Source organism: Kogia breviceps, chromosome X (assembly GCF_026419965.1).
Source record: "Kogia breviceps isolate mKogBre1 chromosome X, mKogBre1 haplotype 1, whole genome shotgun sequence".
Classification (NCBI taxonomy): Eukaryota; Metazoa; Chordata; class Mammalia; order Artiodactyla; family Physeteridae; genus Kogia; species Kogia breviceps.
The window spans coordinates 38,498,072-38,570,160 of record NC_081330.1 but is presented as its reverse complement, the minus strand read 5'-3'; the positions used below and the strand labels follow the sequence as shown (position 1 = coordinate 38,570,160).

The 72,089-nt window shown below is 41.0% G+C and overlaps 2 protein-coding genes across 3 annotated transcripts in view; one reads left to right on the top strand and one right to left on the bottom strand.

Annotated features, from left to right (window-relative positions):
* CLDN2 (claudin 2) overlaps positions 1-3 on the top strand; it is a 693-nt gene extending 690 nt beyond the window's left edge. Inside the window, exon 1 of the mRNA XM_059051367.2 lies at positions 1-3. This exon is cut by the window's left edge and continues 690 nt beyond it. Within this exon, the coding sequence (XP_058907350.1) occupies positions 1-3 (3 nt within the window).
* A 12,740-nt stretch (positions 4-12,743) lies between these two features.
* On the bottom strand, positions 12,744-64,345 carry MORC4 (MORC family CW-type zinc finger 4). Of its 2 annotated transcripts, none has more exons than XM_059051373.2 (17): positions 63,954-64,345; positions 63,764-63,836; positions 57,553-57,685; positions 51,765-51,982; positions 50,865-51,012; positions 48,267-48,399; positions 47,804-47,932; positions 44,499-44,618; positions 42,971-43,071; positions 34,257-34,355; positions 30,142-30,270; positions 28,373-28,441; positions 27,924-27,975; positions 26,365-26,540; positions 14,585-15,278; positions 13,998-14,281; positions 12,744-13,673 (listed from the first exon to the last, which is right to left on the bottom strand). In XM_059051373.2, exons 1-17 carry the CDS (start codon positions 64,053-64,055, stop codon positions 13,520-13,522), a joined length of 2,814 nt encoding a protein of 937 aa, XP_058907356.1. In that variant the 5' UTR covers positions 64,056-64,345; the 3' UTR covers positions 12,744-13,519. The 2 variants fall into 2 exon arrangements, with proteins under 2 accessions (XP_058907356.1, XP_058907357.1); XM_059051374.2 differs by having other exon boundaries at positions 14,036-14,281; positions 63,954-64,162.
* Positions 64,346-72,089: the final 7,744 nt, after the last annotated feature.

Below are 72,089 nucleotides of genomic sequence, written 5' to 3'. Positions count from 1 at the left end.
TGAAGGACCAGGGGCCAAAGATCGGGGGTGGCTGGGTCTGTGAAAAACAGTAGACAGCCTCCCCCAGGGCCACAGGTGAGGGACGTTGCCACTGGATCATGTCAGAAGGCGCTGCTGAGGATAGACTGACTTTGGCCACTGGATCGAGCAAAGGCAGGAATGGGAGCTGGTGTGACAGCGTGCAGGCTGAACTGTCAAGATGCTTGTCAAGCCAGACTTTCTGTTTCCTTCATCCTGGCTCCCCATCTCCCACCCTGAGTCCCCAACCCTCAACTCTACTCCCCTTCCCCCGAGGCCAGGCCCCAGAGCCTCCCCTTTACCTTCTGCTTTACCTGGTAATCCATCCCCAAACCCACTAATCACATGCCACTGACTGACCCTGTCTGTGATCAAAGACCCTTCCTCTTGCTGAGGTTGGCTCTTAGCTCATTGCTGGGGTATGGGGGTGGGTGGGAAGAAGTGGCGGCTTCCGTGGGCATGGCACTAACCTCCTTCTCAAGCATCCCTGCAAAGAAACTGATTGGCCAGTAATGGGCCCTGGAGCCCATCCACCCCACTCTTGCTATGACTCCACAGTGTCTAGACTGGTTTGTGTATGAACTGAAATAAAGCCATCCCACAGTACGGAGGGAACAGAGAGCAGCTGGGTGTAGAATGAGAGGGGGAGGGTGTAGCAACTGGATGTAGGATGAGAGGGAGAGGACAGCCTCGGAGAAGAAACCGAGGACCAAAAAAAAAAAAAAAAATAGAGCAGAATCATGGCCCAGGGCTCTAGCCCCCGGCTAGAGGAAAACACAAGGAAAGAAACTGTGGTGGAACGCTCAAGGTGGCAGCAGACTCTGACTCTACTGAGAAACTCCCTCAGAAGCTCCAGCTCCAACGTTCACTGAAGCCCCTGCCTCCCTTTGACCTGGCTAACAGCGAGGCTAAAGGGCCTACACAATGGTTTCTTTAGGAACAGGAAACTGGTTTTTGTAGAGATTGCCCTTGGCTGGGGCATGACAGCATGGGAACAGCTGGGGACTCAGGAAGGCACCACTCCTTGATGCTGCCCAAGAGAGAATAAGAACTTGGGTATCTAAGAAGCTGGGTGGACATGTGTGGGAACCTCAGTGGGTATTTCTATTGGGTCAGAGAGGCAGCCCCCAGAGAGTCTTCAGGCCTAACGGAGAATCAGCCCAAAGGCTGAGATCAGGCCCCCAGGGTCTGCCCACAGAGCACTGCAGAGCCTCTGAAAGACCACAGCCCCAGATGGGCCCCCTGTCAGCCACCTTCACATCCTCTCCACCATCCTTTACCAGATATGGTAGAGCTGCTAGAAGGCATCCAAGGGCTCCAGCATGGGATAATCACACCCAAGGTGCCGTGGCCCTCATCTGAGTGATAGCTGAGCTGCTGCCTGGGATTTCAGTTGAGATGGAAGAGTCGAGAATGATTCCCAAGCAGCCGGTTCCAGCTCCAAGGTCTAAAAATGCCCCATTTCCCCTGGGGGGCGGGTCGGGGTGGGAGTCACGAACAAACCGAAAGCTTGAGCATGACCAGCTTCTGACAAACTCCAGTACACCTCCTCAAACCTCAGTGCCAGCAGGAGGGGCCCAGTGACTGTCTGTGCCATGCCTTTCACAGTTCTACCTTCTTGCCTGTATTTAAGCTCCTACCCTAAGCGGGAAGGCCCTCTCCCCTTAGCTAAGTCTTCCTCATGTTGGAGAAGTTGCTTGGCACCCCCTCCTTCACTGAGCCTCCACTGACCACTCCGTCCCTATCCTACCCCTCTGTCCTCCAACCCTCAGTGTAAAACTCACTCTTTGATGCTTATCATTCACAATTTTTGATGGATACTTATCTTTCCATGTGCATGTAACTGATTTCACAAGTACATTGTAAACTCTTGGAGGGTAGGGGTCATATCTTAGACTTGTCTATATTTCCCAGACTATCTGTAAGAGTGCTGGGTACACAGTAAGCGATCAATAAACACTTGTTGATTGAGTAACTGTTTTATTAATACAAATTAATTCAGACAGGCCAGGTGTGACTGAGGGAATTGAGCAAAGGGGAGGGTAGAATGGAAATTGGCCTTTCTCCCCACTGGGTGGATAGAAAATTCTAGACTTTACTGGAGACGTTAAGAAAGCAGGACACGGGGCTTCCCAGGTGGCGCAGTGGATAGGAATCCGCCTGCCAACACAGGGGACACGGGTTCGATCCCTGGTCCGGGAAGATCCCTCATGCTGTGGAGCAACTAAGCCCGTGTGCCACAACTACTGAGCCTGAGCTCTAGAGCCCGCGAACCACAATTACTGAAGCCCATGCACCTAGAGCCCACGCTCCACAACAAGAGAAGCCACCTCAATGAGAAGCCTGCTCACCGCAACGAAGAGTAGCCCCTGCTCGCCACAACTAGAGAAAGCCCATGCGCAGCAACAAAGACCCAGTGTAGCCCCAAATAAGTAAATTTAAAAATTTAAATTTAAATTTAAAAAAAAATAAAAAGAAAGAAAACAGGACACCCTCACTCTCCCCAGGGAAACATTAACCTTTTCATAATGTCCAGGGATCCTCCCGTCTCAAAACAGTTGTTTTCATTTATTTGTTAAACCGCTATGTGTTTATTCCGTTCACCTCTGAGCCACCATTATGAGGAAGGTGAAATAGATCAGAGAATCTCCATTTGGCGGATGGGGAAACTAAGGCCCACATCAGTAAAGAGATTTTCCCAGGGCCACACCGCTGGTGTTAGTGCCCCAGTCTCCTGACTCCCAAAACAGGACATTGCCGATCCAACAATATTCACAGCCAAAACGAAGAGTCGGCCAGAGGTCCCAAGGTGTCTGAGGAAAACAACGTGTGTGGCCAGCAAGGTAACATCGGGGACACATATGCTCTCCGGGTCTCCCATGAGGGGAATCTGGGAGAGCAGGCCCAATTCAGCGAGTGAACCACTTGGAACTGTCCCTCCTGCTCTGCTGGCCACTGGGCAAGCCTGGACTCAGCTAGCTGTCCCATCCCAGGGATGCCAGGCTTACATTTGAATAAGACATGACACCTTAGCTCCAATTCCTCTACCTCTGGAGGTGTAGGAGTTTGGGAGGCCAGTGATTTGGCCCTGTTCCAACCTCACTGGGAATTAACCAAGCTTGATTCTTAAACATTTTAACTGTGGCTACACTGACAAGATTGGAGCCCTACAAGTCTCAGCTTCCCCAGTCCCCAGACCTAGCGGGCCTCAATGCACAGGAGACTGTTACAAGAGGCACTATGCTTGCATTCTTGAGGTGGGCCTTTTTTGTTGCAGACACTGGGACCGCAGCATCCAAGCCCACCCATTTAGAGGGAATAGTGGCAGGTAGGAGTGAGGGCGGAGAGAAAGGGCTCTTTGGAAAGAAGTTTAATAAGAGGTCAATGCTCTGGTACCAGGAAACCTGGAGTCCTTGACTGGGGGCCGCGGAGGCTGGAAAATTGTTTTGCCTTCCTGACTCTGCTGTGCTGAGTGGGCAGCAGTCTGATATGGGCTCTGATGACCCACCACCTGGCAGCCAAAGCACATTCAGATCCACGATTTCACTGCATCCTCCAAATACCCCCAGTGAAGCAGGTCTTTTACAGGAGACAAAACAGAGGCCCGGAGAAGTGAGTAAATTCCCTGAAGCCACAGAGTGTCAGAGTCTGAACATAAGCTTGGAAACTGCACAGCAACACGGGTCTGGGATTTTGTCTCAGAAGGTGTAAGAGGACACGTTGCTCTTCAGATTCCTGCTGTTCACCTGCCCCTGTCTGTTACCGCAGTGTAGGGGCTTTTGAGGAAAATAGGGCACAGATCTTCCCTTCCTCTTAGGTTGAGACTGGCTGAGAGGTCCTCCTTCCTTTTAATCTGGGAGGATTCTAGGGAAGGAGTTAGAAGTTCATCCTCAACTAGAAAATCTAAGGCAGACCTGATAAAGATCAACTGTTATCTTTGGCTGGTTGAGCAAGAAAAGCCTTGCTCTAGACAGTTTCCCAGATTCTGGGTCCAAGTTGAACAGCTTTCAGCTCACCCCATTGCCTTCCATCATAAAGTAATTTAGATTAGCCATGGACCCAGGAGATAGTGAAGGCCATTGTGTTTATTCCCTGGCCTCATGGTTCTGAACCTTGCACAAGGAGAGATGTTTCTGCCCTCTCTCATTCCTCTGATAATGGCGTGACTCATAATTTCTCCCCCCGAGGGCCCTAGTGACCCACTGCTATGTGATCATTAATAGGGGAGGAGGAGGCCGAAACTGGCTTCTTGGTAGAAAGACAAACTCCAGCTTTCTGAGAGACTTTCATTCAGCCAGTCAAACAGCCATTCAGCCAACTTTCTAGCTGGTGAGCTACCAGCCGGCCCACAATAACTGTGCTCTCACCTGGTGGCAGGCAATGTGCTGAAGGCTTTGAGGGTGACAAGGGTGAACAAGGTAAAATCTGTGCCTCGCAGGAGGTGGCAGCTGATCTAAGGGAGACATAAGACATGCACACCTACCTGTGGTACCAGGTGCGATATGGTCTGTCCTGTGACAGATAAGGAAAAAGTGCCATAAGATGGGGTGCATCAGGGGTTAGTTAAAAACGATTTGTGAATCCCCTCAAATCCCAGCCCATAGGAAATGAGGGTCTGGCACTACTTGAGCTTCTCGGGGAAGGATGGTCAAAAGAAACTGCTTCCTCCAGCTGAAGGACCATGGGAAATAGAGAAATAGGGGAGAGGGCAGTGCTAAGGAGGAAGCAGGGCTACTCTGCACAGTGAACCTAGGAGCTCCTTGAGTTTTCCCTCATGGGACACCCTAAGTGGCTCTAACGGCAAGAGTGACACTGGGGCTCAGCACCTCCCCCCTCCCCTCCTTCTCCTGGGCAGGGCTCCCGGAAACTGCTGGGGGCAGCAAAGGCAGTGCCCATCCAGGTAACCTGAGGCCTTTTGGCTCTGGAACAGAGGACAAACACAGACGTGGGAGAAGGGAGAGAGGAGAGAGGAGGGGCCCAGGGCTAAAGGAAGCCAAATGAGGCCTCGCAGGGTCAACTGTTCTCTCCCACTCAGCCCTAGGCTCATGGACGGGGTATTCTTTCGTGCATGCAGCTGCCCACTCCCGGACATGGAGGCCCCGGGCTGGGAAGCCCATGGGCTCCTCCTCCTCCAGGCGAAGCCTGGCCTTCGCCTAGCCTGGTCTCGCTGCCCGGGTGAGCGGCTCCCAGCTTTGATGAGAAGTTCTGTTATCTCAACAGGAACGAGTGTGGGAGACCTCAAACAGGAAGTCCAGCAGGTTATCTCTCTCTTTGGCCCTAAGTGGTGGCTCCCCACAGGCTGTGATGTGATCACTGATAAAATATTAACAGGCTGTTATCAGGCACAGCAATAAAGAAGCTGTCATCTGACTACCCCTCCACCTCACACAACCTACCACCTTCCTGAGAATTGCGGCTCAGGGTTTCCTAGTTAAAACTTGCCTCCAGTTTCCTGCTCTAGGCCTCACTTCTCCACAAGACAAGCAGGAGTTTCTTAGGGTTTGACGAAGCAGGAAGTCACCATACAAGAGCAAATCATCAGGTGCTGCTTTTCTGTCATCCTGGAAGTCCCATTCCTCCAGAACAGCACCCTCTCACCGCTTCACAAGTCATTTCCCAGGAGGGCTTTGAAGAAGTTTCTCTTTGCAGACATGGCCTTGTGGAGAAAACACTGAGAAAACTCATGTGCTTTCAAACAGATATTAGGGAGTGTAACGGGATGTGAAACTAGATGCCAATTGAGTGTGAGTAGTGTGGCAGGCAATCCAGCGTTTCAGTGGTTAATTCCTTTTCTCCAATAGCACTTTCAGAGTTTGTGATATTTGACAACGTTCTGTTTGCGTTGCTCAGGAGAAAGGCCAATCACACCAAAAGTACAAAGAGAAGATGCTCTTGACTTGAATTTGTTTCTGGAATTACCCAACTGGATGCAAGAAGACGGATCAGCAGCCCCACAAAGGATATCTGATGACATTGTGAAGACCCTGCTCCCTTGGTTTTAAAGGCACTGAACGCCCTGATTTAAAAGCAAGTATATTTTCTGGGAAGAAACATACATTCAGCCACAGATTGACCATTAACGCCAGAATTTGCACTAGTTTCTCAGTTTAGCCCTTGAAGGAGCCAGAATGAGAAGATGAGTCTAATGAGTTAAAAAAAATAGAACACTAATTCAGAGACTACGGACACTGGAATTTGGGGGACCAGGGGACTTCTCTGAGTAACACACACACCCTTCAACTAAATGGTTCAACAGCTTTAAGAATGGAGATGAGGTAGGACTCAAGAGAAAGGCAGACAAGATGAGAAAGGTGGTGCCATCTTGCCCTTGGCAATTCCAGAGGCACCTCGTGCGGTTAATTTTACTCTTCCATGTGTAATAATAAACCAATATGTTCTCAAGTGTCACTTTCTCACTCCCAAAGAGATTTGCTCAACTCAGCACTGTCTGGAGGGGGTGGTGCAAAGGAGCCAGTGAGAACACTTAAAGGCAGGGGCCAACAAGTCCAAGACCTCCTGGAGTGTAAGAATAGGATCGCAGTGTCTGTTCTGATATCAGGAAAGCTGCCAAGTGACAGCCCTGAGTGAAAAACCCAGTCAAGAGGAAATGAATTTCCACGTTGTTTAGAGGGATATTCGTTACCGAGTGAACGATTTCCTGATCATGAGGGCAGTTAAACATTGTGTGGGATTGTGGAACTTTCTTCCTTGGAAATTCCTATTTTTGTGGGCTGGCTGTAGCATTTTTTAATCAAGAGGTAGAAGACGAGACTGATTGTTTTCAAGATAGTATGGTATAGTGGGAAAAGAGCCTGGAGGCTCGTTAGCCACACTCTCTAGCTGTGTAGTCTTCAGAGAGTCACTTCAATTTTTTACGCTTTAGTTTCCTCATCTGTAAAATGTGGATTATACCTGCCTCTCAGTGTGGTCACAGCATATAGTAGGTCCTCAACAAATGGTTGACTGTATTCTAAGCATAGGTGACCTAAAAAGCCGTGCCAAAGTCACACTAAAATGTGTGTGTCTTTGGGGAAAGGAGGCAGACAAAGTATATTTTCTACCACAGATCAGAATCTGCATTAGCAAGGGGATATTCCTCCCCAGGACAAAACTTCTTAAGATTCTTCCCCAAAGTCTGAATGAATACCTTGAAGATTTTGAATAGGCTGCTACTCATCAGATTCCATTAACAGAAGCCAGGGGCAAAAGAGACTTGAGAAGTTGGAGAGGAAAGAGGTGGTGATGGCTCTTTGACCTTCATCCAGAGTTGTAAAAATCTGAGGTGGAACAGAATCATAACCCATCACGTCCCACTGCTAAAGAAAAGCTTAGTCCAGGGGAACTGCAAACAGATTTAGAGCAGTCCCACTCTTGCGGGCATTCCAAGCCCTTGGTCCATTCTGTTCCTTATGTTCCAAATGGAATAATTCACTATTCCTCAAACCTTCTTGGGCGTTCCCTTATTCACCCCACACACAGTCTTGTGACTTTGCTTATACTATTCCCTTCACCTGGAAAACCCTCCCCCCACACCTCCACCTTTCCAATCCTTACAGGTTTCCATAGCCCCTCTGGAAGATCAGGCCTTTGTGAACACTTTCCTGAGCCTCTGCCTAAAGTCATCTTGCCTGTCCCTGAGGACTCAACGGGCAAATGTATGGAATGTGGCACCCAAACATTTGAACTACTATCTAAAAGTGGGTTGGGGATTTCTGGAGATTCACATCAAAACTTTGGGTTTAGGTATAGAGGCAAGTAACAAAACACATTTCTCTTGCAGATTTTATTTTCCATTAGAAAATGAATGCTCTTTATGTCTCACTTAATGATTAAAGCTTTAATATACCCAAGAGTATCTAAGTCAATTCTTTCCAGTTGTGTAGTTTATTATCCAACCATGTGCCCTGACTTTGGAATCAGAAAGTATGGTTCCGGAATTTCCTCTCTGCCTAAGATAATTTGTGAGTTAGGGATGTCCTTGTCACCAAGCACAAGTTATTCTTTTGGGGAAATTACACTTGACTTAGCTTGAGCTCACCCCTAGCTTTCCTGAGCATACCCCAGTGCTTTACTCCTAACACAGCACTACAGAAAGAGGTTTTAATGCATAGTACAGAACTCTGAAACATGTTCTATCTGGAGATTGCTCTTGGGAACTGAGAGCCTGCCAGTTAAGCCCCTCTCTCTAAATTGTTACCCCAGATTATTTGCAGTCACTGGACTTGGGCAAGCAAATCTTCCTGTCCCCTGGGGCCTCAAAGTCTCTGACCTAGTCCTCTGGTAGGTGCCCATGTGTTTACCCAGCAAGCATGTACATACAGTTGTCCCTTTGTATCTGTGCTGGATGGGTTTCAGGATCCCCATCGGACACCAAAATCCAAGGATGCTCACAAGTCCCTTAGATAAAATGGTGTTCAATTTGCATAAAATCTACACACATCCTCTCGTATACTTTAAATCATCTCCAGTTTATAATACCTAATTCAATGTAAATGCTATGTAAATAGTTGTAAATACAATGTAAATGCTATGTAAACAGTTGCCTGAATGAGGCAAATTGAAGTTTTGCTTGTTGGAAATTTCTGGATTTAAAAAAAAAATCTATTTTTAATTTATGGTTGGTTGAATTCGTGGATGCAGAACTCACAGATTTGGTGGGTTGACTGTACTTGTACTGATTTGCTAACTTGTGCGGGGAACTTACAGGTATACCTCATAGATATTTCAGGTTCAATTCCAGATCACCGCAATAAAGTAAATATCTCAATAAAGAGAGTCACAGGAAGTTTTTGGTTTCCCAGGGCATATAAACTTATGTTTCCACTATACTGTAGTCTATTAAGTGTGCAATAGCATTATGTCTAACAAAACAATGTACATACCTTAATTAAAAATACTTAATTAAAATACTTTATTGATAAGAAATGCTAACCATCATCTTAGCCTTCAGTGAGGAACAGCAAAGATTGTTGATCACAGATCACCGTAACGAATACAATAATAGTGAAAAAGTTTGAAATGTCATGAGAACTACCAAAATGTGACACAGAGACATGATGTGAGCAAATGCTGTTGGAAAAATGACACTGATAGACTTGCTCCACACAGGGTTGCCACAAACCTTCAATTTGTAAGAAAAAAAAAAATCGCAACATCTGCAAAGCGCAATAAAACGAGGTAACGAGGTATGACTGTATTTCCTTGAGGTGTGTTCTGTCTGTCCTTTGAAAGAGGATAGCTCTTCTTTCTTCCCTTGAAATAAACTATCACTGCTCTTGGGAAAATGAGCAGAAGATTCCTCAGAATTTTTTTCCCTTTGAGTTCTTGTTCTCAAGATGTGGTGTCTATAAACTTCTTCTGATTACATTCTGTAATTTTCAGTATTTCAAAATTGAAATCTAGGGAGCCTCCTTGCGATAATTTTCAAATATTTGTCACCCATATTCCCTTTCTCCTTGACAGCCTTTCTAATTATCCAAATCAGAGATCAGTTAAAGAGAAACATTAGGCCTCCCATAACCTGTAGCACTTATTGTCTCAGGCTTTCATTTTCAGAATTTAATGGCCAAGATTGTTATCTACCTCACTCATACTGTATTTACCCAACCCCTTCTAAAAACGAGGCACTGTTTCAGGCTCTTGAGGGAGACGCAGATATGAACAAAACACAGTTTCCATAATTAACCTGTTCAGTAACAACCATTGATCATCAACTATATACCAGGTACCATGATAAGCTCTGGGGTGCAGTGACTGGAAAAAACAGGCATGGCCCTTCCCCTCATGAAAGTGAGGGAAGACAAAAACTGCGTGTTGTGTTCTCCACTGTATATCACACAGCACACAGTAGGTACCCAATAAATATCTGTTGAATACGTGAAATTAAACGGCCAAATATGTGACTGCAAATTGTGAGAAGTGCTATGGATTCAACAAAACAGGAAAAAGCGATAGAATTGGGTAGATAGAGAAAAATGGCTGCTGGGGAAGGCCTGTCTGAGAAAGTTGACATGCTAAGGCCTGAAGGATGAGGACAAGTCCACCATGCCAAGACTGGAGACACAGCATTCCAAGAGAGGAAACAGTATGGGGAAAGGCTCTATTTAAGTAACAGCCCGAACTATTTCTGTGGGAAAAGCACAGTGAGCAAGGGGAAAAGTGAGGTATGAAGAAGAGCTGCAGGAGACTAAGTAGAAGAAGCAGGCAGGGCTCTTGTAGGACATAGTAAGGAGTGTGGATTTTATTCTAAGTGCAATGAGATGTAATGGAAGGGCGTTAAGCAGGGAGTCACATGCTCTCATTTGTACTTCTTAAAAAAATCACTCTGGCTGTAGTGATAAGACAATCGTGGGAACAAGAGTGGAAGCAAGGAACCAGTTAGGAGTTGCAATTATCTATGGGAGATGATGTAGTTTGGACTAAGGTAGATGTGGTAAAAATGAGTGGAGTCAAGATACACTTTGAAGACAGAATTGACTGACTTTCTGACAGACTGGATGTGTGGGACTAGAGGAGGAAAATTAAGGATGACTTCCAGGTTTCTAGCTTAAGCAACTGGGTGCGTGGAGGTGCCATTTTCTAAAATGAGTAAAATTGGGGGAAAGAAGTTCCAGGGTGTGTATGTCACTATTTTTAACATGTTTTATTTGAAATGTCTGTGAGACAGAAGTGTAAATGTCAAGTATGCAGTTAAATTTATTTGAACGTGGAGCTTTCTAATGGGGAACACAGGATAAGGACACTTGTGATAAGAGCCTAAGTGACACAAAAAATTGCATGTTCAAAGAAAATGTCATACCTGGTTAGGTTAATCGGAGGAATTTTCAGGAAAAACGGTGATTTTAGAGCCAAAGGAAGGATAATGAAGGAAAATATTCCAGGCAAAGGGGATGGAACACAGCAAAGATGGAAAAGGAGAAAATCTCAAGGCAGGTTCAGAAACTGAAAACTAGTTCAGTTCGGATGGAACATAGTTCACATTTGGAATGTTGGAAGAGTCTAGAGAGCAGGGTTGAAGCCAGATGGGAATTCGTACTGCACTCGGCGGGCAACTGAAAGCGCTCACAAGTCGTTGAGCAGAGGCCTAACTTGATGAGGTCACTAAAAGCAATTTAGTGACAGCAAGTAGACTGAATGAACCAGAATTGGAGACAAGGGAGACCAGCTAAGAATCTTTCAATTAGGAAGGCATGAGGTAGTAAGGACCTAAATGTTGACTGTGGAAATGAAAAACTGAAGGAGAATTATGATTATGTTAACCTAATAGGATAGCCAGGATGAGGTCCCACTTTTTCTTTTGCCTCCACGCTATGTCATAACCTCTGCTAAGGCTGGGTGACACTTTTCAATCGCTCCATTGCTGCATTTAACTTTGCTTAAAGGGACCTCACGCTGGTAAGGTTTCATTGTAAACAGGTAACAGAGAGGTAGCTCTGGTACTGCAGGGAATGAACTCACACAGCTAACTCTCGCTGGAAGAAGCACTTTGGGGTTGAGGCCACAGACTAGGAAATGGGCTGGGAGTAAGCACAAGTAGAGTTGAGTTAAACTGTTTCCCCTTTGTTCATTCTAAAGCCCAACTGCCTGACCTCCTTCCTACTCTGCTCCACCGCTGACCCAGCACCCGCTCTGGCCACATCATCTCTCTCAGGCTGAATCTCCAGTGCTCTGAATTTGCCCCTGTACCACCCTTCCCTCCACATTGTCCCTATCTGTGCAAAGTCCCACCGTTTCATAGCCCTCATCTGGAGAACAAGTATCCCAGAGAGAAGGGCTGAATGTGCTACCTGCCTTCTCTCAGTAAACTTATATTTAGACAACCAGGGCCTTCCATATCATGGTCTGTCTGACATGAGAGTTCATCACATGGCAGGCAAGAGCCAGCAGAGAGGTGAGGGAAGGGGGCGGGACTATCTCTCAGCACTCATTCTACTGGTGAAGCGTGGCTCTAGCCTCCCCCTACTCCCTTGCAGTCCCACTGGAATATCTATGATGGGCCTCCTTTTTAAAAAGTTCAAGTAAGTTTGGGAGAGTCTTCTGAAGTAACTCTGCAGAGGAGAAATAAAACGACCACCCAAAACATCCCTCCAGACTAGCTAATCCTTTTGCGACTGCTTGATCCTACCTCCTCCCTTTTCTCCATGACTTCCTATTTTTCACTGCTGGTATATTTTTATGTGTTTATTGGTCAAAGTCTTTTGAAGAGTACCTTGAACTCTACGGAGAGTATGCACTATATAAATACAATAAAGAAATGAATAAATAAAATATCTACTTTTAAAAGAGTGTACGTTTTACTACTTCTGATAATCTGGGATCTACCCCTCATCAGCACTAGCCTGAAGAGTAGGTAGGAGGTGTATTCTGAGGGATATCAAATAGATCTCGCTGCTCTAAAATACCTCCCCCCCCACTACCTTAAATCCCACAGTTGTGCTGATACACATTTTAAAAATTTGAGCCTTGAAGATTTCTTTTTCAAGAATTCCTTATTAAAATGCAAATGCCACAGAGGGGGTGGGTAGGTGGGGTCATGATTTAACCTTAGTTCCCTTTACATTAACCCATCACTCCTACCAGACACATTTTTTACATTCCAGCTTTTTCCATGCTTGCTTTCATGTTATTCTTCCAGAGGTAATGCTAAATACAACATAAATTATAAATATAAAAATTACCTTATATTTTCACACAGTCTTTCATTTGATATCTAAATCCAAGCCTACTCATTTTTTAAAAAAACGATTTATTTTTCCAATGTAAGAAGAATAACAGGTTTATTATAGAAAATTTGGAAAGGCAGGAAGATAGAAGAAGAAAAAAATATCAACCATAGTCCTACCATGTAAAGAACAACCGTTGTTAACCGTGTTGTTATGCCCATTCTTTAAACAAACCTTAGTTTAGCTCCCATTTCTGATGTGACGCCTTCCTTGACCTTCCTCCCCCAGAACTTCTCTATCATGTTTGTAACACTCACTGTACAAGTCAGTTAACTTGGTGTGTGTCTTGTGTTTCCAGCTAGATTGTTAGATCCTTGAAGGCTGAAACCATGAGTTATACTTCTTCACTTATCCCCAAACACCTGGTACATTGGACCCAATATCTGCTGACTGATTTAACCTAAATGAATACAAATCATTTCAGAAAGGATATGAAATAGGCCAGGTATCTGAGTCACGAAAGTTAAAGCTTTCCAGTCACCTGGTTTGGTGACTACTGCTTTTCCATTCCTGGAACTCTTGAAAGCCTATTTAACTAGCCTCTTTCTCCACACCAAGACTGAATAAGAAGCAGACTGATTAAGAGCCAGGATTTACTCAAAGATTCTCCACGTAAGGCATAAGGGTGAGAAGAGAGTGAGAGTGAGAAAGAGAGAGAGAGAGAGAGAGAGAGAGAGAGAGAGAGAGAGAGAGAGAGAGAGAGAGAGAGAGAGAGAGGTGTTGAGAGGGAGCGAGGAGGAAAGAAGAGGGTAGAGAAGGGGGTATAGAGTATCTGGTGCTCAATCCAGTATGTGATTTGCCTCCAGCACCGTATACAGGATCCCATCCACTTGTTCTGAGTCAAACCCGATCTCACGAAGCTCCAAGTGAGGGAGGACAGAGGTAAGGAGATAGCTGACGTGGATACGCAGCCGCGTAAGCTTTGCCAAAGCCCTGTATGATGGAGTGAGGGACAGGAGAAGAGATGACATGAAGTCGTTAGCCAACAGAACAAAATGAAGCTCCTTCAAAACGGGGCTACATTTCTCAACAATTACGTTTCCATTAGCTAGAAAGAAAGAAGAAAGCACAATGCCACCAAGCACCGGGAGGTTGGCTGCAGCTCTCTAAGAAGCGATTGCTCAATCCTTGGTGGCCTAGGAATTAATTAAGGCTTCTTCCCTTATCTATGACCAGTAATGGGGGCGGGGGGGAGGGGTCCTAAGGGAGGCTTCCCATTAGCACTCACAAGCTGATTACTAAACCCTAGTAATTAACCTTTCTAGGTCATCTCCCTCTGGGGTCCGGTAGGAGACCTGAGCCTTCTGCAGCACTTCCAGGTGTGTCTCTGTCTCCTTCAGTTTCTCTTTTAGTTCCTGCTTTTCCTCTTTGGTTCTTTCCAGCTCAGCTTTCAGAATCTGGAACTCAGCTTGGCGATAGCCCATGTGTTTCTTGCTCCAGTACAAGCCTTCAGTCTCCTGGGTACTATAGGTCACCAATTCATGTTGGACTTTCTTGAATTCAGAATGCCAGTGATTCCTCTCCTGTTCCAGCTCCTCCACCTGCAGTCCAAGAAACAGAAATTCAATGACCCCACATACTAGTGAAAGCTAAAGAGAGTGCCCCAAATTTTCCTGAATATATTCACCCTGTGATTTCTCTAAACATTCTATTTATGGACCTTTTCAAACCCCAAATATAGGAGGGAAGCCCATTAGGGTTCACTCAATCTGAGATATACTACAGGATCATTCAATGGCTTATTCTGTTTAAAGGCCACAGAACATGAGATCATTGGAGTTCCATCTATCTGGTTCCTTGGTTACAATGGCCTCTCATTCCTAGTGGTAAGGTGTTACTCTAACCTTTTGCTGGAACATATTCCTTTCTGCCAAAACACGTTCCAACTTTTCCGTGGTTCTCTTCAGTTCTTCTAGCTCTCTTTGGTTCTTCATCTTTGGTGTATGACGACCTCCGCTCTCCTCAGAGCCTCTTCCTTTCTCCACAACAGCTGCAGCAGGAGTTGCAGCAGAGGCCACAGAAGAGTAAGGCACCGGGTTCCAGGATTCAACTGCTTTCCTCCTCTCAGCAAGCTCCTCTCTGTTAAAAGGGATCAGCTGAATGGGAGCTCCTGAATCTCTAACACCTTTTGCAACACCGACAACAGCTACAAAAGGTCCCTTGCTTACTTCCTCCTTGTTTAGGTGTGTGCTGCCTCTGTTAGATTCTTCTGCCACCAATCTTGGCATCTGATCTTCTAATTCTTCAGGGAGCAGGGAGCCCTGGTGTTGGTCTTGGGCCCCTGCATACAGAACTGAGACCTCCCTACTCTGACTGGTATTCTTGATTGCTTCTGGGTATTCTGGGGAAAGGTATGGTGGTGTGCTTCTCTCAGAACTCGATTTATCATGGCTGTTCTCCCCTTCTGGGTAGGCAACTGCTGCCTCTACCCTCCTGTAAGGGCCAGGCATGGAATAATCTAGAGGAGGTGTTGTCATCTCATTCTGGAGCCTTCTTCGTTTCTCCACAGGTTCCTCACCTAGGATCCATTTGTACTTACTGCAAGAAGAGGAAATTAAATTTTAAGCTGTCACAATACAAGCTAAGTATATTCTTATCCTATGGAGCCCCTCTTCAAATTTCCCATATTAAAACTGACTCTAGCTGTTATTCACAGATCATTTCAGATTAGGAATACATCTTTACCCCCAAACCCCAAACCCTTCACTTATGCAATTTGCTGAGACAGCAATGTGTCTTAAGAGAGAGAGTAAATTGAAAGGTACGAAGAGTCAGCATCTGGATATAACAGGACCAGGCTGACTTTGGTAAGATTTCTGAAAATAGGATTGAAGCTAGCCTGACTTAGAAGCTTCCAAAAGGCAAGTAAAGGAAGAAAAGCTTAAAAATACACATTCAAAATCCCCTAACACGAGAATGGAAAAAAAGGTCATAAAAAACCTAGTGGAGTAGGCAGAGGACACCGAGCCAGCTTGTTAAAGTGTCACAAAAACCTTCCAGTATCAATGACTTATGCACATTTTTTATACTGCTATGGAACAACACACAATGCCTTTGCCAGCCAACTGGATTGTGGCTATTGCCCATTATCCACTTGTAAAAGTTAATTAAAACACAGGGCCCTAGTCAGAAACAAAGAAGCTGAATAGGCCAATTCAAGTCATTCCCCACTTAGGGCAAAAGAGTTCCCCTTTGTCAGGGCAAACAGGCACTCCCTCAGTTCTTCAGGAAAAGCCTAGGACAGTCACCTCAAATCACCTTCCATTTGTGGCTGCTATATTATACTAACGGCTGAAGGAACTAACAAGAAAACTGATGCCAACGAAATCCATATGCAAGTTTATATCAAGCAGCACCATGGGACCCCAATTTTTATCCTTATAACTCTTGTGCTCTCTCTCCAGAAAACCAAGACATTTCGAGGTGAAAATTAACTTTCAAAATTCTCAGTGAGAGGGCTTCCCAGGTGGCGCAGTGGTTGAGAATCTGTCTGCCAATGCAGGGGACATGGGTTCCAGCCCTGGTCCAGGAAGATCCCACGTGCTGCGGAGCTACTAAGCCCATGCACCACAACTACTGAGCCTGTGCTCTAGAGCCTGCGAGCCACAACTACTGAGCCCACGCGCCTAGAGCCCGTGCTCCGCAACAAGAGAAGCCACCACGGTGAGAAGCCCGTGCATCACAATGAAGAGTAGCCCCCGCTCGCCACAACTAGAGAAAGCCCGTGCACAGCAACAAAGACCCAACACAGCCAAAATTAAATAAATAAATAAATAAAACAATTTTTTTTCCAATGAGAAAGAGCCAGACACTTTACTGGCCACCATATCTCAAGGCTGCTTGTATTTCTCTGCAATTTCTGAGAACATCTGTTAAGACATCTCAAACCTTAGCTTCTCAGAATGCCCTGAATGTTCTTCAAAACTAGTGTTCAGGGCTTCCCTGGTGGCGCAGTGGTTGAGAGTCCGCCTGCCGATGCAGGGGACATGGGTTCGTGCCCTGGTCCGGGAAGATCCCACATGCCATGGAGTGGCTGGGCCCGTGAGCCATGGCCGCTGAGCCTGTGCGTCCGGAGCCTGTGCTCCGCAACGGGAGAGGCCACAACAGTGAGAGGCCCGCGTACCACAAAAAAACCAAAAACACAAAAAAATAAACTAGTGTTCACCCAGAAATAAAACTGGTCTGTCATCTTAATAGATCTTGTCGTGTTGGCCTTAGGGGGAAAGCAAAAGGACTTAGGGGCTATGTAAGAACGAATGTATCCATCTTTAAACATGCGTAGGGCCACTCTAGGCGGTCCATTTAGCGGTGGTAATGAGGATGATAGTAAAACAAGCAGTTTGCAGGTATAACGGAAGGGAACATGATACTAGATAGCAACAACAAAGTTTTATGAAAGGCAATTAAAGTCAAATTATCTGCCTTCTCTTCATTTTCCCACCTCTAAGGATCCTGTCTTTAATTATCCTCTCTTCTCTCCCTGCATTTCTTTTCTTTTTATTTATTTAATTATTTAACTATTTAATTATTTAGTCATTCAGTCATTTGGCTGTGCCGGGTCTTTGTTGCGGCATGCAAATTCTTAGTTGTGGCATGCATGTGGGATCTAGTTCCCTGACCAGGGATCGAACCCAGGCCCCCTGCATTGGGAGCGTGGAGTCTTAACCACTGGACCACCAGGGAAGTCCCCCTACATTTCTTTTCTTTGGTAATCTCATACAATCTTTTGGCTCTAACTTCTGGAAGATATCTTCCAAGTCATTTTCCCAGCCTTGATCTCCAGAACTGAATTTCAAACTGCCTGTTACACATTTCTTTCTGGAGGTCTCACTGGTATCTCACTCAGTATGTATGAAAGTGACCTTTCACCTTCACCTTCAAGCCTGCTCCCTCTCCCACGTTTCCTATTTGTGTTATGACACCACCAAACTCTCAGTAATTTTATACAGTTCTACCACTATCAATACCCAAGTTCAAGTTCTCATTACCTCTCTTGGACTCTTGCAATGGCCTCCTCCAATCTCCCCTTGTCACACTTCCAGATCACCCACTGCCAAGTTAATCTTCCTAAGGCATTGCTCTGATTATGTCACCTCCCTATTTGCAATCTTTAGTTATTGTTCCCCACAACATAAAAGCTCAGATGTCTTAGCTTGGTATTCAAGCTTTTCCCTTCCAAAACACAGGAACCATTTACTGAGTACTTACTCTGTGCCAGACAGCTCTTAATGTGTATGGTCTCACCCAATTCTGCCAATAACCCTGAGGGAGGAGGTATTTTTATCTTCATTGTAAAAAGAGGATGCTCAGGCCTAGAGAGATTAAATAACTTTCCGAAGGTCATGTAGCTAGTGAGTGGCAGAACTGGGATATAATTTGGCCCTAGCTTTATTTCTCACTACTTCCCTTTAAAGATACCAGCCAAACAGAATGCCCCACAAATTCTCAGGCTGCTTCTTTTGATTGGAATACAGTTCTCCTCCTCAACACTGCAGGTCTTAAGTCCAGTTCAAATGCCACTTTTGAATTCCTGTAGCACTTTAGCACTCTCTCTATAATATAAATTACTTTCTACTGTGTGTGTGTGTGTGTGTGTGTGTGTGTGTGTGTGTGTATTGCAGGTTTCCCACTAAAGTATAAACTCCTTAACAGAAGGTAGTTTAACTAACTTGCTACATGAAGATGAGGGAACAAAATTTTGCAAATAAGAGGCAATCAAAAAAGGAACTATTATGTTAATGAGAGACAATGAGTGGATTTTACTTACTGGTTCTGTAAATACTCCTGGTTCTTCCCTCTAGGAATCAAATCTTACTCCAGACCTGTATTCACTGATTCAGTAGAGATTAATTTAGGGTTTACATAGCAGGAATTGTTTTCCAACTACATAGTTTCTTCTCAATTTCTTTTTTCTTTCAGTCATATTCCTCCATTGGCTGTCTGCAGAGAAGTCAGCTGATATTTTGATAGGGATTGCTTGCATTGAGTACTCAATTTGGGGAGTACTGCCATCTTAACAACATTAAATCTGCTGATACACAAACATGAAATGTCTTTCCATTTGTTTAGGTCTTCTTTAATCTCATTTAACAATATTTTGTAGTTTTCAGAATACAAGTCTAGCTTTAATTTCTGTTAAATTTGTTCCCAAAGATTCTGTTTTTGAACCTACTATAAATAGAATTATTTTATTAATTGTTTTAATTTTTGTTGTTCCTTTCAAAGAGCCAACTTTTGGTTTCACTGATTTTCCCTATTGTTTTTCTATTCTCTATTTCATTTCCATTCTGATCTTTATTTCCTTCTTTCTCCTTGATTTGGGTTTAGCTTGCTCTCATTTTTATAGTTTCTTAAGGCGGGAAGTTTGTTACCAATTTGAGATATTTCTTCAATTTTAATATAAGCATTTACAAATATAATTTTCCCTCTGAATATCTCATTAGCTTCAATCCATAATTCTTTGTATATTTTATTTTCATTTTCATCTTAAGATATTTTCTAATTTCCCTTGTGACTTCTTTTACTCATTTGTTATTTTGGAGTGTTATTTAATTTCTACATATTTGTGAATTTCCCAAATTTCCTTCCATTGTTGATTTCTAATTTAATTCCACTGTGGTTGGAGAACTTCCTTTGTATGATGTCAATCCTTTTAAATTTGTTGAGGCTTGTTTTATGGTCTAACATATGGTCTATCCTGGAGAATATTCCATACGCACTTGAGAAGAATATGTATTATGCTGTTTGAGGGTGAAGTGTTCTGCACATATCTGTCAGGCCCAGTTGGTTTATAGCATTCTTCAACTGTTTTACTTCCTTGTTGATCTTCTACCCATTATTGAAAGTGAGATATATATTTTTTACATCTTTATTGGAGTATAATTGCTTTACAGTGGTGTGTTAGTTTCTGCTGTATGACAAAGTGAATCAGTTATGCATATATATATATATATATATATATATATATATATATATATATCCCCATATCTCCTCCCTCTTGCATCTCCCTCCCACCCTTCCTATCCTACCCCTCTAAGGTGGTCACAAAGCACCAAGTTGATCTCCCTACACTACGTGGCTGCTTCCCACTAGCTATCTATTTTACATTTGGTAGTGTATATATGTCAATGCTACTCTCACTTCGTCCCAGCTTCCCCTTCCCCTTTCCCCGTGTCCTCAAGTCCATTCTCTACATCTGCATCTTTATTCCTGTCCTACCCCTCAGTTCATCAGAACCTTTTTTTTTTTAGATTCCATACATATATGTTAGCATATGGTATTTGTTTTTCTCTTTCTGACTTACTTCACTCTGTATAACAGACTCTAGGTCCATCCACCTCACTACAAATAGCTCAATTTCATTTATTTTAAGGCTGAGTAATATTCCATTGTATATATGTGCCACATCTTCTTTATCCATTCATCTGTCGATGGACACTTAGGTTGCTTCCATGTCCTGGCTACTGTAAATAGTGCTGCAATGAACATTGTGGTACATGTCTCTTTTTGAATTATGGTGAAAGTGGGATATTAAAGTTTCCAACTATTATTGTTCAATTATCTGTTTCTCCCTTCAATTCTGTCTGCTTTTGCTTCATGCATTTTGGGGGTTCTGTTGTTAGGTCCATATATGGGTATAATTGTTATATCTTCTTAATGGACTTTATCAATATGACATGTCCCTCTTTATATCTAGTAACATTTTCTGTTTAAAGGCTATCATTCTTTCTGATATTAGTATAGCCACTCTAGCTCTCTTATGGTTGCTGTTTATATGGTACGTCTTTTTTCATCTTTTTATTTTCAACCTATTTGTATCTCTGACTATAAAGTGTATAGATATTAAATTTGTGTATGTTAAAAAATCCAATTGGATAATCTCCATCTTTTGATTGGATTGTTTAATCTGGTCACATTTAATGTTATTACTGTTATGTCAGAATTGACGTCCACTATTTAGCTTTCTGTTTTCTGTATGTGTCATGCGTTCTTTGTTTCTTTCTTCCTCTACTTTTCCTCTTTTCATGTTATGTTGATATTCTCTACTTTAACATTTACAAATCTAACAATACATTACTACAATTATTACTTTATGTACTGTTATGCCTTTTGAGGAAGCTAAGAGAAGAAAGTGGAGCAAGGACATATTTATAATATTTATAGAGTTTGTTAAATCCACCTTCTTTTTCCATTTTTAATTTTCTTCACTTCTTACTGTGGATCTGAGTTACCATCTGGTGTTATTTCCTTACTCTAATACAGCTTTGCTCCCACCCACTTCTTTTATGCTGTTATCGGCAAATATTTTACATCTATAGACAATCCTAACAATAAAATTATATTCATATATAAAATTATATACAAATATATACACATTGTTTACGCAATTATTCTTTAAGTCAGTTAAGAATAGAAAGAGGAAGAAATATGCTACTGTATTGTCTTTTATAATTAATTACAGTTACCACTGCCAGTACTCTGTTTTTTCATGCAAATTTGAATTACTATTTGGCGTCACTTGCTTTCAAGGTGAAGAACTCTTTTTAGTATTTCTTGTATACAGCTTTGCTAGAAACACATTCCATCAGCTTTTGTTTACATAAGAATGTACTTATTTCACCTTCATTTTCTAAAAATAGTTTTACTGGATTTATGATTCCTGGTTAAAAGTCTTTCTTTAAGTACGATGAATATGTCATCCCACTGCCTCCTGGTTTCCATTGTTTCTGATGAGAAGCCAGATGTTAAGCTTACTGGGGTTCTCTTTTACATGATGAATATTTTTCTCTTCCTGCTTTCAAGATATTCTCCTTGCCTTTGGCTTTCAATATTTTCACTGCATAGCTGTAAATCTCTTTGCATTTATCCTATTTTGAGTTACTTGAGCTTCTTGGATGTGTAAATTAATGTTTTTCATCAAATTTGGAAAGTTTTCAGCCATTATTTCTTTGAATATTTTTATACCTCTTTTCCTCCTTCTCCTCTTCTTCTTGTACTCCTAATTTGCATATGTTGGTGCACTTAATGGTGTCCTACATTTTTCTGAGACTCTTTTCATTTTTCTTCATTCTTTTTTCTCTCTATTCTTCAGACAGCATAATCTATAATTGTTGTATCTTCAAGTTTGCCGATTCTCCTGCCAACCCTAATGTGCTGCTGAGTCCCTTTAGTGAAATGTTCACATTAGTTATTGCACATTTCACCTCAAGAATTTCCATTTGGTTCTTTCAAAAAATAAATTCTGTCCCTTTGTTAATATTCTGCACTTGATGAAACATGGTCTCCTTTAGTTCTCTGAACATATTTATAATGGCTGCTTTGAAGTCTTTGTTTGTTAAATCCAACATCTGGGTCTCTTTAGGAGCAGTTTCTATTACCTGCTCTCCCCCTACCCCTATGTACAGGTCACACTTTCCTGTTTCTTTGCATGTCTCATCATTTTTTGCTGACAATTGATATTTTAGATAATAACAGTATAGCAACTCCCATTTCCCTGAGTGGTTGTTGCCATTGTTTACTGGGTTGTTTTTTCAGTGACTTGGCTGAAGTGACTCTATGAAATTTGTTTCCCCTGTAGTATGCTGAGTATTCTGCTCAGATTTATTCTTGATTTTTATCTTTTACCTGGCAATCTAGGAGTTACCCTGAGTCAGCATAGGCCAAAGGTTATAATTAAGCCGTCTTAGCCAGTTAGATTTTTACCCTTTACCACTGGATATATGTGTGGCTTGGAGGCTGCTATCACAGTTCAAGGAATTCATGTTTCTACCCCACATTCAGCCAGGTAGTAGTAGCTTGGATTTTCCCTCTCCAATCACCTCTAACTCCTGGGTCAGAGTAGCTTACTATTCATCCAGTGGTTGATTAGAGGTTGTGCTTAAGTCCCTAGTACCAGTGAGGCTCCTGCTCTCTGTTGTTTGATCTGTGTGAGGCTTGGGGATTGCATTCAAGTCCACCTTGTGTCCTGAATGAGTGCGGTCTTGTGCTTTTGCACAGCCTTCCTAACCACCAGGGTTGACTATGATCCCAGGAGTGCTCTTCTTGGCTATCTTTTTGCTTGGTTCTCTCTGTTACCAAACTTATGATTATGCAGCCATTTTGCTTGTTGTAACTTGCATCAAGGAGCTATGAGTGCCCTCTTAATTGTTCGCCACTAAGATTTCCATTGTTTGTGACAATGCCCTTAGGAGTGGAATCTTCATGATCTGTTCCACACAAAGCCAGTTCTCCCTAAGCCACTGTGCCACTTTGCAAGAGCCGATGGCAGGGACAGTGAGTGGTCCACTCTCTAAGAGGGAAACCTTTTCTTTACAAATGGGTGCTGGGATGGTTTATGGCTTGCTCCTTCTGGCATGAACCTCTGCCCTATAAGTAAGCTAGGGCTGGAGCAATAGGAGTCCAGGATTGTCAGCATGCTGTCCCTAGGTGAGTGCTTCCACCCTTTGAGTGGGGGCTGGGTGGGAGAAGAGAGACCCAGTCCTCTTGATTCTGCTTGGAATAGAGCTCCCGCAAGACAGACCTGGGGGATATGAGAAATGTCAGAGGTCTAACCTCCCAGGTGAAACCATAGCTCTAGACTAGGAGCTAGGAAGAGAGGGAGCCCCCAACTTCTTGACCACACCTACCTGGACTGGAGCTTCTTGAGTAGTTACATAGCTTGGAGGGGGATGAGAGCAGGCAAATGCCAAAGACTCTTGCTGTTCTTTCTGAGATTTAATAGATTTTCTTGAATGAATGTTTCTGTACTTGCTGTATGTCCCTAGGACAATTTCTAGGAACTAGGAATGATTGTTTTGTTTTGTTTAGTAATTTTTCCAGTTACATGGGTAATTGTTGGTGAAAGAGTTCATCACACTACTCACTTTGCCATTCTGGAAGCCTTTCTCTAAGATCATATTTTAAAATGTTAATACTGGCTCTTGAATCAATCTTATTCGTTTGCAAAATTGTTTTTCTATTTCTACCTCATGTTTGTTGTTTCAAATATTCCTTTAACTATATTAGAATGTCTTCCTCCTCTCCTTCCACCATTACAATGTAATTTGGATTTTTTGGGGTTATCCTTTTAAAACATGAAATAATTAGCCTTTGACATATAGCTTACTCAAAGGTTCTCTAAATATCTAAATAAATTACAGCCACTAATTCTCACCTTTGTCTGTATGCTTATGGCTACTTTGGACCTTAGTTTATACCACTCATATGAAACCTAGCATGTACCAGGGATGCTTACATACGTAACTCTGAGTACCATAAGCTCCTTCATCTTTGATTCCATCACTGCCTTAGAACACTGCTTTCACATAGTAAGCACTCAAATGTATGCAGAATGAATGAACAGAAAGGGGACTATTTCCTTTAACAGATATAAGCTGTCTTCCCCTCAAAGGTTATGCTTGCTTACATACTAAACTTACTCTTTATTGCAGGTCTTCCCCTCCCCTTGCTAGATTCGTGAGACTCACAGATCTGTTTCCAATGACACCTCTGGAACACCTTCTAGGTCTTATAACCTACTCCACTAGAAATTTTTAAAACACGCTTGGATAGTGTAGGCTTTATTTTATCTAGAGTTAAAGAGCTGTACTACATGACCCAAGGACCCTTATCAGCTTCAGGTTTTGATAACAAAGGAGACTTTTGCAACTCTTGACTAAACTTATTATTCCCTTAACATGGTTTTAACAGAAAACCTTGTACATTTTATTAAACTCTTGGGCACCTTAATTTTCCTCGATAAAATTTGAATCCCCCTATATGTGTAGCTGGAAATGACATATCATTTACTGACCTTACATAAAACATATGACATTAGCAGCATCGATTATCACATATCTCTTGAAAGAACACTATTCTCGAATTAAAATTACATGTAAATAGTCAAAGTACTTTGCCTGTCCTCCAGAGCCAAAACCCAACTCTGGATACAGCAGTTCTATAAAGACTCATATAGAAATCCTAATTAAGACTGATGAAGTATGCCACCCAATGGATGTACTGCCATACTGCACTCATAAAATACACACATACATAGGTTAGCATTTGTTACCTCCTCCAGGTTACTAAAATTCACTAGACGGTACCAAAAGAAACACTGAAGAGAAAGGAAAAGTGGTCACAGCAGGGAAAGGACAGCCTTCAAGAGCAATGACACCCTGATACTCCAGTGGCAATTCTGATACATCACCATCTAAAGGAGATCGATGTAGAGCGGTAACAATATGCTTTGAAAAAACACAGCACTTTACTGTATACCCCTCCCAACCCAAAAGGGGAGTTGGAAAGCTGTGGATGGAAACATTAGAATTAGACTCAAATCCCTGAGACCGACTAGGCTATATTTCTTACTCCCTTGCTGCATAGTTCTATCTCAGAAATAGCTCCTTCAATATGACTCGATTCAACCATTAGTTACTGAGTACCTACTCTCTTCCAAGGCATTATTCTTGATGCTTTCATACAGATTCTCACTTAATTCCTTTACAGTTCTACTAGTTTTTCTCCTAACAGTTTACTTCTTCTTGAGACTTTTTGTTCATGCTCGGGGTGACATGGGGTTCCTTCAGTATCTACAGAGCTTAATTGTGGAAGAATCACTGAAGAGGGGACTTGCACACATAAAGAGATGTTTGTCTAGGTAAGAAGCTGAAAAGACCCACCTAAGAAGCAAGAAAGAAGGAAAGGAATCAGTAACATTGGCAGGGGCGGGGGCAGGAATCATTTTTACCCTATTATATATTCCACTGCTTTTTTTCTACAGTATGTTAGGAAAATATCCAAACTGAAAAGGGTTAATGAAAACTTCACAACCTACTATTTAACAGTCATATTATTGAGGACTATAGAAGTTTCTACTGTTAGAGAACAACTCTGTACCTTCCCTATGGCTTGGCCCTGCCCGAAGTGAGAAGCACAGTGGCGAGGAGAAAGCAAGTCATAAATAGCAGTCCTGAGTTCCAGTCTCATGGCAGCAAAGAGGCAGTCATACCTTTTAGTGCTTCAAATATTCCTGATGTTTAAGAAAATTTCTGTTGTAAAGACTAACAAAATAATATTGATAAGGTGCTAGAAGATGAACAAGTAAATCCCAAGACTAAACTTATACTAAAAATTTACCCTAGGAAACAATGAACTAGAAGGCTTACCTAATGGCACAAACTTCTAATACTTATTTTTATATGTGGCCAACATGCGCTAGGCCTACGGGGCTGCACAGGATTTCAATATTCCTAAACTTAAGGAAAGAAACAAGGCTTATCTATGTAATGTTACCTTACATTTGTATAGTACATTACGCTTTTCAAAGAGTTTTCATGTCCATTATTTCACTTACACAATTCCCAACATAATGTGAATACATAATCCATAAAAGAGCATTTGTCAGATGATGATCACCTCAAAAAAGTAAAAAAAAAGATTGACAGACTTGACATGACAGTTATAATGCTGAGAAATGGGGGATACATGCAACATACAATTCTATCAACCCCAAATGGTGTTTCTCCTTCTGAATTCCACGCCAGGCCTTAGGAAAAACATAAACATTATAACCATACCAATTTATTTTACAGGAAAACAAACCCTGAGGCTTATTACTGAAGAGAGTCTATGTTTTTTTACCCACCTGGAAAACTGAAAAACACTGGAATCCAGAGGCTTAAGTTGAAGAGAAGGTGTTCTGCTTTCTTCTCCAACAGATGAAAGCCGGCTAGGGCTATCAATTCCCTCATATTCAATCGTCTTATTATTCAAGTCATCCATATCTTGAATAGAAGGGATCTTGAGTGGATTAGGGAATACCTAGCAAAGAAAGAAATAACTCATAAAAAATCCCAATTTCAAACTAAATACCAAAGGATGAGTCAATCCTTCTGATGCTAGGAAAGAACACTTGGCCAAATAAAAACGAACTGTTTCCTACACAAAACAAACAGCGCACAGTAATGTACACTAGAACACTGACCCCAGGCACGTTCAGTTATAACCTTATCAACTGGACACCAACAGACCTCCCCAACTCACTTATTGGCTCCTAGAGTCATCCCACCCGCAACACAAACCCAGGCCCCCTATTCACTGTCTAATTCTCTCCTGTGACCCAGTTTAAGGCTGGGTTTTCACTCCTCTGAGCTCTGTGATGAGGGAAGGGATGGAGGGAATAAGCACTGCAGCAAGGGTCTGTGCTGGTCTTGGAGAAATGCATGCGAGAGACTAATATATATTCGTATTGCACACACACAGAGACATGCATCTGGGATCTTGTGGGAGAGCCAGCTTATGAAGATAGTATGAATGATGAAGGTGAAGGAGTATAAAGGGGAGGTAAACTGAATGAGGACAGGGCGGTCCCAGGAAATCTCCCAATCTCTAGATCAGACTATTAAGCCAAGACATGAGGGTATGCAACCTGTTTATTAATACACCTGGGTCTTGGTAGGATATCAGAGGAAGAATTAGTATTTAATTGCCTCTATCCTCACCAGTCTGACCTACCCTGACTGAGTGGGTGGAAGGTGAATCTAACATGCTACTAGCAGATATCTCTGGGAAAGAGGGTCAAGAGGAAAATCATGCAGAAAGGCAAGGTTGGGTGGGGAAGATATATGGGTGCTATGGTGGCTGTCAGGAAAGGAGTGTCCCTGAAAGGACGGCCAACCTTATTGCACCCTTCAGCGTCCGGAGCTGGGCAACCATGTCCGAGAGACAGTGCTCCTGAAAATTCAAAACAGCAGAGTCTTTATAAAGCCAGCCAGCCTGAAAGCAGGGATGGGGAGGGGCACAAAGAACCACCCCTTCTTCCTAAGAGGAAGGAGAAAGGAATCACCCCTGAATCCTGGAAGAAAGGAGACTGAGGAAAACCAGACACTCAACAGGAGCAGCCTGTATGAAGATGGAACATAACCCTGAATATTCTGTGACACCGAATGTGACATTCACACTGTCCAGAATCAGTACTGAATCCAAATCTGGGCAATAAATGATTTGGCTTTTCTATTTTTGGTGATCTGAACATCAGTAACAGCAGATCAAAGCAAAATCAAAAGATCCAGTGAAAAAAAAGACCACCAGAACAACTGGTTTGTTATTTCTAGGCAGCTTTCAAGAGTGCTGCTTACTTCAACCTATGTCCTCTGTTGGGGAAAATTTTGTGTAAGAAAAGCAAGAGGGTGGACTGTCTCTCACCTGGTGGCTCTCACTTTCCACTGGTACCTTCTTCTTCTCAACAGTTTGATCTCTAGGAGAAGATAAAAGGGATATTTAGTTCACTCATGAAATTTCTCAGTCTGAAATGGATTACCAATTATAGGCTTAGGTTATAATGTTCCTTCTAAACTAGAAATAGTGTGAGCCTTGTTGAGTAACTAAGTGTTCCTTCCTGAACTCTGCTACTGAAGAGAGATTTCAAATGCCTTGTCAAAAGGTGGGGGGGAAGATGGAGAGAGGTTAAAGTCAATCACTAGTTGAGACTTTCAGGAGATGATTAGAAAGAATAAAGAACTGGAAGACCAGAGAGGTGAATAGGGAAATCATTAAAAAAAAATAATCTCTCTTCTCAAAATTCCCCTGTCCTATTAGGAAGGGTCAGGCTCCTCTACTGTATGATATAGAGCACCACCTCGGGTATACTCAACTGTTTCTTAGCTTTGCTCAAGTACAGGTCTTCATCAATGAGTTCTTGTTCCTCTGGAACAGAGCACCTCCTGCAGTACAGAGAAGAAATCATCTTTCAGAAACAAAATGTGCCCTTCACGGTTACCCTTTACTTTCCTCACGACTATGACAAGGCAGGTTAACCACCCTCTAGCATTACAGAGTTCAGATTCCACCCACATTACAAAACCTGTGTGCAGGATAACATGTAGTAATTCTCTTTTCAAGGCATATCATATCATTATTTTTGGTGTATATATCACCATTCTCCCAAGACACTCAAAGTACTAAAGCATAATCTCTAGTTTTACACAGTGAAGTTCAAGCACAAGAGAGACTTGCTTGAGGTTCCATACAAAGAGAATATTGCTGAGACTAGAACCGAGGTCTTTTGCCTCATGTGCTACGAAAGTAATTCCCAAAGTGCCGTCTGGAAGCAGGAGCATCCCTAGACTATGTGATGATGCCTGAAGAGGAAAATCAGAGGCTATGATAGAGAGCAGCAAGAAGAGACTAGGAGCTGACATTGTAAAAGGAACAGAACAGAGACTAGTAAAGAGGAGAAAAAGAGAATTCTATAAATGAAAAGACTAGATGTAAACCACGAGGAAGAGAATTTTAGGAGTAAAAGCTGAAAGGAGTACTAGAAAATGTATTCAGTGGACAAACGCAATCCTAGAAATAAACAAAAATTAATAATTATTGGAAACCCTATGTTTATACCCATTTTATTAGGGCACAGAGTGTCCTGGAAGGCTATGTCTCCTGGACTAAGTATAGACTGATAGCATATACAGGATTCAAAAATGAGACTTCTAAGCACTCAGTCCTACATTTTAATCACACAACCCCCTAAGAGATACTTAGGCACATCTGGAGGCTACGGGGAAATGCTTGCTCATTACAGACCTGGACTTCATTTATTTAATTCCCTCCATTTTAAACATTTTTTTAAAAAAGCATACTCTGGCTTAGTACCTTTTTTCTATCAGCATTTATTCTGCAGAAAAAAGTGAAGAAAGTCACAGCTGAATTGAAGCAAACTGAGTTAATATTATCAACCTATGTGACTAAGTCATATAAAAAATATTTGTTAAATTGAAATGAATACCCGTGGATATGACAGACACTATCTAGATGTTAGCTGCTTCAAGAAACACATGGTATATTAGAAAGACAAACATGTAAACAACCTGCACTGAATGTACAATAGGTACTACAACCGATGCAAGTATAGGAAGCACATGAAGAACACTGTCAACTCAACCTGAAATGTAAATCCCTTGTTCTCAAATAATTTATAATCTCTTGAAGAGCCCAAGTATATATATATGAAAAAATTCAAACAGTACGTGAACAAATGTGAAGAATTAAATACCACAGGAAGCCAGAGTAAAATAACTGTAAACTACTGTCAACTGGAGAAGTATCACACAAAATACTTAAGCTTACCAGACGGATGTGATTTAGATATAGGCAGATGGAATACAGAAGTCACTGTAAGCAAGTGGAATGACAGTATCAAGTCATGGAGATGGGAATACGTATGGCATGTGTGGGGAAGAGTGAAGCCACAGGCCTGCTAAAGCAGAAGGTTTGTGTTAAGATACAATGAATAGGTAGAGTGGGCCCAGTTAGCATAGGGGCTTGAATGCCAGGGTGAAGAGTGTGGACTTGAGATGAAAAGTGTTTTAGGATACAGAGACAAATCAGGAGTTCTCTCTGACATAAGGCTGAGTCTTAACCTTACCTGTACTTTGGATGGGAATTATAGTAACAAAACCATCTTGCAGGTAATGTAGATGGATCAACCTTGCCAGGAAGCTTCCTCCATTTAAGACACTCATCACACTGTACCCATGTCTGGTCAGGAATCTTCCTGAATGAAGGAAAACAGAAGTATGACTGTGTATATCCTAGCTCTGTACTCTGTCTTACATTAGAAAGGCATACCCTAAAAGTGAAAGAGCATGATTTTATATATGAAATGTGTTAGAAATGTTATCGTCCAGGTGTCTAAAATGTATATATCTTAAACTTCACAGATAAAATAATGATAGGACTAGACCAGATGTGGATATGAAAAATAGTAGCAAGTTTTAACATGGTGAGCTACCATATTACAGAGGTCAATAGTACTTACCTTGGAATCTTACCCTTAAGCAAACAAAAGGATAACTTTAAAATATGTTAATCAGCAAAAAGTTTTATATATATTACAATATTACTAAAAAATAAGACCGATAGAATCATTTTATTTGCTTCTATCCAATCCCGTGATAGATTTGAAATGCATTTGTGAGAGTCATTGAAGCACCGTCATTAAAATGACTCCCCCATTTCCCTGCAGGCTCCCTAGTCCTCCCTTTTTTTTTCCTTTCAAGAAGACTTTGTTCATACTTAAATCAAAATCAGTATTAGGTTGATATTCCCAAAGTTAACCTTAAAAAGTAATATAAATTTGATTAAATTTCATAACTAGAAATGGTGGCTCCAGTTCAACAACTGGGTTAAGTTATGAAGAGAAAATTCTTCCAGAGTTCCACTCTTAAAACACATGCCCATTCCCATCTCCTCTAGGAAGTGTAACCGAGTCACCTAAACCTTAGAGTAAATTTGTTTCTCTGTAAGAGGAGATGATGATTATATAATAGAAGTAGTCAGCATCTAATATGTAAAAGGCAGACCAGAGTGGGAAGGGGGAAGGCTGGACAAAAGACAGCAAGAGGGTAGAGGGGCACCTAGGGCCAATTTGCAAAACATGTAATTTAGACTAAAAGATTTTGCATATGTTACATTTACACTGCTCTTATACTAGACATTTCAATAGAGTGGTATGATTCTTTTATGTCTTGGTTCAATTTTTTTTTTTTTTTTTTTTGTGGTACGTGGGCCTCTCACCGCTGTGGCCTCTCCCATTGTGGAGCATAGAATATGGATGCGCAGGCCCAGCAGCCATGGCTCACAGGCCCAGCTGCTCTGCGGCATGTGGGATCTTCCTGCACCGGGGCACGAACCCATGTCCCCTGCATTGGCAGACAGACTCCCAACCACTGCGCCACCAGGGAAGCTCTTTCTTATCTTTTTAAATGGTGCTTTTTTTTCTAGTTATAAAAGCAATATAAGCTCATATAGAAAATACAGAAAGATATAAAAAAAAGAAGTAAAAGGTGCCCATAAGTCTACCACTCAAATACAATGCCCTCTTCTTGTTCAAAACTCTGTTTTAACAAAGAGAATTCATACACATTCTTGGATATATAGCTTCCTATCTCCTAGCTACAGGCTGCTCCAGCCTTGCAACCTCTAAACTCTAAGCTCAGGCCTGACCTCTGGTGTCTAAATATTTCTGTACAGTCACTGTTTTATTTAGAGCCAGAGAAAAGAGTTTCAGCCGTAGTGGAAGGGCAGAGGAAAGGTCATATTAGCTTTGGTTTTACATGCACACACAGAGAAGAGCCTCATGCAGAAGCGTGCCAATATTACTCTCTTGGGGACAAGCATTAGAGACGGTAACTCCCTGCCTCAGGTTACATGCAGACCATGGTAGATCCTCCCATCCAGGCAGATAGGAGAGACTTTTAGCTTGTGCTTGCAATAAATAGGTAGTTGAAGGGGCTATGCCATATTCTCATTGCATCCTTCCAGAAGAGTGTCATGGTTGAGAACCTAGGTTTGGGGGCCTGACTGCCTATATATGAACATAAGTGGATCTACCACTTTCTACTTATCCAATCTTGAACAAGTTACTTAAGCTCTCAGTGTATCAGTGCCTACATTTGTAAAGAAGTAATAATATCATCTGTCTATCTCATAGGGTTGTTGTGATGATTAAATAATACATGTAAAGAACATCAGACCAGTGTCCGGCATGTAAGTACTCAATAGATAATCATCATTCTGCCTCCAGAAAAGGTTGTATAACATACATAAACACACTCCAGCAATATATGAACATCTGTTTCATTGCATTAATCACTGCTTATTTAAAAGGCATATCTACAATGGAATATTACTCAGCCATAAAAAGAAATGAAACTGAGTTATTTGTAATGAGGTGGATAGACCTGGAGTCTGTCATACAGAGTGAAGTAAGTCAGAAGGAGAAAAACAAATACCGTATGCTAACACATATATATGGAATCTAAGAAAAAAATGTCATGAAGAGATTAGTGGTAGGACTGGAATAAAACACAGACCTACTAGAGCATGGACTTGAGGATATGGGGAGGGGGAAGGGTAAGCTGTGACGATGTGAGAGAGTGGCAGGGACATATACACACTACCAAAAGTAAATTAGATAGCTAGTGGGAAGCTGCCGTATAGCACAGGGAATTCACCTCTGTGCTTTGTGACCACCTAGAGGGGTGGGATAGGGAGGGTGACACAAGAGGGAAGAGATATGGGAACATATGTATATGTATAACTGATTCACTTTGTTGTAAAGGAGAAACTAACACACGATTGTAAAACAGTTATACTCAAATAAAGATGTTTAAAAAAAATAAAAGATAAAAGGCAAAAAAAGGTATCTCAATTTGCATTTCTTTGAAAACCATGGATGTTGGACAGGAGTAGAGATCTTTAGAATAAGATATAGTGATATTCATACAGCAATCATGTTGCATTTAAAACAAAATTTTATATCAAACATTTGTCTGATGATTTCCATTTTTTAGAAAACATGGGTGCCTACCCCAAAATGAACCTCTAATCTTTGTCTTGATGGTATAATTGACTGTATACATGTTGTTACACATCCTATCCTCTATATTATGCTCCTTTCCTGGCCTACTAAGGCATTTCATCCTGATCCACCATTCTGTGTGTAATTTCCCATCTTAGATTCAGTAAATTCTACATTTTTTTTCTGACATGCTGGGTTCTCTACTTCTAGTCTCAAATTTCTTGGTACAGTTCCAACAATGTTTGCTAGTAATAAAGAGAAGAGAAATTGGCTAATATTTCTGAATGCCTAAATGCCTAAATGCCAGGTACTGTGCAAAAAAGGTTATGTCATCTAACTTAATATACTCAGAGAGGTGAAGTTACTTACTTAACCTAAGCTCAACCATCTGTTTAGAAGCAGATCTAATAGACTTGTGGTTGCCAAGCGGGAGTGGGGTAAGGGAGGGAAAGAATGGGAGTTTGGGATTACCGGAGGCAAACTACTATATATAGGATGGATAAACAACAAGGTCCTACTGTATAGCACAGGGAACTATATTCAATGTCTTGTGACAAACTGTAATGGAAAAGAATATGAAAAAGAATATACATATGTATAACTCAGTCACTTTGCTGTATAGAAGAGATTAACACAACATTTTAAATCAACTATACTTCAATAAAATATAAAAACAAACAAAGACTAATAGACATTTATCCATGATTTAATTTCATGATTTTTGCCTAATTATTTGAAAGTAGAGAATACACTAGTGATTTATTTAGGGTTTTAAGTAATATTCATAATTTTTATAGAACTTATGACCTGAAAGCAATTGTAATACATTAGATATTATATTGATACAATAAAAGTTTCAAGTTGTTTATTAAAAAAAAAGGAAGGAGATCTAGATTTTCAACCCAGGAGTGGCTGATTTAAATGGTCATCATCTTCTACTATATCATGTTGCCTGCATGATAAACTGACAGTACTAAACTCTTCATATTTATGATCCAAATCACAGAAGTGTCAAACCAGAATGAAGAGGTCTAGAGAATGATGAAATTAGTACCTGTGATTTCCTATTTTTAGTTAATTAAACTTCCTTATGTGAAAAGCACCATCTTATCCCATTCCTTCCATTTGCTCCATAGACATTACCCCTAATACTTTTATATTCTAAATTTACTACTCACGGTATTGGCCTGACTATGGCTGAGGTCTCAAAATTCTCTTGGGAGGTCTTTTCCTTCCAATAAGCATTGAGCTTCTGGGCAAGGGCATTTATTGTCAACCTGAAAGAAAAAGAAAAAAAATGTCAATGTTGAGAATTTGTTGAATAATTTTTCAATCTTTAAGATGCTCCCATTTAACAGAAACCAGCAATTTAGAATATTCAGCATAGATCTGAACATCTACAGTTTCAGAAACTAGGATGGGAATGTACTGCCTTTGTAAATTACATGTCAAAATGACAAAGTCAGTTGAAAAGGTAAGATGGTCACAAGTCCTAAAAAGTACTTGTGTTCTCCAAATTTTAGAATCATGGCGAGCGGAGCTGACATTAGAGACAATGATAGAAGACTAAATTGCAGATAAGTTGTTGGGGAGTTATTCAATTGTCAGATGACTACAGGTAAACAATTGAGGACCAAGTTGAAAGGCAGAGGATCAAATACTGCACCCTATCTATTACAAATCAAACACTAACTTAAAAATGTCTATATAGTTCTTCTTTATCTAAATACTGATCACAGCAGTTATAGCAACAACAGGCAACAAAGTCTCCTTCAACCTTCTACTATATAGCTGTTAGTGGAGGCTATGCCCCAATTATGGCTCTTGCCCTTTCTCCTTTATCTCTCTTCCCAAATGAACAACAGCAGACCCAGGGTTAAACAATATAATGTATAGAAAACCTGAATTTTACTTTTAAAAACTGCCAATTTCTAGTGACTAATTCCTATTTAATTCTACAACCCAGGATTACAACTTAATGTAGAGCTGTACACACCTGAAACACTACAAATTTAGTTTTTAGATCTCTTGACTCCCCGGATAATTCCCCAAAGGCTTAAGGGGGAATTCTCTCCTTAAGAGGAATTCTTCCTTAACTCCACCTTACTCATATTAGATTCTGACTACACAGAGAAGATTAAATCATATATGAGTTCCCCTATAAACTCTTATTCCCCTCCAACCTACCAATGCTTCTACCTTTATGTTTATATCTTTCCCTAAAGTCACAGATGAAGAACTGTTTCTTGTTTTCTCTTAAAATTTTACTTTAAATCTACTTTTTGGGCTTCCCCGGTGGCGCAGCAGTTGAGAGTCCGCCTGCCGATGCAGGGGACGCGGGTTCGTGCCCCAGTCCGGGAAGATTCCACGTGCCGCGGAGCGGCTGGGCCCGTGAGCCATGGCCGCTGAGCCTGCGCGTCCGGAGCCTGTGCTCCGCAACGGGAGAGGCCACAGCAGTGAGAGGCCCGCGTACCGCGAAAAAAAAAAAAAAAAAAAGTAAATAAATCTACTTTTTAAAGAGGATTACATGGGATTCTGGAAAGGTGGTGGAGAAGGAAGCACCAGGAATCTGCCTTCCCATCTAGACAACAATCACACTGGCAGAATCTGTCTAATGTAACTATTTGGAACTCTGGAGTCTACTGAAGACTTGTAATTTCCAGGGGAATGCTTGGATGATAGATTGGCAAATTTCAGCTCTTAGCTACCCATCTCCTACCCCAGCCCTGTGACAGGTAGCTGTGTACACATTTCAAGACCAGTTTGCAGGAGCCAGGGTAGGCAAAAAAGACCTTGTCCTCCAAATATTGGGGATCTGTGCTCTGATCTCTGTTTGCTGCTCCTGATCACAGGATAATGTAATCCCATGGTAACCACAAGGGAAATAGATATAAAATACACACAAAAGGAAATGAGAAGAATTTAAATGTTTCACTACAAAAAAATCAGCTAAACATAAAAGAAGATATTAATACAGGAAATGAAGGACAAAATATCTATAAGACATATAGAAAACTAATAGCAAAATGACAGTAGTCCTTTCTTATCAGTAATTGCTTTAAATGTAAATGGATTAAACTCTCCAATCAAAAGACACAGAGAGATGGGTAAAATAAAAATATGACCTAAATATATGCTGTCTGCAGGAGACTAACTTTAGATACAAAGACACAAATAGGGTGAAAGTGAAAGGATGGAAAAGGATATTTCATGTAAATAGTAACTAAAAGAGAGCAAGGGTAGCTATACAAATATCAGACAAAATAGACTATAAATCACAAGAGCTAAGATGGTGAAGGATCCAAGTGTTCACTGATAAATGAATGGATAAGCAAACTGTAGTATATACATACAATAGAATATTATTCAGCCTTTAAAAAGGAAGGATATTTTGACATATGTACATCATAGATGAAACTTGAGGACATAACATTAAGTGAAATAAGCCAGTCACAAAAAGACAAACACTGTATAATTTCACTTATATGAAGTACTTAGAGTAGTCAAATTCATAGAGACAGAAAGTAGAATGGTGGTTGCCACGGGCTAGGAGGAGGTGGGAATGAGGAGTTATTGTTTAATAGGTATAGAATTTCAGTTTTGTTAGATGAAAAGAGTTCTGGAGTTGGATGGTGGTGATGGTTGCATAACAATATGAATGTACTTAATAGCACTGAACTGTACATTTAAAAATGGTTAAGATGGTAAATTTTATGTTATGTGTATTTTACCACACACAAAAAATTGAAAAATAAAGGAAGCAGATTATGTGGTTACTAGGGGTTGGAGAGGAGGGGAAATGGAGAGTGACTTCTAATGGACAAGGTGTTTCTTTTTGAGGTGAATAAAATGTTTTGGAATTAGATAGTGGTGATGATTGTACAACTTTGTGAATATACTAAAATCACTAAAGTATACATTTTTAAATGGTGACATTTATGGCATGTGAATTATATCTCAATTTAAAAAATAAAAATAAACCTCTGTTCTCATGTACTCGGGCAAAAAAATATTGAGGTGAAATTTACATAGAGTAAAATTTATCTTTTTAACATGTAGTTCTATCGGTTTTAACAAATGCATACAGTCATGTAACCACCCCCTCAATCAAGACACTGTTCTTCTGTATTTTGAAACCCCATTCCTTCTTGCAAAAACCTGGCTTGACTCCACTGTTCCAGTAAACTCTTTCCTTTTACTTCCCCAATCCTGGTATGTGGTCTATACCCACTATCTCCTCTTCATTCTCCTGTCTTAATCCCGTACAATCTAGTTTCTGCCATTGCCACTACACAAAACTGTTCCTTTCCCCAACCTCATTATTCTATCAATGATCCTGTCAATATGCCAGTCTACTAAATTTGAGGCTTTGAAGTGATCTTTGATTCTTTCCTCTCCTTTATTTCCCTTATCCCATTATTAATTTATCACCAAATTTTCTGATCTTTTTTTCAGTATCTGTCACATACTTCCTTTCTCACAGCTACTCTTATTTCACACCTTCACCCCAAACCTAGATTACTCAAATAGCATATAATCCTTCTTTCAATCTATCCTGCAGCCTGTTTCCAGATTTATCAACTGATATAATTCATATAGAGCACTTTATAAGCCATAAAGCAGTATATAAGTTTAATGTACTATATTCTTAAGATAGAATTGTTTCAAGTCACCCCTCTACTCAAGAATACACAACAAATTCTCATTGCCTAAAGCATCAACTACTCTATCCAATGTCCCTCTAAGACAGAAGTTCTTAAACTATCTCGGTTCATGGTACCTTTACTGTCCCAAGTTTTTCATGGCACCCTTAGGTCTAAAGAAATATGTACTAGTTCCAATTACTATTAAATGGTTATGTCCAAACAACTTAATAAGTATTTATGTACTAAAATTTAGTGTCCATTTGAAAAAATATATGTATATATTTTAAAAATATTTCTGTTTCAATCTTAAATAGCCACAATTACTTATAATGGAATGAGTATGCCTGTTTGGGTATTGTACAACTACTCAAACCTTGGAGTCAAACTGGACACAATTTCCCTCATTTCTTATTTAACATTGAATTTTGGTATTACTTGCTTTTTATCACAGCAATCACAAAAAAACCCAGATTCACAAAGATATGATATAATCAAGAGGAATGTAAACATTTTTGTACCTGAAAGTGGGGTGCTACCATAACAAATACCTAAAAATGTGGAAGTGGCTTTAGAATTGGACAGTGGGCAGAGGGTGGAAGAATTGGAGGAGCATTACAGAAATTGCCTGGATTGCCTTGAATAGACTGTTAGTACAAATATGGATGTTAAACACCCCACTGGTGAGGGCTCAGAAGGGCAGAGCATGGTCGAGAAAACACAAATTTCCTCAGAGTATATCTAAATCATTGTGAACAGACTGTTAGTAGAATTATGGATGTCAAAATTGTTGCTGGTGAAGGCTCAGAAGGAAATGAGGAACATGTTATTGGAAAACTTGAGGGAAGGTGATCCCCGTTACATACTGGCAGAAAGCTTAGCAGAATTGTGTCCCACAGTTATGTGGAAAGCAGAACTTGTAAATGATAAAATTGGACATTTAGCTGAGGAGACTTCCAAGCAGGCTGTTGAAAGTGTGGCCTGGTGGCTGCTTGCTGCTTATATAAAATGTGAGAGGAAAGAAATAAATTGAGGGAAGAACTGCTGAACAAAAAGGAACCAGGACTTAACGATTTTGGAAATTCTCAGTTTATCCAGACTGCAAAAGATGCTAAAATTTAGAAAGATGCTCTATAGAAAAAGCCAAGGCAGTGGCTGGACAACCTTTTGCTAATATCTCAGGAAGATCAAAAGGTTGAAGTATTCAGTCACACAAAAAGCTCTCTGAAAAGATTAAACACATGAATCAGATCTCCACCACCATCTCAGTAGAAGCCAAGAATAGAAATAGGATTATCTAGGAAAGACCTGTCAAGAGTCTCTTGTCTGATGGAGTGAATATCCATGATATATATTTGAGACCCACAAGGTTCTTGAGAATGGTATACAAGGACAAAACTGCTAGATTGGACTGAAAGGGACAGAGAGAGTATAAATGCAAGAAGGCAGTTAGAACCCTAAAACTCTAGAGTTAAGAAATAGGCTGATGAAACTACTCAGCTACAAATACATGCTACCCTTCAAGAAAAAGGAAAAATGAGTCTGTGGGTGGGGCCATGAGGACAGAACAGAGCCTTAAATCCAGAGGGTGGAGCTGAAAGCCCCAGAAGAGTATTCCCAGGCCTTGAAATTTAATGGAGTTAGCTTGGAAATTGCTTGGAATCTGTGATTCCTTTTTCCTTCATTTTTCTCCCTGTTTGAACTGGAACATCTATAACTGGTATCCTATGCCTGTCCCACCATTATATTTTGGGAGTAAATACAAAAAAAAGACACTCATCTGCAGATGGAGAGGAATTTTACCCCAAGATGCATCAGACTCAGAGTATCATCCATACCTGATTTAGATGAGGAGATTTGGGAATTTTGAGCTGATGACATTAAGAGTTTAGACTGAGCTGCTGTAAGAGTTGAGACTTTTAGGGATGTTGGGATGGGGTAAATGTATTTTGCATGTGTGATGTAAGTGGATCTTAAGGGGCCAGAGGGCAGACTGTAGTAGCAGAACAATGGTCCTCCAAAGATGTCTATGTCCTAATCCCTGAAACCTGTGAATATATTAGATTACATGTCAAGGGGGAAATCAGGTTGCAGATGGAATTAAGGTTACTCATCAGCTGACCTTAAGATAGGAAGAATACCTTGAATTACCAACATAATCATTAAGGGTCCTTAAAAGTGGAAGAGCAAGGCAGAAGAGTCAGAATCAGAGGAGAGTGATGACAGAAGCAAAGTCATCAGAGTGTTATGATGTGATGACCCAACCCACCACTGATGGCTTTGAATATGGATGGAGGATGAGGGCCATGGGCCAAGGAACACTGGCAGCCTCTAAAAGTTGGAAAAGCCAAGGAAACGGATTCTCCCTTAGAGCCTCCAGAAATAAATACAGCCTTGCCAGCACCTTGATATTAGCCCAGTGAGACCTATGATGGACTTCTAACCTACAGAACTCTAAGACAATATACTAGTGTTGTCTTAAGGCACTAAGTTTGTGGTAATTTGTTACGACAGCAACAGAAAACAATTTCTATTGCTTATAGGCAAGAGTCAATATCACTGTATTCCCCTCGAAAATTTTAAACATCCTGTGGCTCCTCTGTGAGTTCATTATGTGCACCTTGGCACACCGTTTGGGAACTGTGGCTCCAGGACAGGGGTCAGCAAACTACAACCTACAGTGGGGCAAATCCGGGCCACTGCCTGTTTTTGTAAACAAAATTGTATTGGACACAGATACCGTTCACTCCTTTACTTATTGTATACGGCTGCTTTCCTACTACAGCAGAATTGAGTAGTAGTGACAGAGACCATCCGGCCCACAAAGCTTAAAATATTTATTCCTGCCCTTTCACAGAAAAATTTGCCAACCCCTGCCCTAGGACAGGGCCATACTCTATCCATCTGGCTTCACTCCCCTTCACTCTACTTACATCCCCTTATCCCCACTCCCCATATTCTTCCCACTCTGAGTTGCTGTTACTTAGCTCACGCTATAATTCCATCCTGGAATTCCCTTCCCTCCCTTTTCTAAACCTGTATCCTTTAGGCAAATCTTAAGTCATACCTTCTACCTAAAACCTTCCCTATCTGTTCTATCAGGGAATGTTTCCTATACCATACCACTTAGTTTTGATTGATCAAACAGCAAGTTTATTGCTCTCTAAACTGTTTCGTGTCTGTGACAATCCGTCATTACAATTACACTGTGAGCTCCTCAAAGACAGCAACCATGTCTCGAATTTCTCTGGAAAACTCCACAAAGTGTAGCCACTGTGCCATGTACCAGTGAGGTGTTCACTTAGTATGCGTTGACTGCATTTCTTTAGCTGAAATTCACTCTAAAAATGTTATAAGTTCGAGCCCTGATTAGTTGTAGCTAAAGTCTGATATCTACAACTATTAAAAGTGATATTACAAATGATTTATTTGTAGACATTCCGGCAGTATGATGGCTGGTATCTCTTATCGCGGTTTTGAAATGTATAATAAATACTCTTAGGATGAGTTTGTGATAGCAGACAACCTTCTCAAATCGCCCTCTCAAATTCCCTTATATTTTATTTTATTTTATTTTTTTAACTAAAGACTTTTTTCATTTAACATAAAATAAATTGAGTAAAAAGGGAAATGATGCCAGAATTGGGATGAGTTATGCAAATTTATTACCCTCAGAAGACTCTGTATGCAGGATAGTATACTAGTTTTCTGTTTTTAATAAAATGTGTAGCAGATATTAAGCTACTTAAGCCAGAAGTCCCATATGTTTAGCTGAATAAACCTCCTCTCTGTGACGGCTTAAGAGGATGTTACATAATTTTTAATATCTAACATTTGGATTTCACAAATCTTAACTATTTGGTTAAACACCAGAAGTTCTCTATTCCTTTCACTCAATAGAAATAGAATGACTTGCCTCTGAGACTTTCGTCATACTGATGTCATTTCTAAACTTTCACTCTTGTGAGTCAAGTCCTAGTCAAAGATATCCATTATGTGCCAGACTCATATTTAAAAGACCATTTTACTTCATCTAAGGGCAGGTAGTTATTATAATCACTGAGTGGCCCGAGTGACCAAGAACCAATTACCTTGAAATTAATCTGGAGTTGTCATCCAAATAGTTCTCTGTCAAATACTAAACCTAAAATTCTTATGGTTTCATATAAATTAAGGTACAACATTTAACTAATTTTATTACAGTTTTGGACACAAAACAAGAGAGATTTGGGGAAGTACTTTTCCCCCACTCTAAGAAAAGATTTGCCACTGAGATTTCTAGAAAAATGACACCAAATGTCCTCATGCCTTCTTTCTCCATCCTCCCAGAACACCCTTTGCCCTTTCAAATACTTCCCTGTGCTTAGAATGTCCTCCCCCTCTTCATCCACCTAGCAAACTCCAATTTTTTCTTGAAGTTTAAGCTCAAACATATTCTGCTCTATAAATTCCTTTAGGCATATTTAAAGCTTCTTCCCATTTGGAATACATCCCCCATTAAAGCAATTATTCTATAGGTATTTAAGTTTCTTATTTACATATATCTCATCCCATTTGTTCATAGGCATCAAGGATTCTTAACTTTCATTCTTATGTCCCTAATACCTGGCACATAGGAGATATCTCACAATACTTGATGAAAGAAGGAATGTATGATCCATCCCTCCCCACAAGTTTTAAAACAAACTATTATATCCTGGCTTTAACAACTCCATTCTTTGCCTCCTAAAAATATCCTTGCTGGTTCAGCCTCAATGTCAAGTTCCTTTCTGATTCTTTATTGGTCTTACCTATTAAATCTAGATGCTTCCGCAAAAACACACAATTTTCCTGCTGCTCCAATACTTTCCTCTCAATCTGTTCACTGGCTTCAAGGAAATCTTTTGGAACAAACTTCAAACTGCAGCTTTCCCCACAACATATTCAATAACTTCAGATCCACTCATCTCTTTTCATTAAGATCAATTCCAAGGCTCTTTGTTTCACCAAAGTATTTTACTAAATAACCCTTATGCTCTTTCCCTAATTTTTAAAGTTAAGGTTTATTTCAGTTGGGCTCCATATATCATATATCAGTAAGCTTTTAATTTAAAAATAAAATCATTTTATCTCTAATCTTGGAAAATAGATTTGAAAGGATTCTCAATTAACTTATCTGGCTAGTTTTTAGAGATGATTTTAGAGGTTTCAGAGAATAGAATCATATCTGAACAAACCATCAGAAACACCTCAGGTTGGGAGTGACTCACCGGTACTCCTTGGTGTACTCAAAGTCTTGTTTGTTGTAGGCAGGTTTTAAGAAATTGCACTCAATGACTCCAATTACTCCCACACCTTCTCCATGAGTTGGCTTACAAGAAAAATATTAATTTCAACACTTACATTACTGTTGACTGCCTGGAGGCACTTCCTTTTGATTCTAAACAATAATAGAAAGGTTACATAACGTTCACGGGCAAGGAGAGGCCAGTAATATCTAGAGAAACACTGAGAATGTACTCCAATAGACTGCAAGTATTACAATGAACTGGAACCTCTGGCAAATTACAGGGCAGAGATTTTCAAACTGTGATCCATAGATTTCCTAGGATTTTCCAGGGATTAATAGCCTTCTCTACTTCACCCACACTACCTCCACTTCCATCTGTTTTATATTACGGGACTGCCAGAAGATTTCACTTGAACAAAGAATGACAATGCTAAAAAAAATCAAGGTTATATACTTCTGTTCTAGGGAACTAAAACCAAACTCCATCTGAAAAAAATTTAAGGATGCTATATAAATCACACTCCATTAAAATAAACCATTTTTATATATGTATGCCACCAAACAACTGCTAAAGAGAGTCAGACTTGCAGTATTATTAATTACAAGTTGATACAAGAGATTTTTGGATTTAAAATCATTTTTGCATACTTTAATGGAAGAAACTGAGTCAGAGTATAATTAAACTGGCAAACAAACAAGCTGTATAAAGATGATATAACAATGAAAAGCAAAATAGGCTGAAAACTAGCTCTCCTGGGTCATATGTAACTTTGTCCTACTGTGTAATATAAAGTAGTTTATCATTCTTTGTGCTTTAGCAATCTTATCTGTAAAATAGGAATGAATGGGATACTTGTGGATATTACTACGTTAAGTTGTCATCAAAATTTTAAGATGATGGTAATATTTGTATAGTTCAGTTATAGAACTGAACAGTTATAGTTATTATACTTTTGCACAATTTTCCCATTTAAATCTCTCAACCCTGCAAATTGTAAGGTAGGCAGAGCAAGTAAAATTACTATCGTTGTTTCCATTTTACAGGTAAGGAAATTGAGCCTCAGAGAAATTAAACAATGTAGCCAAGATTACATGGCTTTTAGGTGGAAAAGTCAGGCCTCAAATCCTGGTCATAAACCACTGCATTTTATACATCTTCCACGATGCCTTACTGTCTCCCCAAGAAAATGGAAAGAGCTACCTCAAACATTAATAAACTTACACGCATGGCAGATTTGCTGGTGCTCTAAATTCTACCTCTTATTAACAGCTACCTAGAAAATGAATTCAGTAAAACTCCTGGGTTGATTGACATCTATGAAGAATGAGAAGTAGAAAGAGCTTTTGAACACAAGACAGCTCACTAGTAACACAGAATTCCAGGATCAGATTTAACAACTGTCTCAAGATGAGTAAAAAGCCATTCATTAGTCTATCCCTTTTGCAAAATTTAAATCCTCTTCCTACTCTTTTCAGCCTTCTATGACAAAGAAGCATTAACTACTCACCTTCACCTGGCATCCCACCTTCTCAAAAGACTTTATGAGGCGGTTGTTATGATACATCATTACTCCAAACTGGTTATTATTCTTGCAAGAGAACCCAAAAGTTATTTTCACCTGCTTATTCTGAGAAGAAAATCATTAAGGAGACAAACACCAGGAGCTTTAGCACACAAAATTTTGCACTATATTACAGCAAAAAACATCAAACACCATCAAACACCACTGTATGTAAACCGGTATAACCTTTCTAGAAGGCAATTTAAAAATTGGTAGCAATAGCTTTAAAAATATTCTTAACCTTTGAACAAGTAATTGTCTTTCAGGAATGTATCCTACAGAAACAGTCAGAGAAGACCATAAAGGTTTATGAGTTACAGAAATTTATCAGTGATTTATAATGGCTAAGAAAACATAAATAATTTAGATGTTTGACAATAAGGGAATGACTAAGTAAATGTTGGTGTATCCACATGGTCTGTTATGCAGCTCTTAAAATTATGTCTTTGCAAAGTATTTGGGAACATTAGGAAATGTTCAGAACAAGTACCATCTAAAAAATATACTATAAATGTATACATAGAAAAGACTATAAGAAAATATATCAAAATACCATCAGTGATCTAAAATTTCATAAATCACAAAACGTTTCTTAACCCTTGCTAATTGCTTAATTTGCTGCTAGGCAAGATACATGGTACAACACAAATTCACACAATTACATGCAATAAGGTAAGTCCGGCTAATCATACAAAACACAATGAAAGCAAAACCATGAAGAACAAAAACATTTTTAAAGGTAAAGGACAATAAATAGACCTGTTGTAATATATTTCATGGGAAGAAGTTAACAAGCTTGGATAAATGAAATAAAGAGAACTAAGGATTATACATAAAACATGAATAACTTATGAGTTTTTAGCAACTCCTATTTGATTTAAAAATCAAGCTAATAGTGTGAGAAAGATAAAGGAGATAGAGAAACTGAGATTTTCATTAAAACAAATACTAAGAAATCTTCATGTCCAAATGAGTTAAATGAAAACTTATTTCTGTTACTTTTTCAAAAACTGATCTCCATTACCCCCTCTAAGTAATAATCTACTTGCATCAAATCCATGTGACAAGTGGGTCAAGTATGATATGAAGACATGATATGAGTGGGTACATAACACAGTAATGTTTGGCTCAGAACATATAATGTTCTGGGCTCCAGAAACTCAAATCAAATCTCAAATAAGACCCTATTCCAATGAAAAAACAAAACAGGGCAAAACTGCCCCAAACAAAAAACCAAAATTCTACACCATAAAATTAACACTTTAAAGATAAAGGTAGGGCTTCCCTGGTGGCGCAGTGGTTGAGAATCCACCTGCCGATGCAGGGGCCACGGGTTTGTGCCCCGGTCTGGGAAGATCCTACATGCCGTGGAGCGGCTGGGCCCGTGAGCCATGGCCACTGAGCCTGCGTGTCCGGAACCTGTGCTCTGCAACGGGAGAGGCCACACAGTAAGAGGCCCACGTACCGCAAAAAAAAAAAAAATAATAATAAAATAAATAAATAAATAAATAAAGATAAAGGTAGTAAAATTCTTTGTTGTGTACTTTTAAATTCTAAATTATGGGGTGGAAGTACACTGGGGTAGGAGATTCTCCAAATTAGAATAAGGAGAAAGGACAAGAGGAGAGAAGAAGCCTTTGATAACTGAACTGAGGAATAAATAAGTCAGCATCAGTAATCTTTTCCCTCAGTGACTTTAGGGGAAATTTTATTAGAAGTTTCATTTTACTCATGCCTATAGTGAATTCGTTTAGCCCAAATTCTAATAGGGAAAGGTAACCAGTTTAATGGGAAGGGAGGTTGAGAAGAGCTCAGATACATACAGAATGCATGCATAGGAGGTACCCTGACAGAAACCCACAGAAGAAAGAAGCTGGAGGTAGAAATGTGGTATATCCTGAAACAGTAGTTGAAAGGCACTTCTTTAGACTGGCTCTGTTAAACCTATGGCACTAAGATTCTAGCTACATACAGTGATATTATAACTAATTTACCTACAGATGCTAACAATGTTAGCTCTGGCTTTGTTAAGTTGGGCTTGTTTAGGGCTTTAAAAAAACTTTCCCAGTAGACAAGGGTTGTGTTCTTCAAAAGGAGAAAATCAATCTGCTTATGAGTAACAACCATATGGCTATTTAAAAAGGGAACGGGGGCTTCCCTGGTGGCGCAGTGGTTGAGAATCCGCCTGCCGATGCAGGGGATACGGGTTCGTGCCCCGGTCCAGGAAGATCCCACATGCCGCGGAGCGGCTGGGTCCGTGAGCCATGGCTGCTGAGCCTGTGCGTCCGGAGCCTGTGCTCCGCAACGGGAGAGGCCACAACAGTGAGAGGCCCGCGTACCACCAAAAAAAATAAAAATAAAAAGGGAACGGCATTTTCTAATTTTTGGTCAGGGGAATAAAGACAAAGTAAGCTAGATAATGACTTTGATAAAGCAAATAGAGTGTGAACATGTTTCTTGGGCCAAGAGCTGAGCTTATTACTAGCAAATAAATTACAAGAGCAATTCTTCATAACTGCTTATGAACTCTCACCCTTTCAAAGACTTTTTTGACCCCAAAATCCATCAACAAAGATGGACCTAATTTCCAAAGCTCATCTTAAGATTTCAAGTGTCTGAAATCCATTCCCAGGGCAATGGGGCAGGGTGGAGGGTAGAAGTGAAAATGAGTAATTACTTCTCTGAGTGGCTGCCACTATGAGAAGTACCAAGAAATCCATGTCAAATCTGTTGAAGATTTATCTCACCCTAGAAAATCAACTTCTAATTTCCAATCTCCTAACTTTTATCAACATAAGTCTGGACTTGTTACAGCAAAAATCATAGTATGTCCAAAAGATGAACAAGTTCTAGTCAACATTTTGCTTATTTCAATCAATGTAATATATATATAACAAAATTCCAGTACAAACCAAACAGTGTGAATCATTCCTTATAGCAGAGATTCTCAAACCTGGCTATTCATTTAAATAAATAAATATTTCTTATTAAAAAAAGAGATTTCAGAATCTACTGAACCAGAATCTCTAAAGTCTCAGGATGCTGTATTATTTTAATAATTTCCAGTTGATTTCTGATAAAATTGGCACACAGATTGGCAATCAAGAAATACCTCCTTAGATACCTAAATTAGGGTTTGTACTGTAACATGCATTTTTGAATTAGAAAAGGAAAGGTTTCTGTTTTTCTGTGCCAACTTGGAAATCTAATCCTGAAACAAAGAGGTCAGCTTCATGTAGTTGTAAGGATACTGTGAAGGTAGGTTTATATATATCATATCCTACATTGGCCAGGCTCTTGGCAATCATCTGGGTAGTCACCTTCTTTTGACGCAGAAAAATTTTCATTCGTGGCTTCATATATAGAATGCCACAAAATGCCTATGGAACAGTGAAGGGAAAGTTATTATACACAATATTGCCAATTCTACTGACATCCCTGTTGCTACCATCTACTGACTGCTAGCAACTGAGATCTAATCTGGGCAAATATTTGACTCAGTTTCTATACCTTGTTATTCTAAATCAACTACCACACTAAGTGCTGCTAACTATATTAGCTACATTGTTTCAGTGGAGACAGTGAAAAGGAATCCTAGCATAGAGTCAAAAGGTTGTCATCTTTATATAACTAAAGTGAGATCTTGTTTTATAATATTTTCATGTTACAGGATATCTTACCTCTCATTGTTGAAGAAAAACCACTCTTACTCACCCGTAAAGAATACTCTGTTTCTGGCAGCTCAGAGGTAATGCCACCAGTCTCTTTTTCTTCTGTGCCAAAGTCTGATACCAGGATATCATACTGATCTGTATCAAAGTCCAACTCAGACTTTCCATCTTTATTTCTGGGTAAAAGAGACAAGTACCAATCTAACAAAAACTGGCTCCAAAGGACAAAAATGCACTAGGAACCCAAGAGAAAAGAAACAACATGAGCCAAAACTCAGATACCTATTTCTTTCCCTGACTACCAATTCAAAGGAACTACACATTACTTGCTTTGAAGATCACACAAATCTACTAAGTTTCATAGAGGTGTGATACCAAGCACAGAAGGAAAGGAAAAAAAAGGAAGGTGGGAATGTCTGTGATCTGATAAATCAAATGGATGCCAGCTATCCTCGAGGCAGGATCTTAAAACAGATCCCAACTTTCTGGGTATTGCTGGGTAGGTCATTCAATATCATTTCCCCCAAATGAATAGATAGATGAATCAAAACCTACTCTTTCTAACTTTAGCAATAGTATAAGGACTACTAAGATTTCCCCAGATCTAATTCTATTTCTTAGAAGGAAAAAAAAGGTTGTGGCAGAAACAGCATATACTTGTTAGTCTTCTAGAATTATCATTTGAATATAATAGTACTCGTGCTTCCCTGGTGGCGCAGTGGTTGAGAGTCCGCCTGCCGATGCAGGGGACACGGGTTTGCGCCCGGTCCGGGAAGATCCCACATGCCAGGGAGCAGCTGGGCCCGTGAGCCGTGGCCGCTGAGCCTGCGCGTCCAGAGCCTGTGCTCCGCAACGGGAGAGGCCACAACAGTGAGAGGCCCGCGTACCGCAAAAAAACCCAAAATAATAATAATAGTACTCATATTGTTTTCCTTAGGACCACTTCTTCTCATAATCCCTTTGGGTCACTTAAACATGGTCCATTCCAAGACCCTGGGCTACATCACTAACAACTGCCAGGGAGAAAAGGCAAGACCTATCTTTGTTACTGGAAAAAAATGTAAAACAAATGATGGGTTACAGAGAAAAAATACACATCAGAACAATGGTCCCCCGAATTTGTTCTGTGGAACAGCAGTCCCCCAAGATATGCTTAAATAAGAAATAAAGAGATAAATAAAGCCTGTATAATCAAATAAAATTGAGAAACAATTCCTGGCTCCCAGAGCCACCTCAAGCTCTAGGGATACCTCCCTCATACTGGAGGTTTCAGAAGCTCAGAGCTGCTGTGTTGAAAATGTAGCTCCTTCTTCAGGGCTGAACCAGAACCACTATGATACATATCCTGTATAAAGCTCATGTCACTATAATAGTATATCCTGTATTTTGCAGGATAATCCTGACTCTTGCTACCCCACCCCACTCTAACGCATGTGCTCTGAGGAGATTCCCTGCCCTCTCTGGTGCTCATCATTCACCATCCAAGGAAAGGAGGTCTGGAGAAACATTTTTTTTTTGAAATTGGGAAACACTGCATTCTACATTGCTCTTTTAAACGTTTTCAATGTATTTTGAAATAACATTAGCATATTAAAGCCTCGGAGAAGTCCTGCAATAAAGCAACATGGTAAGCTTTGTTTAAGCCAGCTTTTTCCAAAGTTATTGGACCATAGAATCCTTTATATATATAACACCTAGTACCATATAACTGAGAAACAATATACAAAGAAAAGTCTGCTTATTGTGTTTAAATCACTGGAAATGGCTCATGAAAATGATCCTTTATAATATAACTTATATTACTTGAGGTTTTCGCAGTAGAACACAGGAAGATGTAAATTACCTTACTTTTTTTTCTTTTTAATTGAAAGTACTTTCTATATAAACCAGCATGGTTTTTATCTAAGTTTTACCCAACTAAGAAATGAGGCAAAATACTTGACCTATGGAGAAAAAAGAAGAATGAATATATCTGATACTCTGTTCTATTAAACATAAGAGTAACACCTCTATTTTATATTAAAGATTTTTAGGTTTCAGTGGACACTGTGTTCCATTTAACATGACAAAGTTAAACAAATGACATATCCCAAAGTATTTCTAGGTTATTTTATTAGCTCTAAATACATGACCTGAAGCCAGCTTCATTATAGTTCAAATGTATCTGCTTCGAAGATTTTTCCACTTCTAATCCAGCTACTCTGAAAACAGTAATACAGAGGTCCTTATTATTTAAAGATCGTGTTGTGCTTTGTTACCCTAATTTCTCTTTCTCTTACTTCATTTTCACTGTCAAATAGGTAAAATAACTATCATTGACCTATCTCAAAACAGTGTCCATCAATATAAAATAGATATTTATAATGGATTCTGAAGATTTTACAATAATGTTGAACTGTCTTGATGGTAATAGCTTCAGGATATGTATGTGGGTCTCCACCTTATCAAGCGCCACGTTTTACCAATAAGAAGCACTGTCTCAAACACAGCTGTGGTTCTAAGAAAGTTAAGGACAGGTGTGCAATGATATACAAACATGTATCAAAATTTATCTCCTCTGCTTCTCTAGAGCGATTTATTAAAATATGCTTCATGATATTGCTTTTGCTTATTAGAATCTCTCACTCTTGGAATACTATACCTGCGGATGTTCCAAATGAGAACACGAGTGCCTTTTTTGCCTGGGATGGCATCAAACTGGGACAGCAGGTCATTTTCACTGTTGAAAATTGAATAGTTCAAGATGGCTTCTAGGCTGGGCAAGGAATCCTCAGTAATAATCATTTTTTGTAAAACCAAGTATAGTCAAAGAAAAAGTAATACCTTAAGAAGATGCTATCAGTCAGGAAGATCTGCCTTTTGGGTTGCCCATTTAGACAAAATATAGACATACAGATATAAAGCATGGGCATTACTGCTACAGAAGAAAGGAAAGGGGGGAAATGCAGAAAGGTTGTGGAGACAAAAACCGAAATCAGTTACGCCTGCAGAATATAGCTTCAAAGATATAATGTAAATTAAGACAGTCCTATACTTAAGAAATAGTTCAAAGGCTGAATTTTTCAACTCTTTGGAAGCAATGGGTTCAAACTTTATTGCTATACTGCCTGCGTAAAGACACCTGGTGTCTAACAGAAATAATAGCTTGTCCAGGTATAGAAAAGTGAGCTATTCAGCTGTCAGATAAGCTGATAAATAGTATGTTTCTAGAAGAGTGACGCAAATGTAACTACCCTTAGGGAAAAAAAAAGAGAAGGCCCTAGGGAACTTTACCACAGGAGTGGTGGGAGCGGGGAGATAGTATATAGATCAAATTGCCTAACAGTGAAAACTGCAATATAATTCTAAGATTCTGTCAATGATCCATTTATTTTAAAAATATTTAATAGGGTGAAATTCCAGTTAAATTTAAGATACCTGAATACCTCTTTAAATATGAAAACTTTTGATAGCTGGATTCGACCTGTAGAAAGAGGTTTCTATCAGAATAGTCAGATTAGACTAATTTTTAACTAACATTTTCCATTTCCAGAAAGGATATTGTTTTGCTGGTTGAATGGAACAATTGGTACAATAACTGCTTGGGCCTGGACACATTCCAGATAGGTCTGTGATAGGAGTCCAACAGTGAGAGTACCCCCATTCTTGGTGAAGACAAGAGCGTCCTTTCCTAGTCGCATGGAGCCTGACTTGAAACCATTACCAAAGACCCCGATGGGACACTGGCTCTTCTTTATTACTTTATCTGTAAAGCCAAAGCTGTAATTACACAAGAAAAAAGAAATCAGAAAGGTAAAAAGCATCCTAAGATAGGTAGGCAGAATGTCTGGTTTTCAAATGAAGAATACTTATAAAAAGTCCTTCCTTTTTTCTTCCTTTTGGTATTTCTATGCAAAATTATTAAGTTAAAAACATAGGAAATAACTACAGGGTAATGGGACTGATTTTCCTGAGTGGTCTGTGTGTACAAAAACGCTTCTGCTACATTAGAGTCACACTTTATAAATGTAAAGGTGGCCTCTTTTCACTCAGAGAGAGAGCTGGAGAAGGCCATGGGGCAGCTGCCTTTCTTGTCTAGATAAAATAGCTGTGATTGCTAATAGTAAAGTTAGGGGAAGATGAAAAGGGTGGTTATCTCAGAGTACACCCTAGAGAGGAAAACAAGAGTCCCAGATAACTGGCACTAGCACTAGTCAGAGGTACTAGGCGAGGCATTCCTAACCTGGTCATATCACTCTCTAGAAATCTGAAAGTCAGAGGTTATATATCTTGACAATTTCAACTATTCACTCAAAGGATAACACTTCCAGTTCTGACCCTCTGCTCCATCTGCTGTGACAGTTCATTGGAATGTGGCCAAGGGATAAAAATAGGTAGTTCTGCCTGTGAATATCAGCAAACAGCTGCAGTATAAAGTCTCCCTTGTTTTATTAAGGGTCTTTCACCGAGCCACCTCAACGATCTCTGTAGCCCCTTATGATCAGCTTAATCTGGGAGCCAGATCCTTTCCCTTTCTTATATTTTCCATTCAAACACACAACAAAATGACCGAACCAAAAAAAATTAAAGATATGAAATCTAGAAAATGATTATTATCTTCATGTATCTTCTCTCATTACAAATGAAACTAATTTTTTAAGGATTAGTTCTCTCTAGATGGACTAAGTTTACAATGTTGTACACTACCATTCATTCAATAAATATTTACTGAGTACCTACTATGTGCTGTGCATCATGCTAAGCACTGGAGACACAACTGTTAGTAAAAGAGACATGGTTCTTGCCCTCATGGTTTACAGTCTAAGGAAGGATTTCGTATATTACAGATTAGATGCTTCTCCAACATCAATAAAATAGATATTCTACCTGCTATGGCTGAGCAGCTTGGCCTTGGCTCTTATTCTTTTAATTGGGTTGAGGTGCCTGATTTCTACTTCCTTGAGGTCAGGGTTTGTGTTCACTTCCTGAGGAAGGGGGACCACCTTTTAATTTTCTATTTCAAAGTGTTAAACGATAACACCATTGTGTCCCTCTAGAGTAGACACTTTATAGGAGCTTGTGTATCCAACAAATAAATCCAACCACATAAAAAGGTAATTTCTAGGACAGTAGTTCCTTTGAAAATACCAAATACCAAAAGAGCATTGAGCTTCTGCAGTCTATGGGTCTTAGCATTCCAGGAAGTAAACTTAAAGAAGTTGGTAAGATTCAGGCATTCCTTTTCCTCCTGTGGAAGAATTACCTAAAAACGATAGGGTCGTTAGGAGGGTTAAATGATACACTGTATGTACAATATATTATAACTTATAAAGTAGTATTCAAACTATAATTTTAAACTAACTCTAGAATTCATTCTGAGAATTGTCATGTGCTATCCTCTACCTCTACTTGAGATCTAATGTCATATCTAAAACTCAGGGCTCTTCATAAACAGTAATGTTACCTACCATGTGAAATGGATCTATAAGGTTATTTGGACTTAAACCTACTCTAATGCCACCAAAGCTTCAATTAGGTGCTCAAGGGAAAGTGGTGAAAATAGGGAGACTATATTACTCCCTTAATTTCCTTACCTTTCCTGCCTGTTCTGCCATCTAGCATCTCTTTTTTCCTCTGTAACTATAAACTTTCATTGTGTTATGGTTTTGGGAGACTAAATGACTATATAAGGTTGAGAAGATAAGTAGTGGGGCAGGGCCAGAGCCAGAAATGGAAAAGGATGAGAATAATGAGATGAGAGGAGCTGGAAGCTCAGTATGTTGGTGTTGTTATGTTACCCTTAACTCTTCCTGTGTGTTCTTTTATTCCACTTGCATTCCCATATTAGGTATTCTGTTTAACTGAAAATCGCAGAATAGATGCCAGATACCAATCAAATAACTACCTAATATAAAAGCCTTCACAATAAATAACAGAATTGTAGGAATGTATCTTATATAGTTTGGTTAGACAGGTGGTTTCTCTTCATTAAGTAAGTCTTATTCTATCCTCTCGTGTAATAGACAACGGTGTTTACACACCAAGGGGGCTCTTTGAGTGGAATCCAGGAAAATAGCAGCTTCCTCACAAGTTCCTTAAAATGTCAAGATTCTAGAATCTAGAGGGGTAAATTTAAATTGGGACTCTGATCAATGAAGAAAAAACCTTAGCAAATTCATGGACATAAAAGGGCAGGTACTGCTGTTCCCTAAATATACTGGTGATGTAATAATATGTCATATAAAATAATGAAAGAATGCTAAGCACACTGTTATTCTCTGGCTGTTGTTTTAGAAGAACAGACCTACTAGGAAATGCACTTCTGATCAGAGGTAGCAAATACCTTCAATCCATGGATCTGTGGCTGCTTTTAATCTTTGACCTTTAAGAGAGGTTTTCCAAATTGCTGAAAAAGGCAGCTGAATATATAGAATAGTTGGTTCACACACTATCCCCATAAGCTAAAGAGAATTAATTGTGGACCTTAAAGGAATTTAATGATAGACTTTTTCTTTTAACTTGATTTTCATGGGATTCTGCATTTATGGGATAAACTGTTGTTTCAGTTACATAACTATTTTATTAGCCTGAAAATATAAGAGTAGCATAAAAAGTTGGAAAATGTGAATAAGATTATAACAAATGTTACAGGTCAAATAGAATTTCTGTAGGCTTAATAATTTTGCATAGTTACCTCTTACTATTTCCAAATACAAAAATAATATGCCTCCAAACCACAAACAGAAAAATTAATATACTTAATAATAATTTTCAAAGTTACCTCTAAAGTTCAACTATTTTAAAACAAATTGTGGTAAGTGGAATCCCTGGCTGGAAGTTAGAATTGGACTAAATAATCTCTTTTAAATAAATGGGACCTTCTAACATATTCAAGTTTATTTTAAGATATGATCAGAAATAAAATCCAACACATATAACTATACATAATCCAGGACTCATTTAAAAATTCTTTAAAATTGAACAGACTTGTGGCTGCCAAGGGGGAGAGGGGTCGGGAAGTATTGGGAGTTTGGGATTAGCAGATGCAAACTATTATATATAGAATGGATGGACAACAAGGTCCTACTGTATAGCACAGGGAACTATATCAATACCCTGTGATAAACCATCATAGAAAAGAATATGAAAAAGAATATATATATATGTATAACTGAGTCACTTTGCTATACAGCAGAAATTAACACATTATAAATCAACTACACTTCAACAAAATTTTTTAAAAATTCTCTGAAATCAATTTTCAAATATGAGGAACAACTGCCCAGCTTCAATTAGTGGAAAACATATTTGGCATGAAAATGTCAAAAAATCCTATGGCTACTGTAGTTCTTGCCTGATTTTGGAGAACAAAACATCCTTCACATCTGAACTCAAATGTCATTTCTTCATGATAGCCTTTTTTAAAAAACATCTTTATTGGAGTATAATTGCTTTACAGTGGTGTGTTAGTTTCTGCTTGATAACGAAGTGGATCAGCTATACATATACCTATATCCCCATATCTCCTCCCTCTTGCGTCTCCCTCCCACCCTCCCTATCCCACCCCTCTAGGTGGTCCCAAAGCACCAAGCTGCATGGTAGCCTTTTTTGATTCCACAGACTAGATTAGATCCCTCCACTATATACCCTCATAGAAACTATACTCTTCCTTCATAGCACTTACCACTAGTGGAATAACCTATGTAGTTGTATTACTAGTCAATTATTTTATATCTTTCTCATTAAACTGCCAGCCCCTTGGCAATAAGGATCATGTCTGTCTGGTTCACCACTTTATCTCCAGTGACTCTCACAAAAGTGCTCAGTAAAAATTTGTTGAAACAATCTGGAACAAAAGTTGCTGCAATTATTTCAAAACCATCCTCCTCCTTCCTCTTGCCTTGTAATTGTAAGCACCAAGTCTCACAGATGTAGTTCCACAGACAAAATAGAAGGTAGTAAGATTTGTCGGGCCCACTATTTGACACCCATGTCACCAGGATAAGGTGTGGGGGTAAGGAACCAATAAGAGGATAAGCGATTTTAGAAAAAAAAAAAAACTAGTACATACAGAATTAGACACATAAATATTTTGGTTCCATCCCATCTAAAATCCTTTTTCTTTATATAAAATATTAATGTTAGGAGATAAAAGTGAGGCTATAAGTTTAAAAATAGGGCCAACTCCATACCTTCATCAACATACTGGCTGTATTCTTATCTCACTTCTAGAAGCTTTCCTCAGATATTCTTCTAATTATAAGGATCTGAGACATAAGGTACACAGATTGCTGAGTGGTAAAACATAACCAAATTTATAATTGGTTATGTCCAAATTTCACTTCTTTTCTTTGATGGATCAAAGGGATTTCCCTACAAACAGGGTTATAGAATTAGAATACCTTCAAAGAGAACTACAACCAAATGAATTTTTTTCTGTTTTTATAGTTCAGAGCCCTTTCCCTCCTCCACAGAACCCCTCCACTGGTACTCATGCTTCACATGCTAGTTCAGGAAGCCTCATGGAGAGTAATCAACCTCACCTGCTAAAAAAAGGAAGGGAGAAGGAAGGAGTTGAGGAAACACTCATCTTTTCCTGAGTGATATGTGAAGATGATAAAGTACAAACTTACATTCTTAACTACAAACCTTTCAAAGTAATTAAATGAACTGACAGTGGCAAGAGAAATCTGTTATCACCAGCTTTAGCAGTTAGAAAAGAGAATTTCCTAACCTTGTAATTCTACTGCAAAACTTTCAAAGATTATGTGTATGATGTCCTCTATTTATTTTTCGTGGGGCTTGATTATACCCAGGCATGTTCATGGTTCAATCCATAAATTGTTCCAACGCCAATACTCCTGACCTAAGAGTGAATTTAAGTTAATATAAGTTTGCAAAGGTCTCAGACCGGTGAAGACCTCCAGGTTTTTACCCACGCTGTTCTTCTTGCCTGGACTCTCATCCCTTGCCCCCCTGCTTCTTTACCTCATTGAATTCTACTACTCACCCCTTAGATCTCAGCTTAAATATCATTTCATCTAAGAGGCTTTGCCTGATCTCCCAGATCAGACTGGGCTCCCCTGATGAGTTATCTCATTGCATCCTACACTTTTCTATCATTATACCTATCATTTTTTTGTTATGATTATTGCTTGACTGTCTGAATTGCCAGCTAGACTCTGAGTTCTGTGAGGGCAAGAAGAGTGACTATTTCATAACCTGTGTCCTGGCACATAACAGCTGCTCAATAAATATTTGTTGAATGAATAAAGGGAAAGGAAAATTATGAAGCCTTAAATAGAGTTCATGAACTCAAGACAAGAGAAAAAGAATGAAGACACCTTTACCTGAGCATTCGGTGTAGTTTATGAGGTGTCATCCCACATCCATCATCAGTAAAGGTCAAACAAGATTTATTCTTGACCTCCTCAACATCTATAAAGACCGTCCTGGCGGATACATCTGGATCTACAGCATTATCTGCAAAAGGTAGAAATCTGTGATATTAGATCTCTTTTTCTAATATTCTATTAAAATCTCTAGTTCAGTGCCCCTAAGGCATAGAAACTGTCCTTTATTCCCTTCATGTGAATGTCCCAGAAGGGAGCAGGGAGCATTAATGGTATAGGGAAAAATAGGTATGATGGCAGATGGGTTTATGAAGCTGATTTCTAGATTTCATATGATGACTGATGTGCAATCTGCTTTCTGTCTTCAAACTTCAGAGATTGTGGGAAAAATAACTCCTCCATATACCAAGCATTTTGCTCCATTTTCGTCTCATCACTTCTTGTCTTTTTAGCCACTTTACTGCTCACAAACGTATACAGTAAAGGGTGATTATAGAGAAGAGATGAATCTGCAACTTTGGTACAAATAGATACATACCACACGCATTAGAGTTTATTATGAAGATTTTACTTTTTACTTTTTTTTTACATCACCTCCTCCATTGAAGAACACAGATATTATCACCATCCTTGTTTATAGCCTAAGAGGCACTGAAAGAGTTACAGGTTAAAAACCAAAACACTAACTGCCTGCCTAAATCCCAATGATCGTAGTAAGCATGCTTAGAGGAGTGATTCTGCTTAGGCACTCTGTAATAGTCTTGAAGGTGAGGCTGCTTAACCCTCATTAAATGGAGAACATAGAATTAAAGTAGGAAATATAAATACAGAAAGTTTCACGATTCTTTCTGAGTTAGGTCTTCACAATGGGTTAATTATTTAAGACTCCAAAGACATCCAATATAGCCATATTCTAAGATATGTGCCCTGTCTACAACCCCAGGGGGTGCCATTGTCTAACAGCCACATCTTTTTGCCACATATGCCAGTTTACATAATTGTCATCACTAACACCTGTGGTACTAAAGTCTCATTAGGGCTCACTGGCCCAAGTGGGAGGGCAGTTTGTGCAATCTGTTGGATAGGTTCCATAAGCACTCCTGTCTTTACTAGCTGTTTAATCAAGACAAAGACCTTTCCTTCCACCTGTTTCCCTTTCCCTGGGATCCTACACTGATTTACTGATACCATGTGGCTGGGCTGAGAGATCCGGGTAGGGTTCTGGGTGTATACTCGTCCCACTACCAATGTTCAGATGATGGCATTTCTCTACTGGGAACATCTCTTACAAGCAGGAGAAGTATCGCACATATTCAAAATATCATTTTTTATAACATGATTAACAGTATCAGTTACAACCACTTAAATGTGTGGAATGTCCATCAAATAAAACAAGACATTAATTTCAAGGGCCACAATGGTGTTGCCAGAGTCACTGATAAAGCTGTCACTGATTGTAACCCAAAGTCTTAACAGCAGAAAGGCATCACCGATAGCCCCAGAAGGGGGTTAAAAGGTCTGATATAGTCAATCGTTAAGGACTAGGTGGTGCCAAGCCTTGTGTCACGTGGTAAATCGAGTGGGTCAACTTTTGGCAGGAATTTTAAGTCTGACATGCGATAGTGGCTTTATCAGAAATACAGTGTTTTACTTTGTAATAAGAGGCAGCAGGTTTTTTTCTTTAACTGACAGAAGGATTCAGCATTGTGAAGCTGCCTACATTGTTCCAAGAAACTACTTGGCAAGCAGGCCCTGAATTGTTTTAGACCTATCAATCACTCCTACTGGAAGAAAGCCAAGGCCATTGAGACTGATACCTTTAACTTGTCAACCAACAGGACATCATTTCTACTTTGAAAACTTTGGACATAGAGGAATTTTTTTCTAACACTTCATGAACATTCACAATTCAAACATATAATACATATCAATTCCAATTCTGCATTTATAAAACTGTACATTCAATGAACCAGCTTGCAGGCGTCACTTTTATTTTCTCCTTTTTTACTGTAAATTTCACCCAAACTTTACTAGGTACATTTTTACAGAAACATACCAAAGAGTTTTAATACAGGCATTTCAGGAGTTACAAGGTAACTGCCAGGAGCAGCTAGACATTTTATCTCCTTGGCTGGAAACGGGTGGAGTACGGGGTGGCATGCCAGAGGCCAGGGTCAGCTGAAGCAGCAGGGAAAGAGAGATCAGCAGACAGGCTAGCAGCAGCAAGCACAGCTTTGCACTTACTTTCAGTTTTAAGTGGCCTTTCACTTGGCCTCAACAAATGAAATTATAATAATAACAGATTGGCCTCAATAAATGAACTTATAATAATAAGGCACCAATCTGGTGGCTGGTTTCAACCTTACCTATTGCTGCTTAACCTTCCAAAAATTTATCAACACGTAGCATATGCTATCAAATCCTAGGGAACCTATCTTCTCCCATGGCCCAGCCCATCTAGCCTGTGAACAGGCAGGGCAGTGAGAGAACCCCTATTCCTCTCCCTTCACCCACCACTTAGGTGAGAGGGTAACAGGGAAGACCCAAATCTGACTCCATGTTGGATCTGTTTCTTTTACTTTAACCTTTTCTTTCCTCTGCTTTTGTTCACTAAAAGGATACTGTCTATACACAATGGCCTGCCTGGGGAACCCTGCCTCTCTGCCTGAATGTTAAACCAAAGTGCCTTTGTTCAGGGAAGCATCCTGACCCAGTCCACCTGTGGATGGCTGCAAGAAAGAAGAAATTAACACATCCCTTGCCCGAGGCTGGCCATTCCAGAGGATATTTGCAAAACCTATGGCCTTTTTACTTTACCTCTTCATCTCCTCCCTACTTCTGTTCTATAAAAGATACTGGCATCCAAACCTTGATAAGATGGTTCTTTTGACACCCTAGTCCGCCATCTTCTCGGTCTGCCAGCTTTCCGAATAAAGTCATATTCCTTGTCTCAACACCTCGTCTCCTGATTCACTGGCCTGTTGTGCAGTGAGCAGGGCGAGCTTGGACTTGGTAACAAGAGCTACACTACCAGATCCTGGGATGTCTTTATTCCCTAACCTGGCCCACACAATCTCATGTGCTACCAGATCCCAGTAATCTTATCTCTCGTAACCTGGCCCATGCTACCCTCAGTGGGAGGACTCTAACTTCCCTTACCCACCACTTAGGCAAGAGCATGAGAAACCAGACCCCAGGGACTCTATCTTATCCCCTAACCATCTGACCCCTGATCTTCTAAAAGAGCATTGTAACTGAAGCTTCATAGCTCATCATAACCCGGGAAGCAATGAGAAAGTGTCCCATGACAGAATCCTTGGAGAGACAGGATGGCGAGTGGGAGATGGCTTTGACGCAGAGCTTCCTCCCATGCCATCCTGTTGCAGGGGAATGGCCTATGAGGATCCTGCAAGGTTGTCAGGGCCAAGCTGCAGCCCTACAGACATCCTGCAAGTATCTAACACTGTTCTTGTCTAAAATTAAGGTCATCATCTTCTGATACAAGGCTATTCTTCTTCCTCTGTTCTCTCTCTCTCTCTCTCTCTCTCTCTCTCTCTTTCACACACACACACACACACACACACACACACACACACACACACACACACAGTGTCAGCATTCAAATAACCACAAGTTTGAAATTTCAAAGTCATTTTTTGTCCTCCCTCTCTCTTACCCTACACATCCTTAGGCTCTCTTACACCTTGCTATTGAATATTACTATTCCCATCGACACTTTCTTAGTTTACAGAGTTTATTCCCTCTCATCTGGATTATTTTGATAACCTCCTACCTCATCTTTCAAAGCCACGTCTCTCTTTTCTCCAATTCATCTTACACAACGCTGCAAGATTAACTTTCCTGAAGCACAGCTCTAATCATGACATTCTCTTGCTCAGAAAACTTCAGATTAAAAGCTCAGATACCCAAGCCTCCCAGTCACATTTTAGTCCCAGCCCACCTTCATAACTTCATTCCGCTCTTGGTACTTGGAGTAAAAAAGTCTGTGTTTGAGCCCTGGGTCTGCCACTTACTAAACACATAATCTTGGAAAAGTCAATTAAATTCTCTGAGCCTCTGTATTCTTATCTGCAGGATGATAATAATAATAATGATGCCATCATTATTATAATGATGCCATCATTATTATAATGATGATGATGATGATGATGATGCCATCTATCCCAAAAGGTATAGTTTAAAATGTATTTATGAAAGCTCTTATGTAAACTCTCTAAGGACCTATAGCTTTGACTATTCATGAACTCCATGCTCCAATTAAACTCAACTACTCAGTATTCTTCATGCCTTTGTTCATGCAGTTGTTCCTTTTGCCTGGAATGCCCTCCCCTCCCCACACTCATATCCACATGTCCCAATCCTTCAAATCTCAGCTCAAATGTCACCTCTTCTCCAAAGCCTTTCCTAAATCTCCTCTTCCTGGTAAGCTGGAAGTCATCCCTCCTTCCTCTGAACTCCCACAGCACCCAATGTGTCTATCTTTGCAGATATATCACTTTCTATTTTGCAGTTATACAAAGAATAAACCTTCTGTACATGTTTTGTCTCCCCTACTAGAAGATGAACCTATGTTGTATTCATTTTTGTACCCACCACAGTGGCCTTGCCCACAGTGAGTGCTCAATAAATATTTAGCGAATGAATGGTTCACCAGAAAATTAATGCATAAGTGGAGGAGAAAACTATGAAGGAAAACCTAAAATGAAAGCTTCGGATTACCTGTTAACACTTTGCTCTCCCTTTTCCCTATTATTAATATGACCACAAATAGTTGTGATTTGGTTTTAAAATCTGTGTGTTTGTATGTATGTGTGCAGGGATGTGTGCGTATGTTTTGATATATAATACACATGTATACTTGCACTTATACGGGTCAGCTTAGGCTAGAATTAGGTTAAGTTAATACTTAAGGCAAAAATCATATATATTCAAAATTACAAATGGAACACTTTTAAAATCACCCATAAAGTTCAGTACACAGTACAGCATAGGTGCATATGGTTTTGCACAGTGCCACTGTGAGGGAACAACACATTTCTGTCTCTCATTTCCCACTAAGCAAATTGTTACTTTTTCCTCTCTTTTTTGTAAGTTACATGCACTTAGATCTCATTCCACTGTGAGTTTCCCTCAAGGCATGGTGCAAAACCTTAAAAATACAGTCCCTGTTCTCTAGGATTCAAAACGTGGCAATGTCACTTTTCCCCCTTCACCTTCTAATGAACATACATATTGTGAGCATTCTGTGTTATGGTCAAACTAATCATCAAAGCTCCCCATCACCCTTCCAAATAACTCTTCTGACCATCTCCTCCTGCTGCCCACTGACTTCTCGCCCAAGGCAATCCACACTGCATGGCCACAACGATAGCTTAAGTTGTAACTGGGGCTCATCTGGGGAGCTTTGAAACCATTTTCAAGATTTTGTTCTGTGCTACCTTGCCCCATAAACATCTCTCCCTAATTTCAGCTTTTGAAACATTTGCAATGTGCTGCATTTTGTCCAGGAATGTTTTTCTTCTTTGCTTTCCACACAGTATTTAGCACACTGCTGCAAAAGCTGGTGTACTTGGCTTCAAGGGATCAACTGAAAACGCTTTAAAAGCAAACATCGGTGGAGCGAGAGGTTAAGTGCTCAGTATTCATTCCAGCGGTGTGAGGGCGCTCGTGGACCGCGGACCCAGCCCTCCGCAGTCGCAGGGAGCCAAATGCACTCGTGTCATCTCTTAAGAGATGTCCCATCATTCCCAGACTCTCTGGTCCCAAAAGTTAAATAACTCCGTCTTCCAGACCTTTCTTCATGCCCCTTTGCTAGCTTGGAGTCCTCCGTCTGTCGCCGGCCCCCGTGGAGCCCAGCTGCCTCAGAGCACAATATTTTTATGCATCTCCTTTTGATTATTAACTAAGCTATCCTAAAGTGCCCGGAACATCACGAGCCAGAGAGAAAAACCACACGGGAGTCCTAACTCCTAGGACACACCTTGTTTCTTCAGCTTAATCCGCGGAACCTCGTCCCTGGCGACACAGCCGACCCCCTCCTCCGCCTGCGGAGCCGGGGCCGGTCCCGACGCCCCCACCCCAGCCCCGGCCCGCCCCGCGTGGCTCCGCACATTCCTCTCGCGTCCGCGGCACCACGTTGGCACCGCTGCCTCGGGCGATCGCGGCCAGGCCCGCCCTCGCCACTCACCTAGCAGCTCCGCGATGGCACTGAAGGGTCGCGTGTGGCTGCTGGAGTTGCTCTGTAGGTAGCGGGGGCTCATCTGGGGGCGAGAGAAGTCCCGTCCCGCGTGAGGCCTCGGCCCGCCGGACCCTCCCCGCGCGCCCCCCACAGCCCCGGGACCCGCGCGCGCGTCCGCCCCCTCGGGCCCCCGACCTACCGTGCTCAGGCGGATCCCAAAGGCCTGAGGGCCGCCGCCCGGCCGGGCCAGCGCGCTGCCCGGCGCGCCAGGGCCCGCGGGGGCCCCTCGGTACAGGAGCATTTTTTTGGCCGCCACGATACTCGTTTGCCGCCGCCGGACTCCTCGCCCGGCCGTCCCGGACTGGCTCTCGCTCGCTACCGCTCGCAGCTGGCGGCGGCCGTCCGGGACTGGCCCTCGCTCGCTCCCACCCGCAGCTGGCGGAGGCGGGGCGCGCTCCAGCCACCTGTCCGGGGCGGGAGGGGTGAGGCCGGCAGCGCCGCGCGGTGGCCCCGCCCTGTCAGCACCTCTCCCGACCCGCCGACTGCTGGGCCGGCCGCAGGGCCGTACAGAAATATGGCGACCTCCTGACAGCCGCTCCTTGATCCCCGCCCCTAATTAATTCTTGGCGTTTGCCATAGGCCAGGCCGCCGAGCGGGAAAGCGCGGGGGGAGGGGGCGGACGCGTGGGGAGGGGCGGGAATGAGGCGAGGGGAGGGAGAGGGTGAAGGGATTTCTGGAACAGAGTCCCAGTTAGGCGGTATGACTAACGGGCAGGATAAGACAAGTCTTACAAGTTCTAAAGACTATAGTTTTGCTATCTGGGGAGATAGCAGGCTCGCGTGATGGGAAAGCATTCGGACTATTTTGCCTCAAATGCCTCCAGAAACAGCCAGAACTTTCCAGAAGGCAATTGGCAAATCAACTTCAAAGCTTTGCAAGCATGCGGGGAGGCTGTTTATAAAAGGAGAAATTGGAATGCACTTAAATACCCCAAAGTAGGGAATGGGTTAGGTTATGCAGTATCCGTAAAATGGAATACTATGCAGTTCTTAAAGGCCGTATTTGTGGATGAAAATTTTTTCATGTGGAAAATATTCATGAGGGAATTAAGGAAACAGGAGGTCACCACATATTGTGTAACGTGATACCTTTTTTATTGGAAAAACAAGTACATTTATACATAAATATGCATACACACTCTCTCTCTCTCACACACACACACACACACACACACACACACACACACACACACACACACCCTACAATGAGAAACACCTGAAATGATATATTTCAAGATGATATCTCCAGGTCTGGAATTATGAAATTTTTCCCTTTTTTTTTCTTGTTTGTATTTTCTAGTTTTTGTACTATTAAACATACTTTGATTACAGAGAAGAGATTTTTATTTTTTTAAAAAAATATATAATGTTCTCTGGTACAGATAAACCATTATTTGACCATTCCTCTGTGATATTTCATGTTGTTTTCCATTTATTTATTTTTGGCCAATGTAAAAAGTGCTGCCTCAGACATCCTCATGTACAGATCATGAATTTCTGGTGCAATTTTTTCTACAGAATATTGTTGTGTCTAATATCATGTGTGTGATTTACTCTTTTTTTTTAAGATGTTGGGGGTAGGAGTTTATTAATTAATTAATTAATATTTGCTGTGTTGGGTCTTTGTTTCTGTAGGAGGGCTTTCTCTAGTTGTGGCAGGCGGGGGCCACTCTTCATCTCAGCACACGGGCCTCTCACTATTGTGGCCTCTCTTGTTGCTGAGCACAGGCTCCAGACGCGCAGGCTCAGTAGTTGTGGCTCACGGGCCTAGTTGCTCCACGGCATGTGGGATCCTCCCAGACCAGGGCTCAAACCCATGTCCCCTACATTAGCAGGCAGATTCTCAACCACTACGCCACCAGGGAAGCCCCCTGTGATTTACTCTTAACGAATACTGTAAGACGGAGGCAACTTGCCCTCCCAGAAGCAGTTAGCGATTTTGCCATGTTCATAGCACTACATGGCTTTGATCTTTTAACTTTCTGTCAATCTTTTGAATAATAAATACTATCTCCTTATTGTTCTAATTTGCATTTCCCGTTCAGTGTAGTTGAATATCTTCTCAAATGTTTATTGTATATTTATATCCTTTGAGCATTATTTCTCCCATTGGGTCCTTTGAATTTGTCTTTTTTTTGTTTTTTTGGTATCTTAAAAATTTTTTTAAATACACAAAAGTACAAAGAATGATAAAATGAATTCCCAGGTACTTATTACTCAGATTCAAAAACTGAATCACTTTGCTGTACAACTGAAACTAACACAACATTGTAAATCAACTATATTTCAATTAAAAAAATTTTTTTAAATATCAGGGCTTTTCTATATCTGCTTTATATATTCTTTTATTTTTTTATTCCTGTATTTTAGAGCAAATTTCAAACATGTCATTTTACCCTATATACTTCATTGTCCTCTAAAAATATGGACATTTCTAAGATATACAGCCACAATGCCACTTTTGCACTAAACAAAATTCATAACAGTTCTTTGATGTTCTCTAATACCCAGCCATAGTCTGATTTCCTCAATTATCTCAAAAAATGTCTTTTTACATTTGGTTTGTTTAAATCTAGATCCAAACAAGAGGCACACATTGTACTTGGTTATGTGTCTTAAATCTACTTTAATCTAAAACAGTCTCCCCTCTTTTTTTTCCTTCATTCTATTGAGTTGTTGAAGAAACCAAGTCCCTTGTACTGTTGAATGTCCTACATTCTCATTTGTCTGTTTATTTTTGTTGTTACTTAGGTTGCTCCTCTCATTAGAGGAATAAAGTTGACATAACTATAAACCAGAAGTTGGCTCTAAAGGTTTCAGTAGATTCCAGTACAAAGTTTTTTAAAACAGGAATGCTCAGAGATGGTGGTGTGTGCTTCCTATTACAACACATCAGAAAGTGCAGGCTGTCTAACAGTCAGTGGTGTTCAGATTGATCAGTGGGTTCAAGCAGAGGCAGCTTGAACGTTCCATTATAAAGTTTCCCATCAATCTTTTACTTTGTAGTTTCATCAATTGATGTCCATTGCCTGAAAAATAATATTTTATTAGGGCTTCAAAACAATGATAAACTAATCTCATCATTTCTTGTAATTTATTAAGTGGATCCCTCTGTACAGAATTTCTCCTCATCAACCATGGCTATTTGGTTACGCTGAAATACAATTCACACAGGAAGGGCAGGATAAATGTTTAATTCTTTACTTTTAAATTTATTTATTTATTTATTTTTGACTGCGTTGGGTCCTCGCTGCACTGCGCGGGCTGCTCATTGCGGTGGCCCCTCCCGCTGCGGAGCACAGGCTCTAGGCGTGCGGGCTTCAGTACTTGTGGCTCACGGGCTCTAGAGCGCAAGCTCAGCAGCCGTAGCCCACGGACTCAGTTGCCCCGCGGCATGTGGGATTCTCCCGGACCAGGGCTCGAACCCATGTACCCCGCACTGGCAGGCGGACTTCCAACCACTGCGCCACCAGGGAAGCCCTAATTCTTTACTTTTAATTGACAATTCTTAAAGAGTTGGTGCCTGTGTTGGATACTGTGATGTGCTAGCCCATCTCCCATTTCAATAAAGGACTTTTTGCCTGAGGTGCAGAGAGCACTGTTGGAAAGTTGCCTCTGTTAGCCCCTTCAGGGATTGCCTCAGGTACAGAGAGTTGCCTCACTCAAGGTCACAAAGTTTTCCGGGGCAGCGCACAGTGACTGACCAAAGAAAGGCTATAGAGGCTTGACCATCTCAGCTCAACTTGGGATAATTCATTGTAACTCCAGATCTCTCTGTAGTGCTGGCAGAGGCCGCTGTTAGGCCTACAGTGCAGCTCAACTTTCCCCTCTGCCCAAGACTGTTCCTTCCACAGGTGTTATTCCGAAAGACATCTCTTAATAGGCATCTTGCATGCTACATTCTGTCATAGAGTTGGCTTCTTGGGGAACTCAAATTACGACACTTGAAACTGAGTGTTATCCAGGAAAGTCAGCACTTAGATGCGATTTGGGAGCTAGATTACTCACTGCCCAGTTGGCAAGGAGGACCACATCACAGAGGGGTAGGTGGATCACAGATAGCCCTTGCCACAAGGTGGCAGTCCTATTATTGTTAAGAATTTCACCAGGTGGTAAATTGGGATGGTATACTGGTAGAAGGGGAATATATGATCTGGCGTGATATATCAAGTATTTGAGAAACAGGGTGAAAGAGTAGATATAAGACCAATAGAATTTGGTGGTTATTGAGCTCCAAAGAAGATTAAATTCCCAATGGAGACAGGTTTGCTGTGCCAAAATCAGGATGCTTCCTGGGAAAGAATAGCACCCTGACATACAGTTTGGGGATATCTAGATGGATGCCACCAAAATCTTGAATCCCCAGATTTCCCTGAACCCTCTGAGCCTGTAGAATTGGCCTGATTTCCCTACTAATAGTCTCCCCACCCCTTACTTGGAGATGATGCAGAGCTTCTCCTCCACAAGACAAAATGTACCTTCACTTCCCCTCCTGGCCACTAGGCCTATAACAAGGGTTAAGGCACAGCATGAACATGCTAGGCTTGATAAGGGAGGAAAGTAACTACGCCCCAAGGAGCTGCATGGTCTAGCCTGCATAGATCGGCAGGAGCTAGAAGAGTACACATAAAATTGGATTCTGAGATCGCTTGATCAAGGGAGCTAGACTACAAAGTTGGAAAAGGAGAGTTTATCAATGTAGGAACACTCCCCTGGAAAATAGGATTTAATACCCTGGCAAGCACCACAAGAGTTGGTGCAAACTCACTACTAGGACAGCTCCTAGAGGTATAGAAAACATGATGATCCACACTAAGTGAGGTTGAAATGCCAGCATTGCTATGGAAATAGTGGAATAAGGGATGAAAAGATTCAGAAGTGAGCATATTGGAGTGGACATACTGAAAAGACTGGAAAACACAAACAGAAAGGCACAGCATACACCATTTACCACAGCTCTGAGAAGCATGCTGCTGAGAGGGCTACCGGCACCACTAAGAAATTCAGTGGTGGTTCTCCTCTGTAGGTTTGGCCTGCCCAGAGGAGAGGCCATTAGAGTAGGCTCACTATGGCAGTGGACATTGTAGAGCTCCGAAAAGACAGAGACCTTATGGCTGAGTGTAGCCATCAGTAGTCAGGTCGGTGCAATTATCATAATGAGTGCAAAGTTGGCAGAGAGATTGGTGGGGAAGTTGGTGGAGAAGCCCGAGGAGCCTGAAGTGCAGTTATGGAAACCATAAATAGGACGTGGCATCCTAGGGGAAGGATAAATGAGCAGGGACAATAAATGTCCATTCTGTGGCCATCTCATCAAAAAATCTACAAACAATAAATGCTGGAGAGGGTGTGGAGAAAAGGGAACCCTCCTGCAGTGTTGGTGGGAATGTAAATTGATACAGCCACTATGGAGAACACTATGGAGGTTCCTTAAGAAACTAAAACTAGAATTACCAGATGACAAAGCAATCCCACTACTGGGCATATACCCTGAGAAGACCATAATTCAAAAAGAGTCATGTACCAAAATGTTCATTGCAGCTCTATTTACAATAGCCAAGACATGAAAGCAACCTAAGTGTCCATCGACAGATGAATGGATAAAGAAGATGTGGCACATATATACAATGGAATACTACTCAGCCATAAAAAGGAATGAAATTGGGTCATTTGTAGAGACATGGATGGACCTAGAGACTGTCATACAGAGTGAATTAAGTCAGAAAGAGAAAGATAAATACCGTATGCTAACACATATATATGGAATCTAAGAAACAAAAAACGGTCATGAAGAACCTAGGGGTAAGATGAGAATAAAGACACAGACCTACTAGAGAATGGACTTGAGGATATGGGGAGGGGGAAGGGTAAGCTGGGACAAAGTGAGAGAGTGGCATGGACATATAGACACTACCAAACGTAAAATAGATAGCTAGTGGGAAGCAGCCGCATAGCACAGGGAGATCAGCTCGGTGCTTTGTGACCACCTAGAGGGGTGGGATAGGGAGGGTGGGAGGGAGGGAGAAGCAAGAGAGAAGAGATATGGGAACATATGAATATGTATAACTGGTTCACTTTGTTATAAAGCAGAAACTAACACGTCATGTAAAACAATTATACTCCAATAAAGATGTTAAAAATAAATAAATAAATGTCCATTCTGGTGAGGTTTTAACCAGCACCCTTCTGTCCCGACCGAGCATCCATAATCTTCCTTGCACAGTGACCCACTGCCATTTCTCCCTCTCAGCCCAGCACAACACTTGTGAAAGCCTTGTTTGGCCCTCACTCTTATTTGGCTCAAGTCTTGGAACGTCTAAAAACGCCCATTTCCTGGCCTTCTCCTAAGGCCCGTGGTCCATCTGTCTCACTTGCTGTGGGACATTGTGAACGCTGCACTAAGTATTGGCCTGTTTGCTACTTGGGGGATTTGATATTTAAACAAAAGCTTCGTGTCTTCCCAAGTACTTGGCCTCCTGATTGTTAACTGGGGTCAGAGACCTCCTCTCAGCCCCTCTCCAGCTCCCCAAGACAGAGGGGCGATCCGGAGGGGCCCAGGGAGCTGTTGAAAGTCTAGGGTTTGGTCTCCTTTGGGCCTCGCTGCCACTGTACAGCAATAAACAGAAGCAGCAAAGGAATCCATACAAATTCCATCACTGTGGCTCCACCGGGCTGTAAACAGGCCATAATGCGAGGTTCCTCATACTCCACCAGCAAACAGAATGCAGTGGCAGCTGACACACGGTGAGGGAGGACTCCGGTGGGCAGATAGATCCTGCCGGTGGGCACAGCATAGGTGCCAGTTGTGAACCCCTGGGTCTTGCTGCAAAATGAGGAGCAGGAAATGCATTAGCAGGGTGTGGTGGGCGCTCTGAAAATCCCTAGCACACCTCTCTCTGTCTTGGGGCAGAGCTTTAGTCCTCAAGGCCAGCCTCACCTGGTCCAGGGCCTTGGGTTCCAAGCCCTGAGCCATTGACAGGATGTCTTTTATTTCAGCCTGGTCCAGGCTGCGTTCCCCTAGCCACTGTCCCAGGCAAGTGGAGGAGCCTGGAGGAGCCAGGAAGGCACCACGCATTTCCTCCTGGCGGATGAACCAGTAACAGCTCTAACTGTTCGACGCACGCATGTGCTCATTACCATGCAGGGCGCTCCTGGCGCACGAGGGGCATTTCTCCTAGCACCCTTTGACCCAGTGTCTAAGGTCACTTGTCCCAAATCCCTGGATGGATGTTATAGAGAGAGAGCCTAAGAGGAATCAGTGCGGGAGGTCAGCCAGGCAGGTGTGGTAGAAATGTCGAAAGTCAGAAGACATGGGCTCCTGTCCCGAATCCACTGAATTGGCCTGTGACCTTGGGGAAGCATCACGGGCTGTGTTCCCAGGGAAACAGAGTGTGACACAGAGCTTCGCAGGCAGGAGGATTCTTGGGGAGCGCACCGTCAGTGTCAGTACCTGCGGGGAGTGAAGAAAGCAGGAGCGGGCAGAGGAGGAAGTTGAACTGTGATGCAGACACAACGTGGGGAGCTCTGGAGCCGGCATGACCCCTCAGAGATGTCCTAGGTTGTGGTAAAGGAGCCAGGGCTTTATGTCCCTGCGTTGACCAGTCACTAGATGCAGGCTGCCACCTGGGATGGGTGCACAGCCTTGGGCACGGTGGCTCTCTTCAGCTGAGGGTCATTCCCGGTGAGGGGCTGGGTTGTGTGCTGTCAATCACCAACAGGCCCTTCAGCTGGGGAATGAGGGCTCCCGCACGAAAGGGTAGGGGTGGAGCTGGGCGGTGCCCCACCGCATCCTTCCAACAAGTTACTTCCCTGCTCTGGGCCCCAGTTTTCTCATCTGTCACATTCCAGCTCCAGGGCTCTGTGATTCCACCGCCTCTGCTCTTACCCCCAGGGCTCCCCGTCACCGGGCCTCTTAGGCTACACCCAATTTAGCATCCCACCCCTGCTACAATGTTTGCAGCAGCTCCTCATTGACTATGATAAAGTACAAGTTCCTTGGGTGACTTTCAAGGCCCTTCCCAATCTAGTCCTGACCTATCCCTTCAGCCTCCATCCTCATTACTTACTCTCCATGGCAGATATTTTGTTTCTATCATGATTTCCCTGAAAACACTCTCCCTCCTTCCTCTGCTCTTTCAATAAGGATGCATTCGTGAGCAGGGTATAGCGGAAAGGGCTTTGGAGCCAGACCTCAACTCAGGTCCAGCTCTTCTCAGCTGTGTGACCTTATGCAGGTCACTCAAGCTCTTTGAGGCTCCGTTTCTTCATCTAGAAAAATG

Bases quoted from the DNA above. Each gene is read 5' to 3' on its own strand.
- MORC4 (XM_059051373.2), bottom strand. From the start codon at position 64,055: ATGCTCCTGTACCGAGGGGCCCCCGCGGGCCCTGGCGCGCCGGGCAGC. The intron at 51,983-57,552 runs GTAAAGGTGTCT...GTGTAATTACAG, and splicing joins AAACTACACCGAATGCTCAG to CTTTGGCTTTACAGATAAAG. The intron at 28,442-30,141 runs GTAAGGTTAAGA...TCTGTACTGCAG, and splicing joins AATTCCCATCCAAAGTACAG to GAGGTGCTCTGTTCCAGAGG.